This window comes from Juglans regia, chromosome 7, assembly GCF_001411555.2.
Source record: "Juglans regia cultivar Chandler chromosome 7, Walnut 2.0, whole genome shotgun sequence".
NCBI classification, from domain to species: Eukaryota; Viridiplantae; Streptophyta; class Magnoliopsida; order Fagales; family Juglandaceae; genus Juglans; species Juglans regia.
Genome location: NC_049907.1, coordinates 6481451 through 6542398, shown reverse-complemented (window position 1 = coordinate 6542398; position 60948 = coordinate 6481451). Strand labels below are relative to the sequence as shown.

Genomic DNA, 60948 nt, shown 5'->3' with positions numbered 1-60948 from the left:
AAAGTATCTTCTTATTAACCTCTCTTTGGGGTAGTCGCCTCATTTAGATTTATCTAATATGATCCATTAAATATAATTTAGACTTAATAAAAATTATTAATATTTCAACTTTAAAGTTATTAGATTGAATCGTTACATTATTATAAAATGTTATTATAAAATAGATATGCAATATGTTATTATAAAATAGAAATACTTGATAATTTTCATCAATAAAACATCAACATGCAATCCAAATACTTAAATAATGCATGTCTTCATCCCTATTTTTTAATGAGTGGGGGGCCAAGACGGAGAGGGGGACCTTGGCCCAAGGCTCTTACAAAATAGAATTATAACCTTGTCCATATTATATAATTCATTTAATTTTTGTTTTTATTATTCAAAACTGACCTTGCCCAATGCTCTTAAGTTACGTTTGGATGTTGAAGTGAGGTGAGTTGAGTTGAGTTGAGATGATAAAATATTGTTAGAATATTATTTTTTAATATTATTATTATTTTAAAATTTAAAAAAGTTGAATTATTTATTATATTTTGTATTGAGATTTGAAAAAGTTGTAATGATGAGTTGAGAGATGTTTAGTAACCAAACGAAGCCTTAAAAGTCGTGAAGGGTGCGTTGTAAATTGTCAACAATTTCTAGATAGCTTTTTCTTATTTATCATTAAATTATAATATGGTCTCACTTAAAGTTTGATGGTAATTAACTATATTTTTTTCTTTTCTTTTTTTTTATTTTAAAAAAGAAATTAGAATATAATATTTACATTATATTATTTCTCGTTTAGAATTTGTAATTATAAGGGCAACATGTTTGCTTCGCGGTATGTAATTTTACGCTACTTAAAAACTTTTAAATATATGATATTACTGATATATATATATATATATCCCTCGGCCAATATCCAGCCACCGTTGCCAACATCAACATTATATTTTACGTTGTTTTTCATTTGATCTTGTTATACTAATCATATAAATGATATTTACAGTTTTAAAATGTGTAATTCTCGAAAACTTTATATAAAAAAAAAAATTGATAAATCTGAAATTCATACGAAAAAATTATTTTTTTTTAATGGTAGACTCAATTTTTTTTTTTTTAAAAAAAAGTGATAGATTTACACATTTTAAAACTATATCTAGTAAGTCAAACATCAATTAAAGAGACATATATGTTACTGTTCTCTACCATGTTTTTTCTCATGTTATTGGTATTTCACCATATTCATACGCATGCACTCATCTCATGGAGAATTTATATATATATATATATATATATATATATATAAGTATGTATAACACAATTGCATAATGTGACTTTTGTTTGGATCGGTGAGACGGCACAGTTTGTTGTGCAGTAGAATTATTAGCGCGAGTGAATTATCCGACCATTGACATTGTCAAATTTGTCTACCAATATCTACTCAGACAAAGACTTCGCCAGAGCTCACATGTATATATATATATGATCTGTTTTGTTGATTAGTCAACAAATGCTCTAATGAAAAATAGTATTTCATTAATTTTTAATAATCCTCCTCCCGCCATATAAAATTATAAGAGGATAATAATTAAAAGATAATGAATAGCATAGTAGAATTTTGAGAGATTATAACAAAAAATTTAAAATAAAATAAAATTTTTGTTGTTCATTGTATAAACTTTTCGTACAACATTAAAATCTACATTTATATATTTAATGTAATTATTAAGTAATGTTATAGATTGTATAAGTATTGTGTATTTATTTTTTTAAAAAAATAAAATTTATTATTAAAAAATTAATTTATTTATAAAAATATCATATTTACTCATTTTTTTTAAAAATAAACATGCGATATTTAGACACGTCTACTATTTCAATTCTGTCATTTTCGTCAAAATCAAACAAATACACGGGCGCCCACCAAATTGGAAAAACAGGAATTGCACCAGAACGGCGCTGTTGCTTTTGGGAGCTCATACTGTTTCAATATGTCATCCTGATAAGCTTAGTCGACACATTATCATATTATACATAAAGGGTTATCTCACGAAGAAATGTAAAAAACGTGAACTAGAAGATGGAACCAAATCATATGGAATTTCTCTTCAAAAAAAAAAAAAATCATATGGAATTAGGTGGAAGTTTGATGGAAATTAGGTGAAGGTTTGGTTGGTTACGTGTATATAATAAAAGAGTAAAAGCTACTCAATTCCTAATATGTATGGAAGAAAATTTTTTTTATCGGTCATTATTTATTATTATATATTCTATAAAAAATATTTTTATCTCATATAAAAAAAAAATTATAAGTATAAGATACGAAAGTGAGCAATATTTTATAGAAAAATTTTAAAAATTATAATAATAAAATAAAATAAGACGAAAGATTTTCTATATCCAAACCTAACTATTTTAAGAGAATTGGGAATTGAGTATTATAAAAATAAAAATATGTATATAAGGCGAAAGATTTTGTGGAAGAAAAATCTTTATAATACTCAATCTTTCGCCTTAAGGAGAACTGGGAGCTCCCGCTGGGGGATGTAGTATTATTTTACATGTGTTTTGTTTAAATAATTTTTTATATAGATTTTTTAATATTTTTAAAAAATAAAATAAATTTAAAATATTATTAAGAAAATACTTTCTTAATGAGAAAGTAAAAAAATATATATTAAAAAATATTTTCTTAATCACGAAGTAAAATAAAAATTATAAAAATATTTTTGTTATAATTTTTTATTTTACTTCATGATTAAGAAAATATTTTTTTAATAATATTATGATTTTTTTTTTAAATATTTAAAATGGACATGCTATAGCCCCCGTTAGACTTAGCATGTACTTTTTTATGTGTATTTTTTTAATTTATTTTTTATATAGATTTTTTTTAACTTTTAAAAAATAAAATAAATTTAAAATATCATTAAAAAATACTTCCTTAATCACGAAATAAAATAAATATTATTTTTTATTCTATTTTGTGATTAAGAAAATTTTTTTTAAAAATATTATAATTTTTATTTTATTTTTTAAAATATTTAAAATTATCAAAAATATCAATATAAAAATAAATAAATAAAAAATGCTACAGCCAACAGTAACTCCTAACTGGAGCCCCCAAGGGGTATGTAACATTTTCTATTCATTAATTTGTTGTCAGAAAACTAACGGCGTGATTGACATGTGTCACTACTATGTCCAGTAGTTTAATCTTTCGATAAGTTGATGCGAATATTGAAGAGATAATGATAAATTTATTACTTTTATATCAATTTTTTATTATTTTATTGTGTATTTAAAATTTTTATTTTTTTATTATTTTTTTGAAGTTTTTTTTTAATATCTTAAAGAAAAAAATAAAAAATATATATATAATTTTATTAATTATTAAGCAAATTTCTTTTTTTTTTTTTAAAAAAAAAAATAGTAAATAAATGGTAAGGAATAGTATCCTATAATATGGATTTGAAATCATGAGGCAAGCAGTCAAAGACTACGTATGGCGTGGTGTTAGTTTTCTAATAGAAAATTGGCAAAACTATATCGCTAATTGGGAATTGAAAAATCAATTGTATCACTTCCACACGCCAGAATTGAATTCCAAGACCCACACACGTTTAAAAGTAAATAAATAAAAAGACTGCCTTCTGCGTCTAATTCGCAAACAGACGGCAATTCCCACCTTCCGCGTTAGTTCAAAACTTCGAACAAACACAGAAACCACTGACATGCTTCTGTCTTCCTTCTCTCGACTTAGTTCCCCGTTTCCTCCATTTAAACGCCTATAAAAGCATCTCGTCCCCCCTCTTATCGATATTACTCCCAAACATTTGGAATTCAGAAACCCAGTAAATCGTACGTTCAATATCACTAATTCACAGATACGCAAAACGCACGTACGCAATTCGCCTGCTACCTATTTACATATATATTTCTTTCTTCGATCGACATGTTTAGCACGGCATCCCGCACCCTTGAGATCACTGTGATTTCTGGTGAAGATATACGAAACAAACGGAAACCCGTCAAGAAGAATGTTTTCGCCGTAATCCGAACGGATTCGCAGCCCCTCTGCAGAACAGAGACGGACAAGGACGGCGGGAGCTATCCTTACTGGAATGAAAAGCACAACGTGGACATTCCAGTGCATGCGCGGTTTATAACAGTAGAGGTACAATGTAAAACCTCCGTCGGGGACAAAACATTGGGGATGGCAACGATTCCGGTGTCAGATTTCGTCGGAGGTTTTGTGCCGCAGAGTTATCTGCATTTTTTGAGTTACAGATTGAGAGACAGTAATGGGGAGAGGAATGGGATTATCAATGTCTCTGTAAAGGCAAAAGTCCCAGAATATGCAGCCTCATCGTGCTCGAGTGCCACCACCATTGGAGTACCTTTCGGGAAGACATCGTGTTATGGAGGGGTTGTCCCTGGCGTTCCTGTTGGTGTTCCTATCATGAAACAGTACTATCAAGGCTAAAAAAATTACCATATTATTATTTTTTCTCCGAGGGAATTCAAGATTATTAATCATAATTTGTGTTCTTGATTAAATTACAATCAACAATATAGCATATGCTATTTGGAATTAACGATCATTTTTCTTTTTCATCAGCAATCTATATGTGATAAGTCTCTCTTTGCTTTAACACACTCATAGTTGAAGCAGAGCAATGCTCTGCTGGTAGTCAACTGGTATAAAAACAAGCAAAGTAGATTTAGCAGCAGATATGGGGATCTTTGGAAATATATATACTTCATTATCGCATGATCATAAATTTTGAGATGCAGCACATGATATATGGAGAAGACAATGGTTTCACAGATCGACTAGATGCCCTGCAACGCTTTATATAAAGCATTCTAGTAACTGACAAGTCGGGTATATTTAAAAGAGAAATGTGTTAGGCATAAAGAGTTTTCATAAGAATAAAAGGAATATAAATGAGAAAACAGCAAGGATTTTTTGCAAAGAGATGTGAGAATAGAATCGTTTGGATACAATAGTCTTTCATCTTATCTCATCATTATAATTTTTTTCAAATTTTCACACATAATATAATAAAAAATTCAAAATTTTCAAATCTCAAAACAATAATAATATTCTAACAATATTTTTTTCAACTTTAATCTCAAATCATTTTATCTCAACTCATTATCCAAACCGCACTTAATATTTTATTTGTTGAATCTCTAAAGAATAATATGTGCAGATCTCTCTCCCTAAAGGCCAACAGCTAAGTTATCATGTCTTCCTCTATTTAATTTTTTAAACCTCAGGATTTAATTTGTTTTATAGGGGCATTTTCCCAAAGATGACTGTTATGGAGTATCAAAGACAGAACATGTGAATGGTCTTCATAAAATTCTTTGTTCTGGCTTTATCTCAACCAACAGATCATCAAGGTCTAGCAGGTTCTTTCTTGATATGGAGAAAGTGATCTTGGGTTGTTGAAAATGTGTTCATTTCTTGTTAGAATTGTTTCCGGATTTGATTATTGGCTGTTAAGGGGTGATTTCAATTACGCCCCAATAAAAATCATCAACCTTTAAAAGAGTAGTACTAATCCCAGCAATTTATGCTACCTTGTCTTTTTTTTTTTTTTTTTTTTTTCTTCCTTTAATTTTTAGAGATTAAAAAGAAGAGTAATGATTTATACTGGTTCGAAGTGTGCGGACAACTCTTTTATAAATATCACTTTTTTATTTGGTCGAAAGAGTAGTGATACATGATTTTTGTTTCGTCTTTTGTTTGTTTCGATAAATATATCAATCACTTTTTTTTTTTTTTCTATTGATTCTTTTCCAATCGAGATATATGGATCCATGGGTCTATGTGTCTATATAGATCATGTTCATGGATTAACGAAAAATGTGCAAAAGCTCTATTTGCCTTTGCCATTCTATGAGTTTCTTCCTTTTTACATATGGTATTGCCACTCTCTTTGACATCATCCACAAGTTTCTCAACAAAGCAGATCTCCCCTTTGCACACCTCCCCAACGTATTAGGAAAATCCTATTGATTTCAACTTTCTCCAAACTTCTGGGAAAATCATGAAAATAATGAGTTGTTTTGTTTTGTTTTGATAAGATCCAATACATGAATGAAATAAATAATGTTTTATGGAACGCTTCCTTAATTTCTTCTAAGAATTATTATAGGTCTCAATTGATACAACAATTGGATCATTCGAGTTATTGTATTATTGTATAGGTTTTATCTTTTTAACCATAGGTATTCTTTCGGGAGCTTTTATTCTGTCGCTTAAGTTAAGAATAACAAGTTTTTCATTACCTAAAATAGAATAACCGCTTAAAATAACGAAACATATTATATTTGTTGAGAAATTCAAAATCGTATAAATACAATCCCCATTGTGTATCGTGATCAATTGGATCATTTCTTTGTAGATTCCAATATGAAGCTTTTTCTAGATGTGTTTCCGGGTATTCCTTTATCATTTCGTCCAAGAGGAAGAGTTCCTCTAATTCTATGAATTATTTTTAGAATACTCTTTTCTTGAATGATATTCAAGAAAATTTCGGATTCCATAATATCCTACCAATTAGTAACCCAAAATTCAAGACTTTTAGTAAATGAGAGATAGATCCACCAGGGCAAAAATACTATAGATGCAAGATATAGAAGGGGAATGAATGTTTTCTTTTTTGCCATTTTTTCATCTTTGAATTTTTAATGAACTAACCTCATTCGTCGACTCCATATGATACTAACTAATATTCATATCAAGGATAAGTTCTATTACAAGTCATCGAGCCCATGAATCTATTCCCTATTTTTTTCTGTATGATTTAGTGGTTAGTACTTGAATTAAGAAATAATACAAAAATGGAATAAGAAAGAGTCCACTCCAAATTCGCACTTCAAATGCGAATAAAGATATTGTTTCCAAATATTTCATTTGCTCAAATTCGAAAAAAAGTGTCTCATTTCGATAAATAAATGCACAAAGGTGCCTATAAATATTATTCGAATTTTGAAAGAAAATAATTCTCTTTCTATCAAAATATAAAGTTTTTTGGAAAAAAAAAAAACATTCACTCTTTTTAGTTCATTTTTCAAAATACTTCAATTGGTACACATAGAAATAAGCCAATTCAGCAATTTTTTGCTTAATTTCTTGTGGAGTCAAATTCTCATTAGTATGAGTCAGGGGAATAACTCCATGGCCTCTGATTTCCATATAAAGGACACGACGAGCATAAATACCCTCTTTAACTTCTATTCTAATGGATTGGATGTCTTTCATAAGGAATTAGAGTAAGATGCGATGATTTTTTTCAAGAAATCTCCAATGAAAAATAGACATTATTCCTTCTTTTTTATCGAATCGATCATAATTACTACCTACATTCCATGAAATTGGGCAACATAAATAGGAGCCAATAAAGAGACCCACAATCCTGTAGAAAGACATCACAAATTCACAATATCCTGTGGAAAAAAAAAAAAAAAAATGATTTGTAGAAATGAAAATAAAGATATAAAATTCCTACCAAGATAACTGAAAATTCCAACTAATAAAAATGAATCCCGTCCTCTGTAGAATCTCTATCACTTTCCGTATGGGAGGGAGAATCAACGTCGCCACCGCACCATGCATTTTTCTGACTAAAGAGTTGTTATTAATGAGTTTAATCCTCTTGAATGAACGATATTCCTTCAAAAGTACCGAAAGCAAATTTGAAAACACACTGTCGAAAAAGCATCTCCTATACCGATCCCGAAGGACCTTCAGGTATGGAGGCAGCGTCACCCCTCGTGTATCCAAAAAAAAAAATTAAGAGAGACTCACACGAGCAATTTTTTAGTGAATATATATATAAAGAACGGTAAGAGAAACAACAAGCACCAGTGGTCTAGTGGTAGAATAGTACCCTGCCACGGTACAGACCCGGGTTCGATTCCCGGCTGGTGCATATGAGCGATGATGAAATACGTGCTTACATGTGATGGTTGGGTCCATCACCGACGTCTGATTACAAGACGAAAAGTAGCACATCTGAGCTCTTTCTTTTTTTCTTTTTTTATTATTATTCTTTAAAAAAAGCCCCCAAAATCTCATTGTTTTTCTTTGAAATATTGAAGTTTCAACAGATGCAGCCCCTTTTTTTTTTTCTTTTTCTTGTTTTTTTTTATTCTCCAATATTTCCAAAAAAGAAGCACCCAAAATCTCCTCTGTTTTTGTTCTTCCTAAGAAATATCATACCATTTGACACTGGGCAATCCTCATCATACACGAACACTCAAATTTTACAGGCAGTTTACCACGATTCAAGTTTCAGTGGATTCAGCACAGGAAATAGCCATGACAATTAACAGCAAGAAATCTTCCAAAAAATTAATACGTAAAATCAAAAGAACTGGTATTTTTACAATTATGGTGGAAACATAGCATAAACCCATATACATTATAGATGAGGATTACAAAACAATAAATACTCTGAATCTACATTAGCTAACAGAGCCAAATCATAAAGTCACCCGGAGCAATCTGAATTCATGGTTGCTGATAGCATGCCAAGCGTGCATGAGATCCTAGAGAAAATGCTTTGATAAGCACTTGGTTCATGAACATGACCTTTTTTTTTTTTTTCTCTATGCTTCTTCAATGCCACTTTGGTTGACATACTTCAATATGTTGAATTTGCACAGAGGGCATGTGGCATTGATGTGTAACCACTTGTCTATGCAGCTGCAGTGGAAATGGTGATTACAAGGAAGCTCACGCAGTTCAGCTCCATGGTCATAGGCAGAAAGGCAAATGCAACATTCCTATGATTTACAACAAAAATTAACAAGAAAAAGTGAAAATTCAAGAAAAAAATTTCTCGTGTGTGATCAGACAATTTAAAAACACCTAATTGTACTGAGTAACTTTCTTTTCCAATTTAGAAAAAGTTGATTATGGTTTTGACATCAACAATTCAGACTCATTCTGCCCTTGGTGAAAGCTGCTAAGCCATTTTCAAGAAATGTTAAAAAATATAAATATACTTAACCACAAATTATAAACTTACAGCATCCTCTTGGGACAGAACACGTTCAATTGGCGTATCAGTATCACATTCAGTAATCATTCCTCTAAAAGACTCCTGAGTTTCACCATTAACTTTCTCAACATCACCTATCTTCTGAAATCTGAACTTTGGCAATTGATCGATCTCTTCCTCTGTTGCTCCTTCCTTTATACATACAAAAGATGAAGTGAGCTCACGTATAAAATATCATTAACCCCTAGGGGTTGGCTCAAGTGGTAGAGCCTTAGTCTTGTTGGTATGATCCCTCCAGGCCTACGGTTAAAACCCTTGGGTGCAAACAATTTCTAAGAGTCATCAGATTGGGAGAAATTTTCCAGTACACTTGCGAAAAACTCATTGCCAAGGGCCTGTGCACCCCCGGATTAGTTGGGACTTTATCCCCGAATACTGGTTGCCAATAAAAAAACAACATAAAAATATCACATTGCAAAAGTCTAAAATCAAACAAAAATGTCCCCTAATTGAGTCCCATCCATCATCTAGACTTTAATTCCGTATTATACTTCATTTTTATTTCTTTGCTTAAATCTTCCACTACATTGGAATGCCGCAAGAAGAGTGAATCTTACAATTAAATATAAAGGGATTGACCCCAAAATTCTAAAAAAAAAAAAAATTAAAAGAAAAGAGAAAATAAAGTTCACTTGCAACATACCAGATTCTATATTTAGGTTTGGTGATACTTGACCAAAATACTTTTACTTAACATAAAGTCATAAATCACTTGAACTTCCAATTAGTTAAAGTGATTTCTAGAGACTCTTTATGCAGGGAAGAGAGGAAAAAAAACATGAGGTTAAACCACTAATCCACTAATTTCGTCTAAGGACATTCAATTAAACCAATTCTAATGCCACTGTTACCCCTTCTATCACTGGAGCATCGGAATTGCTGACATGGCTAACAGAAGCCAAAAAGTTTCACGGCTCACAGTGAAGAGCATACATCTTATCTGAAGTGGCACCTCAGCCATATTTTCTCCTCTGTTTCCCAATCAACTTTTCTCCTTCATCTGTTCCATGCCAAGCAAACCCTAAATTTAAATATCTTTTTTAGATTAATTTGCACAATCAGTTCCAACGCAACATAAATCCACTAACAACCGCCATCAATGACATGGACTATTAGGGGATCTGGGCAGGCCCCGCATCTGGCCCATTTATATCAAACCCAAACCCACTTTGACTCAAACCCATTTTTATAGCTAAATGATATATCTGATTAAATGAGATAGAATAAGAGCTAAATGATATATCTCATAAATGGGTAAATGATATAATCAGAGCTAAATGACATGGCTACATCATAAATGGGTTTGGGTCAAAACTGCCTAATCATTTAGCTATTTGTTACGATCCCACATTGACTAAGTATGGGATTAGTTGATGGTTTATAAGCTCCTAGGCACCCTTCCCTTGTAAGCTAGTTTTCAAGGGTGAGTTCTACCTAGGGGGTTCATAACAAATGGTATCAGAGCTACCCCACATCTAAGGCCATGTTGCGACGGTTGCAATCGTGCGGCACGGGGGGTGATGCCGGCATGGCAGTGTTCGCCCGGAGCTAGGAAAAGACCTAGCGCACAGCCAGCCCGTGTGAGCGCCGGGACCGCCGTGGACGTCGGTTGCGGAGCGTGGTGGTTGTTACGATCCCACATTGACTAAGTATGGGATTAGTTGATGGTTTATAAGCTCCTAGGCACCCTTCCCTTGTAAGCTAGTTTTCAAGGGTGAGTTCTACCTAGGGGGTTCATAACACTATTCTGGGGGCCTTGGCTGCCCTCCCGCTAGAAGCGGGTAGCACCCCCTATGGACAATTCCCATGAGCCACATCAACAGATTATGTGCTCTAGTTGACAGCATGGATAACATTGACACAATTGAATATTCAAGACAAGTGTTAGTTTAACTAAAGAAGTATAAAAAAATGTCACTTCTAAAACGAATATGATGTGAACCATACAATAGAGTGACAGTGGGAAGGGATGTGATTTCACAAGTGTGAAGATAATTGCTTAATTTTTAAACGAAAAAGTATCCAATATTATTCTCCCACCCCAAAAAAGGGAAAAAAACAATAAACTATTAAGTATGAAAAGGAAGTTGAGCAAGTCTGTAACTGAAACAAGAAACTATAAGTGTAAATATAAACTATTTCTCGTTGACCATGGGGACTCTAGCCCACGTCTGCCAGAATAGCTACCCATCACATAAGCAAAATTTTTCACCTCCAACTGAAGATTGCAAATTCAATTGAAAAATAACACAAAATGGCTTACAGCATAGTTTGTGAATATAATAAAAACATTCATGATTATATACCTGATCTGTCACAACATATAAGATTGAGATGATGCATGGTAGACAGCAGCAAACAGCAATACCAACAAGACATGCAACAGCAACGCAGATCAGGACGAAAACAACATCGAAAGCTAGAAATGCAATACAAAGCCTGCAAAATAGGCCAGTCCATAAGCGATAAAATTAAAAAGAGACAAGCAGAAAATCACTTCAAAGAAGAAGCTGAATCAAAAGAAATTTGTTTAAACGCACCAGTAAAGTTGAGGTGAATCTCGTGTTAAAGTTTGACCACCAGCAGTTACCCAGTAGAATCCAATGATCCACCAGATAAACGAAAACATTGTATTTGCAAACTCAAGATTCTTCACAGCACTGCCACAGTTTTCAATCTTATCACCATACATTTCTATGAGATATAATCAGAGCATTTCTATAGCTAAATGATGAGAATGCAAAGGATAATGAGGTGAATAATGGCTATATAGATCATATGGATGAAAAGAATCAACTCTACTCATCTCGCCCCCATTGTCCCGCTCCTTAGAATTGCTAAATGATTCAAGCAGGCTCAAAGCCACCATGAAGATAGGATAGGGTTTTGTTCACTTTATTCAACCCTTTTTAGTATAAGCTTAAATAACGGTACCCTGTCCTAGCCTTTTTATATATGACAATCATACCGTGGAGGATCACAGCATTGGTACAGTATTATTTCCCTTCTTTTCAGTCTAAAAAAGTTGCTATCGAACTCTAACCGTGCATATGGAACCAAACTCTATCAAGAAGTATTTCATTAACCGAGCATCCAAACCTACTTGTTTCAAAGACACAACCATTACCAGTATACTCCATCATAGTGCAAAATAACCAAAGTTTCTACCGCTTCAAACAGCACTAGTTATTTGAGAAAAATAACCAAATTGTAGAACTATATATATATACTTCCTGAGGCGAATTGCACTCGGAATCCTCACTGAGTCGCAAGGTAAATTATGCACCAAGTCAAATAGAATCTGAAGAGAAAAATAGCAATAATTCGCCAATTATGGTTCTGAGTTGTACTCATCGAAAAACTGACCATGCCCCCAAATCTTACAATTACGGGCGGGTGGGTGGGGTGAGGAAGGCTTGGAGCCGTACATGTACGGAGATTAATGTTAGCATTCAAATCAGAACAAGGAGAACAACGTTAGCAAGTCTCAAGGCTAACCTGGTTTCTTCCTCAACCTGACGCTGGTCTATTCCATAATCCTCTCCATCACTCCCAGACCCGGAATCGGAATTCAAATACGCATCCCCACCACTTTCCCAACCCGCACTTCCCTCCGCTCCCAACGTACGTTCCTCGCGTCGCTTTCTATACTCCAGGACTACACACGCCATATGTATCAAGCATTGCACCAAGTACCCAATAATCCAGAGCCTCAACGGGACGATCGGCGCCTCCTTCACGCTCAGCCCCAAGACCGTCAATCCAACCCCCACAAACGCCAAGTTCCACAGAAGATCCAATACTATCACCGGCTTCGAGTGCGCCCAGCCACTCTGCCGCTCCTCGAGCTGCTCGGCTGCGTTCTCGCGGACCCGGACGGACGGTTCTCGGAGCATCATGCGCCTCCCGCTAGCGCGCCGGAGAAGCCGAGCGGCACCGCGAAGAGGCGGCGGCGGCGTGCGCCGGATGAACCGGCGGCTCCGGAGGAGGTTTTCGTCTATGGAGTTGCCGAGGAGCGGCGAGGTGTCGAGGGCAGCCTCCGAAGGCGGCGGTGGATTGGAGCCATGCATTTTGAAAAACGACTCTTTGAGGGAAAGGAGGTGAATTACGGCTTGGTTTGTTTTTATATGTATCGATGCAATTTCAGGGGCAGATTTGAACGGATTGAGGATAAACTGGGATTAAATAAGAAAATTTTGTAGGAATTAAGTTTCGGATTGAATTTGGAAATTGGGTCTGTTTTCAAGGTTTTAGTTGGCTGCAGATTTGAATTGAATTTGGAGCTCTGCTCTGAAATTTTGTTTTGGATTCAAATTATGATTATCCATTGTATTGACGAAGAAAATCAAAGGAACAAGCATCGAATGGAGCGGCCCAGTCTCGGCGTTTTTTGGATGGCGTAAAGTGTGAACCGTACCCGCGAGTCTTGAGTAAATTGCTACTCGCTCCGTACTTTAACGAGTTTTGCATTAGGATAAGAATAACGGTATGCCGCCCCTCATTTGTTTCTCTTAATTTCGACCGCTCATGCTCATGCATTTAATTATTTTTTATATTTTTTTTCTTTTAATTAAGCAGGTGATTATTAAACGACTCCTTCTCCTTTGCATTTCTGCACTGTACATACATTTTGGAGGTAGTGTGTTTTTCTCATTCCCCCACTTGTTCGGTTTTGGTCAAATTTATTACTCTCCAACCGTCATTCGACTACACGCGTCCCACCAGCCCATCCTATAGTCGTCGATCTAATAGGATGGAGCAGAGTAGCGCCAAAAAACTCGGTGTGTGGCCCCTCACGCGTGTTCCTCATGCACCGCAACTCAATGACGCATCCGACAACTAGAAGCGTCATACCAATCTCCATAATAGGAGCGTGGCCGCTACACGCCATCACATGAGCGCAGGAATGCAAAAGACCAACAAATCAGTCCACTAGATTTTGAATTTTTTACTATATTACCACTTTCCATAAATCGTGATCTCAAAGAAGTGATTGGGGATCTTCCCAAATATCATCTCAAGATAACAAGTAACAATCCACATGTCACTCCACCGCTTTCAGCAGAGATTCCACCACTTCCAATGGTGATTTCATTGTTCTCAATTTGTTGCGAACACCTTATTTCCATCTTTTAAGACGGCGTCATTTCAAGGCATGGGTGAAGATCAAGAAATTGGTCTTAAAAATCTACTTTTTCTTCTTTTTATCAACCACTTTGCATTGTTGTTATTGTTTTGTGGTGTTTATTGGGGAACCTCACCCCCTCCTCTTGTATCATCTTATCTAATGAAATATAATTGCTTGCTTAAAAAAAAAAGTGATTACTAATATATTAGTATTTTTTTTTAAATATTTAAAAAATTTTAAAAAAGATAATGATGATAGGCTTATTATTTCTTACCAGCCGTTTACTACTCTTTTTATTTTTTTTAATTTTTTTTACTGAATGATTAACAAAGTGACTATTAGTAAAATTGATACAATTAAAAATTCACTTGATTTGATACGATTAAATTTATTCTAAATTAAATTTTACCATATAAATATTGTTTAGACCGAAATAAAAAGATTTCTTTTATCTTAAAATATAAAGCTTCATCTCTTGCATTAATATTATTGCCTTTTTTATGATATAATCATGAAATTGTTCAATGTATATAATTGTCTTTTTTACTATTTGACGGATGTTAATTATTTTTTATTTTAAATCATATTACATATATTTTATTAGAAATATGTTATATTTAAGAAAACTTTTGTCTAAGTAATTGAGTATGAAATTATCTAAAGTATACTTAATCAACAAGACCAATAATAAAATCTAAAATAGAATTAATAAGAAAAATTATATTCATCATCTCTACACCATATACCTTTTTTTTTTTTTTTTTTCCTTAGCAAGTGTATTGTATATGTATGATTTGTAGAACAACTCTATATGATTACCAGGAATAAAAAAATTAAAAAAGAATTAAAAAATCACGTGTAGTAGTGTGTGATGTAGGTAACTGGATAGAAGGCCTCAATTAATAATATTTGCAAGATTTCCATGCATTGTAGACTTTAGGTCTATTCATAGAAATAAAGTTTCTTATCAAAAAAATATTAATATTATTGAGAGATGCTATTTAATCATGGAAAGAAAAAGGACTACAAAATTAGGGATAAGAAATTAAATTAAAACGAGATAAAATAACTGATGGAGTTGTTGGCTTCTAAAATAATTAGTAAAGCAATTTCAAGTCATTCTAATTCTAATAATTTTATATGTCAAATAGAGATAAGGAAACATTTCACGTGTCGTGTATTCTAATAATTCTATATGCCAACTCATATTTAATAAATAATGGAAATGCTTAGAAAATAAATAAATAAAATAAAATAAAGAAGAGTTGTATTCGAAGTATATTCGAACTATGGCCAACTTTCATCCATCTATACATTCGCATTACCAGCACTTATTTACCATTTAACATATTTTTTTTTTTTGGCTAAAATAATACTGTAAACTTAAAAAAAAGATATGATATTTACAGTTTTAAAACGTGTTTTGTATAGACTTTTTGAAAAAAAGTAATTAAATCTGAGATCTATATGAAAAAAAATTATTTTTTAATGGTGGGACTTACTTTTTTCAAAAAGTATATGCTAGACTTACACATCCTATAACTGTATCTAGCATTATTCTCTAAGAAATCATGTGATTTAATTCTTATGATTTTTTCATATGAAAATTCTACTTATCATCTCTTATACTACACACCAGAATGTTATTTGTCATGTTCACATAAATTACTCTAAATTTAATGAAAGTTTTGTGCATGTATTTCTTTGTCTCCTAATAGGTTGTGATGCAACACATGGACATGGCTGATTGATTCTCATCTAATTGCAAACCCATCATTTTACTTAAATTGAGATTTGATGTCAGATGTTAAGTTTTATTGTAGCAATTGTAATAAAACAATTGCTATAATGGTTTTCGTAATTTCTATGCATGATGAATGAGATTTTCGTAATTTCTGAAACACAGAAGTGTTTAATAGTTATATATAATGGTTTTAAAGAAAATTACGAAAAATTGGTACTAAAACAGGTTTTTTCCAGCTAAAAATTAGCTGAGCTGGTTAGCGAGTGTACGAGTTTCGGAGGTTGGGCGAGTGGGTGAGCGTGAACGGGAGGGATAGTCAGAGAACTCCGCAGTCCGTGATATTCAAGGAAGAAGATGCCAAAAACCCCGTAAAGGGGCTAAAACGTACGTCACCTGGGAATCACAAAGGCTTGTCGCTGCTACTTGTATTTTGATCTGTACACGTGTACATTTCCCTCACATAAATAATAAATAATCAGAACTTCCCGCTATAAGCCCCTTGCAAAAAGTGGATCCTCACTCCTATGTAATAAATGCCCATGGCTCCTCCCGACCAAGTGAGGGATGCAATTCACAACAAACACCTCATCACAATTAATACAGTATTAAATAAAATAAAATAATTAAAAAAAAAAAAAAAAAAGATCGAAAAAGTCTGAATGAACATCTACAATTTGTCTGCCTCTAGATGGAACCCGTTATGACAAATCTCCTAGTACTTCTTGTTCATCAACAGCACATGCATGATTGCGCAAACCAACGATCATGGTGATTAGCATTCATTTCATTATATTTTGGTCTTTGTATGGCACATACATCCTCTAAACTTGTGCCAACTCCAGTCAATTCCTTTAAATCATAACCTAAGTTTTTTTAGCATGATCTAGACCTCTGCTTTATTTCCTTGAGCCAAGTCATGTCCTACAGCTCCATTCTCATAAAAGTGCTCGCATGAAGTAGTTAACAATTTTGAAATAAAATTAAAATGAGTCGAAAAATCAATAAAAATCTCATCATAACGTAGACATAATAAACATGACTTGTCTTGAATTATATATGCTTATGACATGGATGAATGATTTGAATTATTTGACTTATCTAATTCTGATTATTATACTTAGCCAATACACTTAATCCTGTGTACAAGATTGTGCAACAATCCCCACATCCTATGACCACAAGGGAAACTGTTGATCTAATCTAATAGTAATGTATTATGGTGGACCACGCTTGAGTCTGTAGCTTACACATTCACCCTGACTGCATTAGTACCATACACCTGAATGACCATATTATTAATCTAATCTTTATCTTACACTTGATTTTATAAAAACTTCCGTATCTTATATAACGTGAGATGCATGACATATATAATACGTACATAATTACAATATGCAAAATTAAATAAATTAGGATAAATGACGTATTTGTAGATACCATGACATGCGTGGTACATAAATATTAACTTCCAAAATAACTTGCTTTAATAATAATATATTTAACTAGCTAATGTGTGCTAATCTTAGTTTTTTATGTTCAGTTACTTCATAGCCCTAATCAAATAATTCTGAAGTGAAGCTGATTACCTATAAAATAAATAGACACATAACTTATGTCAATTTCTAATTAATCACATACCTTGTAATAAAACCTAAAATACTAAAATAATCTATATTTTCCTAAACTTAAAATCCTCAAACCCTAAAATAATCTAACCTTTCTTGGGCCCGAATTCTTATAATCAATATTCTCCATTAAACCCACAAAAACATAAGTGCAAGCTACTGGCCCATTTAACATTTCATAACCCATAACAATTTACAATACCCGCCCGTACACTCTTAGGCCTATGCTGTCTGAGAGAGAAAAAAAGGTGAGAAACCGAGAGATAGAGAGAGGGTTGACGGAGAGAGGGAGAGAGAGATTATTGAAAGACAGATAACGATGGAGGCTTACAGGGTTGCTGTATTGTTGTGCTTGGAGGAAAGGGTCCTGCTCTGTTTTCAATGGCCTAAAAATAAGGGTTGGATGTTTGCTTGTTCCTGAGATGGTAGTCCTCCACTAGGCTTGGGGTTGCTGTAAGGTGGTTGCTTGTGCTGCAGTTTGGAGCAGTGTGGAGTTGCCGGCAGTTTGCTGCCAAGGAGAGGGTTGTTGTAACTATAAATCCCTAGAAGCGGCTAGGTGTTTACATGCATGGGGAAGACTTTGTGACTGTCGGGCTTGGGTATTTGCAGGGCTGCCATGATTGGGTCTTCAGTGCACAAGAGAGAGAGAGAGGGAGAGAGAGAGAGGCGATGGAAGTTGCAGGGGCTATCCCACGATGGTGCAACGGCTGTGTGGTTTCCAAAACTAGGACAAGGTCTGTTTGGACGTACAAAGGTGGCTTGGTTCACGTGGCTTGGAGGTGCATGATTGTGGCTGCCGTGGGCGAGGTAGCTTGGAGGCTGTGGCGTGCGGTAAACAGAGAACTAAAATTAGGGCTTACAAAATAAGATGCACGTACAGTGCATGGAGCTAAATATATATAATAGCATTCTCGTTAGTTTGATCAAATACGAATGGCCAAAATTTATATAATTTATGTCAAAAACATTCTACATTAAATTGGATAAATATAAAATAATTTAAATTTTTATTACGGTGGTTGGCTAAAGAGAGAGAACTAAAATTAATTTACCAAATATTAAAATATTAAATTCTCACTATAACCACACACGCATGTACGACAATTTCTCACTCCAATCACACATTAATTTAAAATGTTACCACGTTATTTGTATATAATTTAAAAATTAAAATAAGTTTAAAAAATCCGTGTATAAGAAAGGAAAAATGTTAGTCAAATTGGTAGTAAAATGTTACAAAGTTATTTGGAAATAATAATTTTTTAATATTAATTTAATTAGAATATAACTATTACTAATATTAAATTGGTAGAATAATAAATGTGATACAAATAAATTAAATAAAAAAATTATTAAATTAATAATATTTTATTATTATATAGAAAGTGAAGTGTTAGTATTGAATTTAAATGAAATAGATAAATATAAAGAAGTGATATTGACTAAATTTTAAAAATAAATTTGACCAAACCAACGATGATGCTCTTAGGTAGTCAGTCAGGTTTAAGAAATTTTAATGTGAAGAGAACAGTAAAATCGTAACCCTAGCGTGGACCTTAGTTTTCATGGAGGTGGGTCCATTTAGTCCATAAATATTAAATGAATTTTTGTTGCCCAAAAAAATTATTAATGTTCTAACCTGTAGAAATATTAGGCCCGGTCGTTACAAGGTCATATTAATACTAAATTGAGAGCTCAACTCACAAACATTTAGATGTACATTTATGTCAACGTTCCTTGAATGGTTGGCAACAAGACAGATTCAACAGCATAGATAAAAGAGTGAAAAAACTGGCCATTTTTTTCAAAAATAATTGGATTTCTCTGTAACATCAAAAGATTGTAGGAACAGTATACACTCAAAAACACATCCTAATTCACCTAACATATTCCATTCACCTTAGTCTCATATCAAATGCTCATAAACCATATATAACAAGATAACATATATGTAAATCAATGTATACAACTTCACATCGACAAAATGCAATCTCAACCTCACTCAAGCTCCCAAGCAGTTCTATTCCATCCACTGGATTAAATTTCACCCGCAGATCCATCATGCCATTGATGAACGGCCCTGACAGCCCTTTCCCACCCCTTGGTTCTGTCATGAATAATTTATCAAGATACAAAAAGGCAGCGTATCCTTCATGCAGGGTAGCATGGCTCGTCAGGCAACTGTGCAACCAAAAAACCCATTTGTGGAGCCTACAAATGTGACTGCAGCTTCTAATGAAACCTACTGCCTAGCATGCTCAGGTATGAGACGATGACGTAGTTCGGCAGATGCTCCGGTCAATTCTGCCACCGGGAGGGGATTGGAGGAGTTGCCATTAGAATTAAGAGGAACCGTGATGCAATAAACAACGGGGGGGAAACAAAACCAAAGATCAACTAACCTTGAGCTGTGAAATTGAACAGAGGAGGTAGTGCTCTCCCATTAGGCAAGCATGCATTTGGGTCCCTCAGGTCATCAAAGAAGGGGTGCCCACAAGCCTCCAACTAAAATGCAGAATTTAAGTTAGTTATAATAGGCCCAAACAATAACTCACATACTCTCAACAATTAGTTAACCTAAGACAATGAGACAAGTGGCTAAATCAAGTTTCACTCAAAACAACAATCACCCACATTATTCTCGGAAGACAAAATTATACTCCAAAGAGTATTTACGGTATCATCATTAAGAAGATGCAAAAGAAGAATCATTTGAAGAAATAAAGCTTTAATTTTCTTACAGCAGTGCAACGTAGACTTGGTGAATACTGGAGCAACCTTGACACAAGATCCACTGCTTCAGGGGGCATTCGCTTGTGAAAAATCTGGAAATTGTAGGGTGATGAGATTTCCACCATCAAGAAAAGTAACATTTCTAGCAACGAGGAAGAAATGCTGATAATATTTCTAGCAAACCTTGTGCCACGGGTGAGCTTTGATCTGAGGGAACTTAAACTCATTATAATTCGGATTCATGCACTTGATCTCTTCTCTGGTTGGTGTCCCCAGAATCTAATGTAATACAGCCAACAATGAAGAAAAACATTTGAGAGGATGCAAAACAGCAATGTGGTAGTAAACGAATAGAAATAATAAGCTTGTAGATGGTTAACCTTAATGATCTCAACCAGCTGATCAACACCACTTTCACCAGGAAACAGTGGCTGAAAAGTTGAAAACCAGATAAACATTAGAATTGGACATGTAGCTTATTTAAAAGAACCAAAATATCTAAGAAATTCATAAAAAAAAAAAAAAAAAAAATTGATTCAGTGCTTTCTCCATTAAACGGATGCTAAACAGAGGGCAGCCAAAAGCAGGAAGATAAAAAAATAAAAAACCATACTTCTCGAGGAAATTTTATATAAATCCTATATGGCCAACCTCAAAGATAAATGGAAAATAAAAGGCATAAAAGGAAAGGTACACAACCAAATAGAGGTTAAAACATTGAGTTATAGGAAAACACGATACAGGTACATCCAATCTGCACTCTTCGCTCACTTAAAAGATCTAGCATTATAATTGTGCTAACCACTTCTGGAGTTGAATAGAAAGATATAAACTCTATTATAAGATGTGGAAAGAACCTACTTCATCAGTGCATGTACTGCAAGCATGAGGGAAGCAAAGCATAAATCTACATTAGCAAAAATATACTCATGTTTTGATGATTTAACTTTGTCATCCAGGTTCAGGAAATAAAAACTCTGCACTTATACACCCACCTGTCCTAGAAGAAGCTCAGCAAGGACACAACCAACTGACCACATGTCAATTGCAGTTGTGTATTCTGTGGCCCCAAATATAAGTTCTGGAGCCCTATAATATCGAGAGCAAATATATGATATGTTGGGTTCACCTGGCACCTAAAAGTGAAAAAAAAGAAATCGTAATTTTCCATTTACTTTTTATTCCTGAAATACTTTAAGATATGAAAGAAGATAGAGGGAAAAAGCATACCAGCATCTTTGCGCTGCCAAAATCACATATCTTTAACTGATGAGTGCGGGGATTCACCTGCAGCAAGCAGCACGCCCTTGAACATTAGTATGCCTTGCCATTATATAGTTACAAGAGTTCAAACAAAATGACAACTTAGAACCAAACACGTAATATTTATCCTGACTATCGTATAACATCAAAAGAGAATTTACTCTAATCCTAGAACAAGCAGTGCAGTACTTCCAGCACTATTACCAAGAGATATTCTACAGAAAAAGTGTGTGATAAAATCCTCAGTGAAAACCGTCGAAGTGAAGAACTGACAAGTACATTTAAAATACCTTCTCATGTATAATACATTTTCAAATCAAGCCACATCTTTACCAAAAAACACATTTAGTGTTGTAGTTTTGACAGCAGACATTCTCCAATCAATGACTCCAAAGAAAAGCAACAATATAATCTCACTACAGTTTCCTAAATCATTTGATTGGCTCATATTTACACTGAAATAGGTACAGATCTAAGAGGGGTAAATTGCCCCATGCTGATACTAAACTAATGGAACAAGAGCAAAAACCTCATACCAGTAGATTCTGTGGCTTAATGTCACGGTGACACACTCCAACAACATTGTGCAGGTAATTTAGCGCACGGCAAATCTACAAAGACAGACAAAAAAACAAATTTTATATGGTAAATACGCCAAAAGTACCACATTGATTAGCTGCTATATACATCAAAGGAATCTCAGCGCACAGATAAATGCAAAGTTTCATTGTTCACCTGGTATGCATAAAGCTGTACATATATAATGGGCATACTTTGGTTCATGCGGATATGGTGCTTTGAAACTCGGTAGACAGTTTCAGAGATAAACTCCAGGACAAGGTTAAGGTACAACTCGTCTTTTTCCGTGGTTGAAAAGAAACAGTGTTTTAGTTGAACGACATTAGGATGGTCAAGGGTGCGCATGATCTGAAGTTCTCTATTCTTAAATCTCTTATCCTGTAGCACCTTCTTTATTGCAACTGCTTCTCCTGTTTCCAGGCACTTAGCCTACAATAGATATAAAATTATGTGAGAATGTAACAGTTTACATCAGCATATTTTATGAATGAAAATGCAAACAGGGACAAAAGCAACTAAAACATCAGTATGAATGCAAACAGATGAAGTACAAATACCTGAAAGACAACGCCAAATGAACCAGTCCCAACCACACGCTCTGCCATGTATGAGATTGTCTGAAACCAGGTAAGAAAAAACTATTTACAGCTTTGTACATGGCTGAAACTTATACATGTAAATGTATAAGTATAGATCAAGTACGAGGCTAACGTTCTAAAGCCCAACATCATGGAGAGAATTTAACCAGAATATGCCAAGAATTGAGAGTGATGATAAATCATCAATATTGAAATTTGCTTGGAACTTTAGTGCTAAGTAAACATCTTTGCATAAACGTAAGTCGAAACGAGGCAAGATAATCAACCCCCAGATCCCCCCCCCCCCTCCCCCGGGGCTTCCCTTGTAAAAAATGGTACTTTGCCTAAATCATGAGGGCAAGAAAATTATGTGAAACATAAAATACACCATAAGATTCCCATATCGATATAGATTGATGAGGATAAACAGTAGAAGGAAGCCACAAATAATGTAGCAATGAGCAGGAGCAATCAAGTCACCTGTTTTGGTTGTCCATTTTGACCAGCCACTGTAGTTGCAATGATCTGACCAGTTTCTGTTCCATTACCATTCACAACAGCAGCTTCCATATCCTGTATGATGCAAAAACTTTTACTAGCAGTGTATAACAGTTCTCATTATGGTTTTTACAACAAAATTTGCATAAATTGTGCAGGATCAATGGGATTTAATAGCATTCAATTCCATATAAGAACATTTCAAGGGATTGAGAGGTATATAATATATGTAATTTCTCACACTTGCAAATACTAGCATGATATAGATCATACGAAAGTAGAAAATTGCTTATGAAGAAGGAAGAATCAGATTAACTTTTTTTAAATGTACCTTTTCATCATGAGTGTTGGATTTCTCATCTCTAATTCTCATTTCATGCATTTCTTTAGGAAGCTGATCATAACCAGATTTCTCTATTCCAGCCATTGAAGATATATCAGATACATCAGATATGCTTTCAGCAGTTTCCAGAGATGTAGAAGCCATATGCTGCTCCAGACCCGTGGCATGTCTCACTACTCTATTTGCCTCCTCATTATCCAAGCGCTCAGTCTCTCGATCAAACTTTGCTCTCTTTGTGCCAGAATCGCCACCCTAAGGTAAACAATTTACATCAGCTATTAAAAATTAGACATGAGAAGTTAATGATGTACCCAAACTAATGATAAAAACAGCCCACATAACCCCTAATCTGAAATCCAATGAACCACACTGTACATAGCTTGATTCTTTCACAATAAAGACATTAAATAAATACAGGAAGCAACATAGACTAAACAGAGCCATTAATACAACATAAGCAGACAAGCGTAGTTAGCCAATTAGTGAGTCATATATGTTTCACATGAAGTAGCAATTAAACTACCCTTTGTGCTGCATTTGCCACTTTATCAGAACTACTTGCCCCACAGAAAACCCCTCGAGGATTGACTAAAACATTGTACAATTCTAATCATTCAAATGCTTTTATTTCAAGTATAGACCAATAGTTATGAGCAGCTGAACTGGTATGTTTCATAATACAAATCATGAGCCAAATGCCCCATCCATTTAGGGTTCACTTCATTGGGTACTTTCCTCAATCATGAAGATCAGTCATACTAGTTCATAAATTGAATTTTCCATGACCTTTTTTTTTTCCTAAAATGCAAATCCACGTCCCTCCTACAGCTATAAGCACATTCACTGGTATAACTTCATCGCTAACCTTCTCAAATATACAAAACCCCTTCCGCCCAAAACAAAAATTTTAAAATAAACAAAGTGCTGCCTAAGGTGATTTGACCCATGACCAACCTAATAATGATGTTCTTGTCAGAAGGCAGCTGCTAAAATATAGGTTACTATCAATTACTGGGACTATTACATTATTATTTGCTGAGTTACAATTACAATCATAAAACTAAATTCCACCCTCAAGCAACAACACCCTCTATAACACATCATCCAAATCTCACATAAATTATCATTAACAGCGAAGTACAGAGAACCTCGTGCAAATACAAGCGACACCCCAAATGAATTGCAAAGAAATTTTGGGGAAAACGGAAACTACAAAAGTACAAGCTAGAACACAATAAACAAATATATATACCATCAAATTCACTATCTTTTTTTTTCCTTGTCCGTTGCAAGACCTTATAATAAAGTCAAAATGCATGTAAGAAACTGCCTCACTATCTCCTCCAAAAAAGGTAAACGGAACCGACACAAAGGCATTAATGATCCCGCCATAGCTCAAATAGCACAATATCACAAAACTGAGCACAATAATATCAAGTAAAAGAGGGGGAAAAGTGAGATGAATGATAAAAATTTTAGAATACTGTCGTCCAAAGGTCTACAGCCGAGCATCACAAAGTTATACCACCTCAACAAAAAAAAAAACAGAGAGATTTTTCACACGATTGAAATATTCCTAGAATAAAACATTTATTTTTTTAAGCTTTCCTCCATTTTCCCAATAAACAAACACAGATAAAACCAACATAAAGCAGAAAACATAAAAATATTTCCGAAATGCCAGAAAGAAAAAAACTTACAGGATCTGATGAAATAGAAGTGCGACCCGAAGCAAAACTTTTTAGGCGGCGCATCACATTCATGGTTAAGAACCCTAATTTTCTCCTAATCCCCAAGCCGACCTCAACCCAAAGAAACCCAAAATCCCAAAATATTATATGAACTACTGGGGAGGGGGAGGGGGAGAGGGAGAGGGAGAGGGAGAGAGAGATATCGAATAAGCTCTCGCCTCTCCTCTCCTCCCTAAAAAACCGAAATGAAAATGGGAAAAGGAGAAGGGAAAAAGGATTGAAAGGACAGAAACAACACCAACAAAAAAGGAAAGCCAAGTAAGATCTCAATCCCCGCTCTCTCTTCTTTCTTCAGTTGCTCTCTCTCTATCTATCAATCTATCCCGCTCGCTCAAGCTGAGCTTCTTGTTCTCCGGTTACGGTCAAACCAGGATCAAATATAATCATTGAAGTCCAGGTCCTTCCATATGTGATAGAACCGAGTGATCTTCGGGAAATGCATCAGAGACGGGGAATATTCGGGGGGGAGGTTTGACCAGTCTTTCTTGAGTTTTGAAAGGGTTAAAAATGGTGATTTCACTCGAAAAATTAAACCTTTGTTTATTGATTGATTGATGGGTAGAGATGGGGGAGCGTGAATCGGTCTTTTTATAAAAAATTGTGTCGGACAAAGAAAGCAATCATGATTTACCACCAACTCCCGACACCCCCTTTTCCAACCAGGATGCGTTGGATTTCTGTCCTCTCTTTTATTTTTTATTTTTTATTTTACCTGCAGTAAAAATAAAAAAAAATTAGAACAAATCACGTTTTACATTTATTTAATAATCATATTTTTAATTTAAATTATCAAGATTATTTTTATGGAAACTATTGTCTTTGAATAATTTTATTCATATTTCTTATATAATATATTTATTTTTATCTTTTTATCCTTTTTTTATTAGATATGTAATATAGAATAGAAGAACTCAATTAATTTAACATAAATAAAAAAATTTAACACAATAATATGTAACGTAGGCAACTAGATAGCATTCTTCATTACATTTACGCAAACATTTTACAATAAATAAGTTACACACTAATTTCATGAATCTTGATTCCACAAAAAAGTTAACTATAAGATAAAAATGATTGCAACTTGTAAAATCACTTTTGTAAAATTTCTTATAGACAAAATAATTCTTCACCATTAAAACTATATGACTTAATCTTAAATGAGTTTATATATTGCTTAGGATATCAAAAAGAATAATTCTATAAAAAAATCTATAGTACAAATTGAAAACACAATGACAATTTGTGATGTAAGATGTAATTTTTCTAAGATAAAAAAAGAAGTATTTGGAAAGCCTTATGTGTCGTGTATCTTGGAAAGAAACCTAAAAAACTTGTGAAAAAGCTTTAAGAATTTTTAGGATATGTTTGGTTAAAAATATATTATATGTGTTTGTTATTTGGTTTTGTGAGTATAGATAAGAAAATGTAAAATTGAGAATCTTTAGAAACTCGCTTTGTGTTTAGATCTGTGAGAGTTGATGGGAAAAGTTGAAAACTTACTTGAGTTTTAAATAATTTTTTGGTTTTGGTTATTTTTAAAATTGTTTTAATTTTTATATTTTTTACTTTTCACTTGAATCTAAAAAAAAAAAAAAATTGATCTGATTAATTTTAAAATTGAAATACATTTGGTTTGAAATTGAGTCTTTTTTGTTAAAAAAAAAAGTTGAAATATAGAATAAACCAAACATGCCCAATTTCCGGAAAAAGTAAAAAACATTTTTCTTCAGATAAAATCTTTCAAATATTCAATATCTTTCAAACATATACTATTGAATATTTTTGAAAGATATATTTAAAAATGAAATAGAAATTGATCTTAAAATATAAGTAATTTTTGTATCTTAGGTATCGTTTGAATAGTGAGATGAGATGCGATGCAATAATTTTATATAAAAATTAAAAATTAAATAAAATATTATTATAATATTATTTTTATTTTATAATTTAAAAATATTGAATTATTTATTTTATATTTTATATAAAAATTTAAAAAATTTATAATAATAAAATAAAATAAGATTTATTTCTGTAAAAAAGGGGACGTTATTCTTAAAAGTTTTGAAAGACAAGAATATTGCTTTAATCATTCATCGGGTGCGAATCTCACATGCAAATGGTAACAACTTTCCCGCATCACTCTTCCATAATTCCATTGCTACGCATGCAATTCAATTTTTTTGCAATCAATTCATGGAAATGTAGAGATTTCTTCTTGAAAAAAAAAAAACACAAAAAGTATATTTGCAGCCTCAATTTTAAATTATATTCATAAGATTTTTTTTTTTAAAAAAAAAAAGAAGAATTAAAAAAAAAGTGTTATAAAATCAGTAGAGAATTGTATTAATGTATGGAATATTCTTGTGGAACCTCTCATCTTCTTCATTTACATCCTAATTTATAAGGATTCCATCGTAGTATAATCAATAACCAAATTCTTCCTAATTCAATTTGGATAAGAGTACGTTCCACCACAATAACATGTCATTCGATCGCCACTTTCCACGAAACATGCTTCATTGCCCTTATTACCTTATATGGAGATCAAATTCATAATCGTCTTTTACCCCAAAAGCATTCTCATTGACATAGGCAAATGCAAAGTTAAAATCACATGTTTTGTTTTTTGCCTATTCTATTCAAAAGAGATTTTCACGTTAGATTATCTATCTATTAGCAAAAATAATAATAAAATATTATTAATTTAATATTTTTTTATCTAATTTATTTTTCTCATATTTTGCAATTCAAATTCATTGTAAATTATATGAACCCAAGCATCTGCATCTATATATATATAATAATAATAATAATAATAATAATAATAATTAGTGGTGCAACTATTATGTAGCAACAAAATGAGAGAGAAATTAATCAATGGAGGGTGAATAGTAACCATATAAAGATTTGATTAAAAAAGAGTAAGCAAAAGACTAAATATTTTTAGCAAGATCGTGAATGCATGGATTAATCTTTGAGAAATGCTTTGGGTCTCAAATTCTGGACCCAAAAAGTGTCCAGAATGGTTTTTTTTTTTCACTTAGTGATTAAGTAAGTGTTTTTTAATGATGTTGTGAATTTTTTATTTTTTTAAAAAATGTTTATGATGATTAAAAAAAATACATGAAAAAAAAAGAAAACAAAAATAAAAAAATCAAATCAACTATTCGGTGAACTGCTTCAGACTACTTTTCGGTAGCCCTAACAGAACTCTTTGGACTAAAGCATTTTTTTGTCTATTTGAAAAAAAATACAAATAAAAAAAATAATACTAAAAATTAAACAAATAAAATGCTAAAAAAAAAACAAAAAACTGATCAATACAAATGATAGTGTGTACCTATCATTTTCCTTAATTTTTTTAATTCAGTGATTATTCATTCCAGTATTAGAATGAATATTTCGATTCTTATGTTCTGCTAATTGGGCTGAAAGTGGTCTATCCTTCTTGGATATAAACTCTCAGCCCGTTTCTCAGTTAGTGGCGGTGAAAGTGATGCATCAAAGTCCAATGCTATGCTAAATGGGCTCAAAGGTCTTCATGGAGAAACCATGTCCACCTCAGACTTCAAAGCTATGCATGACAACAGATCAGGTAGAAGATGGACTTCAAAAGCCCATAATCATGCCGGGCCCTCCCCCCCCGATAATGTTATTGAAAGCATATAGTTCTTTTTCATGTTATAAAAAATAACTTAAAATATTCTTCTAGTTTGTACGTGCACCTTCTTCAAATGAAACAGTCATAATATTAGTTTTGGAAAATCTATATCCTCTATTAATATAAGAAAAAGTCTTCTTGCAAGAGATTTCGCGCACCGATGTTAAATGTAAGGCATCTGTTTAATGAAATAGTACGAATTGAAGACGAAAATGATTTTCGTGAGACAAAAGATATTCTTATTCTCTCAAAAAAAATTTCTTTTATTTTTTTTCAATAAAAAAAGCTACGTGAGTGTTGATACGCGCTTTAATGCGCCAAACCGCTTGCATCTAACAAGACTCATAATATAATTGAGAAATTAGAAGAAAAAGAAGAGAGTTGGTTTTAAGTTTATCTCAACCCTTGGGATTTATAATAATTATAATAAGTTGTAATTATAGTTTCATTAGCCCTTTTCGTATATTCATTTAGATATGATTTAGACTTTTCTTAGATCATTACAAAGATAGTAATGCTAGGTACAAATTTTAAACAGACAAGTCTTATACAAGCCATTTGTAAAAAATTGGGTCCAACTAATAAAAAATAATTTTTTTACATTTTTTTTAAGTAGGGTCCGCGTTGTAGTATCGGACATGGGTTATTAAATAACATTGTGTTAAGTCCTTCACTAGCTCCTAATTATAAGGTGAAATCGAGCTTTGTAATAATTCAAATGTGCTCCAACTATAACACTAACTACTCAGTTTTGGAATATAAACTCAAATGTAACTTGATTATTGCTTGAATCGTTATAAATCATTACCGTACTATTTGTTGAGAAGAAGAATTTGCACAAAACTTCACTATTTTGCATTATAGAAAACTGTGTCTATATATAGACATTATAGAAGAATCAAGGAATATTTGTTGGTTACAAGTCACAGTAGAGAATAACAACCACAATGTTCTCTGCAGTACCTATTCTAGAATATACTAGTGTTGTGCTACATGTGTGTTGGTGGTTTGCTGTGTAACAGATTTATCAACAGGAGCACATATGCTTAATACGCAATCTCGAGTCCAATGGGGTGTCAACCACATTGAGACTTGATCTGAAGTGATTGAATTTTTCTGCAACTAATGGTTTTGTAAGTACATCAACAAGTTAGTCCTTAAAACTGCAAAAGGAAATTCTGAGAGTATTGACATCAACACAATCTCGGACAAAATGGTAGTTTATATCCATGTGTTTGGTCTTGAAGTGATAGACATGATTGGCATAAAGATATGTTGTACTAAGATTGTCACACCAAAGTGTGGGTGCTTGATGCAGAAAAAGTCCAAGTTCTCGAATGAGTGTTTCAAGCCATATTAGTTCAGTTGCCGAGGATGCCAAGGATTTATATTCAGTTTCAGTTGATGACCTAGCCACTGTTTTCTGCTTCTTGGAACTCCATGATATAAGATGCTTGCCAAGATATATAAAAACTTCCGGTGGATCGTCTATCATCCGGACAACCACCCCAATCCGTATCGGAATAAGCTTGAAGAACAAAATTAGATTGAGAAGCAAAGAGCAAACCATGATTAATAGTACCTGCGAGATATCTAAGCACTCTCTTGAGTGTACTCGAATGAGAAGATTTTGGTGAGTGCATGAATTGACAAAGTTTATTCACTGCAAAGGATATATCCAGTCGAGTTAAGGAGAGGTATTGAAGTCCTCCAACCAAACTTCAATACAGGGTAGGGTCATCAAAGGCAGGTGAGTCATATTTTGAAAATTTGAGTGATGAGGCCATCGGTGAGGACTTGGGTTTGGCCTGTAGCATGTTGATACGGGTGAGAAGATTTTTGATATACTTTCTTTGGGAAATCAACATATCATCAGGAGTATGATCTATTTCAAGTCCAAGACAAAAAGACAACTTGCCAAGATTAGAAACAGGAAAAACAGTACTCATGTCATGAATCAGTGTATCAATAATAGAGGGTTCAGAGGCAGTTATCCCTATGTCATTGACATATATAAGTAGAAATTTTTTAACATTACTTAGTATAAAAAGTGAAGGATAAGCTTTTGAGGCAAGAAATCCATACTCAAGTAACCATGAGCTGAGTTGATCGAACCATGCTCTCAGTGCTTACTTAAGACCATAGATCGTTTTGTTACGCTTGCACACATAGTTGGGATGAGTTGAGTCCACAAAACACTGAGTCTGCTGCATAAATATATCATTAGTGAGAGTATCATGCAAGAAAGCATTTTCAATATCTAATTGGCGTAATGGCCAACCCCGAGACACAGCAACAGAGAGGATGAGTCTGATTGTTGAAGGTTTGACCACATGACTGAATGTAATAGCTTTAGAACAGTACTCATAATAGCTTACTTATTTTGCATTTGTATGTAAAATGACTAACAACGTGTCATTTTATTTATTTATTGTTTATTTATTTTTTCTTTTATATTTCTCACACTTACACTTTTATTTATAAAACATGAAAAATTATAATTCTATCAGAATACTTTATTTTAATAAAAAGAAAAATGCTCATGATAAAAACTTTGCAAACCAATATTTTAGAGCAAGAATATTTAAAATGAAAAAAAGAAAAAAAAAGAAGTGAAAAATATTTAAATAATATAGAGAAAGAATAGATAAACTACTTATGATGTATTATAAAAATTGTTAAGCTAGCTAAATTAAAAAAGAATTTTGTCTAGTTTGCAAAATATATGAGTACTTTAGATGATCTGAATTGAGTACTTGAGAATGGGATAGAATTTGAACCTAGACATGAGGAAGGGTTTCTAAAGGGTGGCTTTCAAACACATGAATCAAGTGGATTTGGAGGCTGATTGGATGAGCAAATGAATCTATATATGCACGTGAAGTACTGTGGCATTACATTTGAGGAAGAAGGCATGACATTTTCTGCGCCCATCCACTGTATTTGTACAGAAACTATAGCCCACAATCACATGTTGTCTCATTTTACTTTCCAAAGTATGCTTTTATAAAGGGGGGATGGAGCAGTCTTGGTCCTAAAAAGTTATGCAAACTTCACAAAAGTCGGTGGATCATTAGCATCTGGTGATGGTGATTGAAGCATGCATATATATTATGATCAGGTTTCTGAATGATATTATTTAGGGTTTTCCGTTGTTATTTATTTATTTATGAAATTGAAAGAAAAAATTACTACAAAACTTTTAATGAAAGTAAGAGTACTGCATCAATATTAATAGCAAAAAATGGTGTCAATACAGGTATATCACAGACAAAACCTAAGCCAAAAAATTAATTGAATCAAGAATTAATTGGCTGTTGGATGCCAAAATCCAAATTAACTGCGACAGCAATATATATATATATATATATATATATATATATCTCATTAATCCACTTTCATTTACAGTGACATGTCAATACAATAGAATGAGAATACTAGCTGTAATTAACTGCAAGCATTAATTACAAATGGTCAGTACAGCCTGATCCCCGTGGCTGGCCTGTATAAACCAGCTTCGATCGTCTTCCCCAAGAATATTAAAGCTAATTTATGTGAGACATTAAAGCTTTAATATATGCAGAGATATCAAACCCTCGTGATTCATGAGTTCCGTCTGCTGGCAGCACCTCTTAATTGGAACATGCATGCATTTTTGTGAAAGTATTTACTGCTGATCATGATCTTTTTCGAAGGTTAGATATATCTCCTATTCAGTCTTAATTGGCTCCATGATCGAATAACCCCTAAAAGGAAGAGGAATCTCTCGAAAATAGCATCGAAGAAACACGTCATCATGATCATGAGTTCCTACATATATATATATATATATATATATATATATATATATATATGCTGCTAGCTAGCTTGTAATTCCCATGCAAACAATTAAATATATATGCATGGGATTCATCATTCATATATATATATATATGTAAGTTCTTTGTACTATGCTGAATTAGGTCATGATCAGTACTACCCACACTTTTCCGTAAGAAAATATATAGGTTTAGAGCATTAGCATTGATCTATGTATATGCATATGCAAAATCACCTCTTTTACATATTCACTTTGCCATTCAAGCAAAATTTTCACATTAGCTTATGCATATTTGAGACAAAATAATAATAAAATATTATTATTTTTTTATTATTAATTTTTTGCTAAAATCAATTTTTTTATATATATTTTACAATTAGCATCCACTACATATATTTGACATTAATAATACAAATGCATTAATAAAAAATATTTTTTTTATATATTATATTAAAAATATAATAAAATGAAAAATATATATAATATATTATAATAATAAAATGAATGTGCAAGTGAATGTTTGTTGTGTTGTTGAATGAGAGAGAAAATGAAAGGATTATGAGAGAGAGTGGGAGGAGAGAAATAATGATTAAAATATGATTTGTAGGGTGAATAGTAGTTATCTAAATTTGGATAAGCATTATTCATAGGTAGCTAAATATTTGGATATGCATAAGCCAATGTGAAAGATTTTAGGGTCATATTATGCAAATATGACTTTGCATATGCATATGCATAGACCAATGCTAATGCTCTTAGGTCAGCTAATTTAATTTAATTTGTTGCCAAAAGGCTTCTCTTGGCAATTCAAAGGGTCCTAGCACTACAACAGAAAGGGTATTTTGGGACGAAAATTTTCGTCCCAAAAGACCCCAATTTCGTCCCGTAAAAATTTTTGGGACGAGAAAAATTCGTCCCAAAGTCGTTCCAATATCATTGTGCCAAAAGGTATTTTGGGACGAAAATCACCATTTCGTCCCAAAAAATTTCTTTTGGGACGAAATTGAAGGAAACCGTTCGAACACGTTCGAACGAAAAAATTTTTTCGTCACGGTTTAAATTCGTCCTAGAAAATAGTTCGAACGGGAAAATTTTTAAGTTCGAACAGTAGTACCCTGTTTGAACGAGTTCGAAATATGTTCGAACACACATGAATTCGTTCGAACGTTATGAATTGTCTTTGTGTTCGAACGTTAAATGGTCAGGTCGAACGCGCTATATAAATTCGAACGGTATAGGATATGTTCGAACAGGACTGAAATTATTTACGTTCGAACGTTGTGTGATCGTTCGAACGTATTATCTACGTTCGAACGCTATTGTCGTTACATAGAGTTCGAACGTTTTACGTTCGTTCGAACGATATCTCTTTAATTTAAATCAATAATAGAAAACCAAATAGACATTCATACTATTTGCCACAATACATTAGAAACTGTTTAACACTCACAAAAGTGTGAAAATAAGCGCAAAGTAAATAAATAACATGTGAGACAGGTATTGTTCGTACATAAATAGATAATCCCAAAATCCATCAGTTGTTTGGAGGCCTGTACTGTTGCATAAGCTGCTGCATTTGGAGTTGCATCTGTCTTCTGAACTCTTCTTGTTGTTCTTCATGTTGTTTGAGGCGCATCTCCATAGCTGCTTGTTTTGCCAATTGAGCCTCTAACTCATGCTGTCTTGCAGTCAATTCTTCGATTCTGGAATTCGCATTCTCTAGCGCTATAGAAGTCATAGATGCATTCCTAGAAGAAGAGGAAGAGGGACCAGGCTTTACACAACGACCCAAACCCCTCAAATATCCTGAACGTTGACCCAGGACTTGTGTAAAAATCTCAATATCACTTGTTGAGGAATTTTGATCTGACGCAGATTTAGCACGTAGGGCAACCATTTTATCCTAGCCATATATAAGATAAAGAATTAATATCGTCATAAATATTCTAATATATTTAATTCAAACAGGTTATAAAACTTACATAATTTTCACGGGCATCAGGATGAGTCCACTCTCCATTACGAACAGTGTGCGATGCAGCATATAATTTTGTCAGATCATAATTAGTATCTGAATCTTGCTACAATAAATGTGTTAAAGATATAAAGTCATTATGATGAGTCCAAATAATTAACTATATCTAATAAAAAAAATAGTAATACCAATTTCTAAGAATGACGATGGAAAGATCTTGAGCCTGCATGATGATTAATCTTCAATTTTGATCTATTTGTTTTGTTTATAGAATTTCGCTCCTGCAAAGAAATTGAAAATATTATGAAGCGAAATGACAGATATGACAAGTAAAATAATTAAATTTCATTATACCTGATATGATGGATCCTCAAACATGTCACAAAATTTTTCCCACTCAGAAGGTCGGACATCCTGGAAAGGATGTTGGCGTGCATCTTCCTTCTTCTCAAACTTATTATAATGCTCATGACACCTCGCCTTATATTTGCGGAATGCATTACCCATAAGCTCTTCCACAGTCTTACGCTCCTCTCTCCGACCAAAATTTAATTCGAAATCATCCTTAAAAAAATAGTCACAAACACATTATCATTTATAATATTCTAAATTTAAGTAAAGTATAGGAATTTATTCTACTAAATCAATATTTTAAATATTACCAAACAACGCTTCTTGATAAGCTCTTTAACATCTTGGGGGACTTTCTTCCATGAAGTCGTTGCCAAAGGTGCGTAAGTTCGTGTAAGAGCACCCACATGTGATGCAAGCCAAGCTGCTGGTTGTCCTTCGCCCCCAGTATGTTCGTCAGGAATGTTAACCTTGATCTTACCCACCTTCCGATATTTTTCCAACGTCACCCCTCTAGTGGTGCCTCAACCTTGACGAGATTGTACTGTAGATTCTATAAAATATAACATTGTAATCAATTGCATTTATATTTCTATTACAGGACCTTAATTAATAACTTTTATGAGTATTAAATTTTTACCTTGTTCTGTAGAATCAATCTCTAATGGTGAGTCTGAAGGAGAGCTAGGAACAGGTGGAGATGGGTTGCGAACTTCCTTCCTCTTTGGCGGCATAATTTTAAACTACTGATACATTCAATAAGTAAAATATTTGTCATCAAGTGGAATGTTAACACTTAATTGGTCAATCAGAATCTGTATCAGTTTCATTTGACAATTCGCTCTCATCATCTGTAGATACTTCAGATGATTCAACATTTTCCTCAACTGTCGTATCAACAATTTCAGCCTCAATATCTTCTCTATTTAATGGAATCATCTCATACTGGCTCAAATCCACAAACAAATTTATCGCGGGTTGACTCTCTTGGTATGCTTCTTGAGTAGAAGAGTCATCTTCTTCTTCATCTTGTCCTTCCACCTGAGGGATAACATCATATATATTTCTTGGAGAATATTTTTGAACTACTCGCCATTGATTTCCTAACTTCGGGTCATCTAAGTAGAATATTTGAGATGCTTGAGAAGCCAAAATAAAAGGATCATCTTCATACCATTTTTTTGATGTATTAACACTCAAAAAATATTCATCATCACGGACTCCAGTACGAGGATTGCTTAAATCCCACCAATCACACTTAAACAGATACACCGCAAGCTCTCCCAAATATTTCATTCCAATTATATCGACAATAACCCCATAGAAATCAATATTTTCTCCATCATGACTTCCTTCGACTAGGACACCACTATTTTGGGTTTTCCTATAACAATCTCGATCCAGTGTGTGATACCTACTTCCCCGAGAAATACATGCAGAATATCGAGCAGCGCGTCTCGATGGGCCACGCGCCAATGCATACAGTTCATCAGATATATCATTTGGATTATTCGCATGCAATTGTACAACCTACATATTGAGTAAAGCATATACTATATCAAAGTTGAAATTAATATTTTTTCATTTGTTATTGAGTAACGCATATGTAATTTCATTACCCGTTCTTCAAACCATCTAGGGAACTCCTCTTCATGTTTCTGGTTTATATCATTTACTCCTAGTTCCTTGAGCACGTTAATATGATCACTGAAATTGATGATTACCACAAATATATTATATTTTGTATTTTTTTCCTGACGTAATGAGGCAATTTAAATTAAGAAAAAGTTATAACTTACTTCAAGTAGTTCTCTATCTCAGGGCAATTGTTCAGCACGTACCACTGAGCTTTCTCGAACTCTCTTCCACACAAGTCATAACCACGCACTGCACCAATTGGACGAACTTGTTGGGAAAACACAGAATATATAGTCCGTTGTCTTGCTCGGTCAACGTCAAAGTTTCTTTCTGGCCGATCAAACCGAGTGTCAACTCCGTGGAAATATTTGGAACAGAAGGTATGCCACTCATCGTCAATATATGCTTCTGCAATTGATCCTTCTGGACGGGCCTTGTTACCCACTGTACGTTTCAACTTTCCAAGAAATCGTTCAATGGGATACATCCATCTATATTGAACTGGTCCTGCAAGTCGAGCCTCACGTGGCAAATGAACGGCTAGGTGAACCATGACATCGAAGAATGACGGTGGGTAAATACTTTCTAGCTTACACAATATTATGACAATTTCTCGTTCCATTCGATCCAAAGCTTCTACATTCAACGTCCTCGCACATAAGTCTTTAAAAAATGCACCCAACTCAGTCAAAGCCACACGCACATCTCTGGTCAAGTACCCACGGATACCAATAGGCAAGATACGCTGTAAGAAAACATGACAATCATGACTTTTTAATCCAGTTATTTTCCAATCATTTGTTCTCACACACCTTGTTAGATTCGAGGCATAACCGTCCGGTAATTTGATCTTCATTAGCCACTCACAAAATGTAACCCTTTCATTCCTTGACAATGTATACCACCCAATCGGCATGTAGACAGACGAACCATTTTCTTGCAACTGCATTTCCCGTCTTATTCCCAACCGCTTCAAATCCTTCCTTGAGTTTATTGTATCCTTTGTTTTTCCTTCAATTGACATCAATGTTCCCAATACGGATTCGCAAATATTTTTTTCAATATGCATAACATCAAGGCTATGTCGCAATTTTAACTTCGACCAGTACGGGAGTTCGAAAAATATACTCTTCTTTGTCCAATTCAACTCATTCGTAGCTCGTTTTCTCTTTCGTTGTTTTTTACCAAATTCATTACAACCAACATCTATAAATTGTGCAAGTACATCTTCGCCAGACAAATATGGTGGAGGTTGGCCCCATTCAACAGTTCCATCAAACATTCCAGAATTTCCACGCCATCTATGGTCACCAGGTAAAAATCGACGATGACCCATGAAACATAATTTCCTCCCGTACGTAAGCCATTCAGATTTGGTATATTTGTTACAAGTTGGACATGCCATTTTCCCCTTAGTACTCCAACCTGACAAATTCCCATAAGCTGGAAAATCATTTATTGTCCACAACACCGCAGCATGCATCTTGAACGACTTGCCTGTTGACGAATCAAATGTGACAACCCCATTCTCCCACAAATCTTTCAATTCTGCAATCAATGGCTGTAAGTGTATGTCTATATCATTTCCCGGTGACCTCGGACCTGGGATGAGCAAACTCATCATGAAATATGGATCTTTCATACACTTCCAAGGTGGTAAATTATACGGCATAAGTACAACTGGCCAAGTACTATGACTAGTACTCATGTTCCCAAAAGGATTAAATCCATCTGTTGCCAACCCAAGTCTTACGTTACGCGGTTCTTCAGCAAACCATGGGTGTTCCTGATCAAATTCCTTCCACACCTGGGAGTCAGCAGGATGTGACAAAATATTCTCGTTCCTTACTCTATCTGATGAGTGCCATGTCATATCTACAGCCGTTGCGCGTGACATAAATAATCGTTGTAATCTAGGTATCAATGGAAAGTGGCGGACGACCTTTTGCGGAACATTTGCCTTGTCCGATGTCCATCTTGACTCGTGGCATATAGGACACTCGTTCAACTGCTCATTCTCTCGCCAAAATAATATGCAGTCATTCGTACATGCATGTATTACGTTGTAATCAAATCCGAGTCCTCGTTTCAACTTTTTTGCTTCATAGAAGTTACGAGGTAAAGTATTGTCTGTCGGCAGTGCCTCTTTAAACAGCTCAAGTAACATATTGACTGCCTTAATAGATAATCGACACATTGATTTTATGTGAAGCAATCTTACGGTAAACGACAACTTACTATGTCTTCTGCATCCTGGATATAGCTCACGATGTGAATCATTCCACAAGCGTGCAAAAGTGTTATGGCCCCCATCATTTGAGCTTAATGTGTCCGTGTCACCTTCATCCACAAACATTCCCGCACCGATGTCACCTAACATTTCCTCCATATCCTCATCGTAATCATCTCCAACAATCTCTGGTTGTACATCTTCATCGATCTCTTCTTCTTCATGTGGAACCTCAAATGAAGTTGGATATGGTTCGCCGTGTAAGACCCAATCAGTATAACCCTTATCAATACCTTTGACAAACAGATGTTCTCTCACCAAGTCTATCTTATGAGAACGCAAATTCCTGCATTCTCTGCATGGGCATCTGATACGCCCATCACTATCACATGTACCCAATGCAAACTCCAAGAATTTCTTAACACCTTCAGCATATACATTGTAATTCTGACCCAATCGATCGGTAACTCTCATCCAACTCTTATCCATGCCGACTATATTCATTACAAACAATATTGTAATGCATCAGCAAACATCCATATATCATGTACCAATTAATGAGTATGCCACCTTTCACCGGGTAGTTGGTCCTATCCCGTTCGGGATTGTAAGATCATAGTCGCCAACCTATGATCTATTATCTGTCACGTCCAACAAAATTTCGGCAGCATCTCCCCATAGTTCTCCAAATATGCTCGTTTCGTTGTGTGCACTGACGATTAACACATCGTTGCACCATCAACGAAACTGCATATCCAGAGAACAATGGATGAAATGTCAACCTCATAATGTTGGACGACAACATATATAGTTCTATAGTTTGCGAGAATGATCTTACAATCCCAAACTGTCCACTCTGGACAATTCAAGAGTTATCAATCAAGCATTCATCCGAATTGATAACTCTCGAACGGGTCTAAGGTTTATTTTGATGAACAAAAAATACAAAATATGTTAATATATGTCAAACAATAACAACATATTATTTACACAACAATACAACAAAAACATAATTAGTAGGTATTATTTCAATATTTATTCCAGATTTTAATTTAAATATTAGTTTTACATGTTTATAATTAAGTATTTTAATTTAAAGATTTAGTAGTATCTTAATTTGAATATTAAAAGTTATTAATTTATCTTGAAGTATTTAAGTATTATTAAATCTTAACTATTTCTATTTTAATTTAAGATTTAGTAGTATTTTAATTTGAATATTAATTTTATTAATTTATCTTGAAGTATTTAAGTAGTATTAAATCTTAACTATTTCTATTTTAATTTAAAGATTTAGTAGTATTTTAATTTGAATATTAATTTTATTAATTTATCTTGAAGTATTTAAGTATTATTAAATCTTAACTATTTAAGTATTATTAAATCTACCAAAATTTATATTTTATTTTAAAATTTTAGTAGTGTTTTAATTTGAATAATAATTTTATTTATCTAGAATTAACAATATTAAATGGTAGTAGTACATATAATTTACACAACTATCCCAAACTATTTGTATTATGTATATGAAATGTCATTACCCGTTCGAACGATGATGCCCTATGTTCGAACAAAATTAATACGTTCGAACGGTAATCCTAATACGTTCGAACGTATTCGTTCCAGATTCCAGTCGTCTTCAACAACGCCGAAAACTCCATTAATTACAAACTCTAACAAACACAAACACCAATTTCAAAGCATACAACTTTCTAACATTGCAAAATATTAAGTTCAAATCATACATTTCTATTTTAAAAGAAATACCTAACAAATTGAAGATGAAAATGAAATAATCCGAGAATAATTTGAAAATAATCACAAACTATCCTACACATATTAATCCGAGAATAATGGAGTGAGATGAACAATTTTTTTGAGCTTAAGGGCTAGTTTGAGAAAGAATACCTCTAATATGCGAAGGGTAATCTTCAGAGCACGGAGCGACAGCGCGGAGAGAAAGGAAATTGTGAGGTTCTGTCGTGTTTTTGAAGAACATTTCATGTTCGAACGGTTATTTACTAACCGTTCGAATGTGAAAATATTAAGCGGGAGACAATTCCCTCCTAATTTTCACGTTCGAACGTATAAAAAGTATGTTCGAACGTTATTGAATTATTCCCGCTCGAAAATTTATCGTTCGAACGTTAATTTCTAACTGTTCAAACGGTATTACAAAGTTTTATTTATTTATTTTTTCATTATAATGTTGAATAAAAGAACAACATTAATATATGTAGACATATTAGATGATACTATATTTTAATTGGCGGGATATTTTCCCACCACTGCAATAATCCGTTCGAACTATAAAAAATTACGTTCGAACGGTAATCCAGCTGTCTTTAATTGGCGGGATGTTTTCCCGCCATTTCCCTTGTCCGTTCGAATGTCTTATTTTACGTTCAAACATTAACATATGCGTTCGAACTGTTTATGAGTACCGTTCGAACACATATCCTTTATAATTAAATATAACTTTTTTCATCATTAAATGAAAAGTACTATAACATCATATGTATTAGTTATATATACTATCATATATAATGTAATATATACTATCATATATATGGTAATCTATACTAATTATATAGTATATATAGTAATATATATTATCATATATATAGTGACCTATACTATCATATATATTATTAAGATCATATGTATTAGTAATATATACTCACATATATATAACCCCAAATATACTAAGGTCACATAATAAAGTATGTAGAAATTAATAAGATGATAGTATATTAGTCGTTGTCTATACTCTATGTATATATGTTGTATAATATCATATATAACTTTAGTAGGTAAAGTATAATGGAATATGTAATATGACATATATTAGTTAAGTATAAACTCATACCATATAGTACTACATGCTATTATATAGTACGTTATATATGAGTTATATCTCATATATAACACTTTGATAGTAAAGTATTATGATATATTACTATTATACTATAAGAAAATATTTTATAAGATATTATGCTTTCAATTAAAGTATTCTACTATTATAATATATATTATAATATTACATAGTAGATTACAATATATATAATCTACTATAATAGTATATATATTATAATAATTTATATGAATATAAATATAGTATACATTTAATATATTTTTTAATAATATTGTAAAACTTCCGTTCGAACGTGAAACAGTAACGGGCGAACTCCTAATATTAACGTTCGAACGTTTAATATTAACGTTCGAACGGTTCTGCAGGTATAAGTTTATCGCGGGCTTCCTTCCTCTCACGCCGCCGTCTCCACCGTTTGAAAAAGTGAGAAAACGTTTGAACGCACGCTCTTCACCGCCGTCTGCCGTCGTGATCAACACATACGTACAACATTTGTGCTCTCCCAACTAAAGGTATGTACTTTCAAACTCATTTTACCGTTTATTTTATAATTTTATGGTTTTATTTGGTTTTTTTCCTTAAAATTATATTTTCTCATTAATAATTACCGTAGAACATCATAAATCTATCGTAGGATGTTTAGGAATGAAGAATACTTTGTTTTTGAGTCGAAGAAACCACGGAATCGAAACATTTTTGAGTATTTTCATGGCTGCTGAGTTGACTCAGCCATGGCCGAGTTAGATCTGTTTTACGTTCGAACGGTATTAACCAGTACGTTCGAACGGTAAACCTGTACGTTCGAACTTTATAGACACGTTCGAACGTTATTAATTTTCCGTTCGAACATATATTTATACGTTCGAACGGTAATTATTAAGTTAAATCCATTAACATTTTATTAGCTTATTAAATTGTTTTCATCGTTTAATTGATTATATGTTCTATCAATTAATTTATTAAATTGCTATTAGTATATAATTTTGTAAATCTTTTAGTCGTAATTAGATTTTATCACTAATCTTGAATGTATATTTTATTGTTTTAATTGCGGGATCATAATAATGTCTTCTCGGGGCCGTAAACGTGGTAGATCAGGAGAATCTTCCATCCAAACAGTTCGAGAGCGGACCGTTTTACTTGAGCGACAGGTAAAACTGTCTGATTTTGTCGCTCTTATATGGGAGGGTCAATCCCTCCCATCAGTATTTAATGATCGTGGTTGGGCACCGATCTTAGATCAGCGAGAAGAAGGAATGGAGCTCCTTTCCTTCATTGAGATCGTTACTGAGTTCTATAAAGAGCTCGGTGCTGCTAGCCCAGACGATGGAGGGGCATATAGGATCTCTGTCCGAGGAGCTCCTGTTATATTTTCAGCGGATGGACTCGCTGCATATTTGGGTATTCCTAGGCTTCTTGATGCCTATCCAAACCTACCAGTACGGGAGTCTGGTCCCTCAGGTGATGCAGCTCAGTCTCAGGACGAGGGACTAGATTACACAGATGAGATAGATACACTTGCTGATCACGAGGTCAGGGACTTGATTGTTGGTCCAGATGCTCCAGTGTATGATGGCTCCAAGAGTATTAGGCAGGCAGATTTATCTTCTTTCTTCAAGATTATGAATTTGATCAAACTATTGACCCATCGGCAGCACAAGACCGAGGTCACGGCGAGCAGATACATGCCGGCGGGTCGAGCATCAGATCGACGGTTCGGTCCGCACCGATCAGATCACGGTTTATTACGATTTATACCGATCAGAGGCACGGTTTATTACGACAGATATACTGCCGTTTGGGATCCTCCTCACTCGATTTTTGCTACATGACGGGGTTGTGCCCGAATCTGCCGAGCGTTCTCGATTTCCGATGGCACCGATCAACAGCACCACCCTATCACGGAGCACGGGACACTCTAGATTTCGTTTTAATGGAGCTGTTCCAGATAGGGCTGAGATTCAGAGAGATGGGCAGCCAGGAGATACTGGAGTATCGGCCGGTGAGACATCTACACAGCCTGAGACATCACGCACATATATTCGCGAGGAGCTGGCTGACATATTGCGTGCTGAGATCGGTGTACACACATCAGCAGTGATTGATGCAGTGCATACTGCCATGTCTGAGTTGCGTACAGAGATTATGGCTACCGTCTCTGGGTTACGTACAGAGGTTGATGAGTTACGTACAGCGATTAATGCCAATAATGCAACTCAGGTCACAGTTAGTACTCGACTGACACAAGTAGAGACACAATTAGCTGCAGTCGAGGATGTGTGTAGAGACCTTGCATCATAGTTTTTATCTTTTATTTATATTTTCTTTTGTTGTAATTATGAACAATATATATGACATTTTGATTGATAATATTTGCTTTATTTGGTTGATTAATATGTATGTGATTGATAATATTTATTTACTAAATATCTTATTTAACGTAAAAGAAATCATTAAAATATTTTAAAATTAATTACATAAAATTAATTAATGAATTTGTATATATGATAGATATTTTTTATATTTTGAGTTTCGTACCGAGATTAAAATTATACCTTCGAATGTATAAATGTGGTGCTTGAATATGTTCTAACTAAATATATTCCGTTCGAACGGTTTAGAAAGCTTCCTGCCAGGATTTGCCACCAAATATGTTCCGTTCGAACACAACAAATTATCGTTCGAACGTTTTTGAACTTTTCCCGCCATAATAAAGTAATTATCCGCCAAATTTTACTGTTCGAACGTATTTTTTCACGTTCGAACGGTAAAAATTTTTTGGGACGATTTAATTCGTCGCAGAAAAAACTGTTCGATCGGTTATTTTGACGTTCGAACGGTTTTCTAAATTCATCGATTTTTTGGGACGAAATTTAAATTTCGTCCCAAAAAATGACTTTTAGGGACGAAAAAAATTTCGTCCCTAAATAATTTCGTCCCAAAATCTCAAATTTGTTGTAGTGTAGACTCCTACGCATGCATTTATTTCATGATCCCTAAAGTGTAGTAACTTCGAATCATCCTTCGATCTCTGCCTACTCTTAATTTTCCTCTTATTAATGTTTCTCACCCGCCAACCTAGCTAGCTCCAATATCACTTTGAACCTGAACCTCTCTCCCTTCCCCCTCCTCTGATAGTTAGCGGCAAAAGAAAATGAACGTACGTACTACTAATACTTGAAAGAAAATGATCTGCATGCAGCAACAACCCCATGCGCGCAGACTTGCTCCAAAAACTCGAAATAATAAGAAACAAAACAAAATAAATGAACAAAAAAAAAAACCTATCTGACAGTACTAATATATACTTGAAATTAACGTTGGAAAACATATCTCTCGTTACTGTCTCTCTCTAAATTTGGACATATTTTGATCAGCTTGCGACCAAAAACGGTGCATTATGATAATAATATTATACATGTGGGCCGGGGCTTTAACAATATGCATGCATGATGGTGGCCGACGTTAGATGTCTTATCTGCAGGCCTATAATTTGGAGTTGGAACAATATATAAATATAGTACTGGAAGCACCTGCATGCAGCCAGATTGGGTAAGTTAATTTTCACATCTGCATGGGGGGACTCGTTGCCAGTTAGGACCATATATGGAGGTTTCACACGTACCAGCTAGCTCAAACATGATGCGATTAATTTGCCATCTTTTTTATCAAAGAAATCACTACCACAAAAAAATATATATTTGTGAAGAATTATTTATGGTGAAAATGATTATTTATGATAAGAATAGATTAATTTTCATAGGAAATATTCATTTTGATAAAAAATAATTAACAGTAAATAAATAATTTTTTTGTAGTAAATTAGCAAATAATTTGAGGATAAAAATGAGATGTCTTATGATATATAAGTATATTGGTTGTGAATGTCTCCAGTTGGATTAGTTTTCAATTAAGGTTGAGAGAGATCAGAGATAACATCTAAATTCTCTTGATTTTATTATACTTTTATTAATTATTTGGGAGCAGGACCATGTCTTCTGCTCAAATTAAAATGAGTCTTTCCAGTAGGTACGACTGATAAAATGATTTAGGGCCAAGAAAGAAGTGGACTTTTCTATGTTAAAAGCTGTTATAAACTTATTATGTCTCACAATGCCTCAAGTTCAGCAGAGTTATCAATCAACGGGTAGACAGCAGAAATTATGGCAAGCTTTGTGGAGGATGCCAGTTCCTAACAAGGTTAAAGTGTTCGCATGGCGCGCGTGCAGAGATAGTCTTCCTTCTAAGGACAAATTGACTAAGAAGCATGTGATTACAGAACCATCATGCAGGTTCTGTATGCATCCTGTGGAGGACCTTCATCATGCTGTTTTCAGTTGTGACCAGATCCGGAGAGTTGTGGCTTCAGTTTCTTCCATCCTTACCTTCTCATACTTCTCCTACTATTCCTGAGTTGGTTTTTCGATTTGTTGAGGAAAAGGATATGAATAAATTGGCCCTATTTTTCTGTCTTGCATGGGGTTTTTGGTATCGGATCGAGAAACAAGTGGGAGTTTGAAAATATCATGTTGAGTCCAAGTCATGTTACTAATCATTCTTTGGGACTTATGCAGAATTTTAAGGCTCTTTCTAATAAACCTCATGTTCAGCTTCGGGACCATCTAAACTGGAAGCCCCCTTCTCCTGGTATATTCAAGCTCAACACCGATGGAGCACTGTTTGCAGATTTACAGAAGGCTGGAGTACTAGGGACTATCTTACGTGATTCCACTGGGAAGATGATAATGGCGGCTTCTAAACTTGAATCAGAGCTGGAGGAGCCAGAAGCGGTTGAATTACTGGATGTTTTCAGAGGACTTCAATTGTGCTTCACTATGGCCGGGATCTCTCATATTCAAGTTGAGAGTGATTGTTTGCTGTTAGTTCAATCGTTGCAGCAAAATAATATGATGAATTCTTTGCTTGGGAATCTCTTTACCGAAGTGCTGAGGTTGTCAAATTGTTTTGCTAGTTGTTCTTTTTTTCATGTGTATAGGAAGGGTAATAGGGCAGCTCATACGCTTGCTCGTAATGTTTGGCGGGTTGAAAACATTGAGATGTGGTGGGATATTCGACTTTTTTTCTCAAAAATAAATGTCTGTAATTGTTTTATATCCAATGAAGATATTTGTTTCTATAAAAGAAAAAAAACTTGTAAAATATGTCATCACGTCTACAAAAAATCTAAAGAAGGTAATCAGCTTAATTTCAGCTCGTTTAATTTTCAGCTAGTGTGCTATATATATGATTTTATAACTCGGAATACATTAATTAATCTTATTCAATTAGACGATAGTGATCATCATGTTTAATATATATACATACACATTGACGTCAAATTAAGACTATATATATCATGTGTATCTTAATGGCGCCCATTAAATTATGATCTCAAGTAGTTTTGATAAATGAACAGTCATGATTTTTTTTTTCTATAAAATGATATTTATAATCATAAATTGTATAAACATCGCGATATTATTTCCATTAATAAAAAATGAAAAAAAGGAGTCTCGTGTCTATTATTTCTGTACACTGATTCAATTATGTACACCTAATTTCAAGATTGAATTTATTAAAACAATCTCCCTTCTGGGACGACAAGATCAGATCGATCAGCTTGGACAAAACCATAAATATTAATTGGAACTTTCATTCTTTCATTATAATTTATTAATTAGTCGGCTGATGTTTTTGTCAAATATATATATAATCAACATTGGAGTACCCAAGAAAAAAAAAACTATCATTAATTGCATAAAGTCTTCCATTTGTATTCTAATGCAATCACGTCAATTCCCCTCATGAGCATCTATATTTATTGGCTATTGAATTTTGCTTTAACAATTCAATGGATTTAGCAAACTCTTTATTTTTATTATTATTATTATTATTCTTTAACCATATATATTACTATCAAATTAATAAAATCCTTTTTGGTTTTATATTGTTGACTCACTTTTCTGAAGGGAGAGGTTAGCCGGATGGGTGACATATATTTCCTGTTTTATACCCACAAATAATGAGCTAACACGTAGGAGTTGTAGCAAATTAAAGAATAAAATTACATTTAGAGAATCAACATTCACACAGTTCCGTCTCTCTTTCTTTTTTTATTTTCCCACTTCCCTCTCTCTCTCTCTCATTAGTCAATTGCAAATAGAAAATTGGAAAAAAACACATACATAATTCTTTTGAATTTTCTTGGCGGTGTGAATTATCCCTTGAGCCTTACTTCTGAATGGTCTGGTAATGAACCCTATGAAGAGCCATGGTTGGGAGTGAGCTGCAACTCAAAAGATTCTCTCTAATTCCGGCATTTAGGCCATGAAATATGTAGGTGTTGTTCTGATATTGTCACATAGCACATTTCATTATCGATATGGGAGATTCTGAATGAACGACGACGATGACGAAGAATTTATAGAACAACCGCACTAAATCTTAAATATTTACAAATAATATCGCTTTCTCTATATACTTTAATCTAGTATTTCTAACACAAACTCCCAAGTTTCTGTCATAAATTTGCCAAGATGCTTGATTAATGGCACTCTCAGTCCTTCAATTACAAAGTTAAGTTCCCTGATTGAAACTAGGCTCGGAGAAAACAACTTAAATGGCTTTGTCATATCTTTTTATAAATTTAATAATTTCCTGAAATAAAAGTACCTATTTACCGTGTGGTGGCCCACAAATAATATAGGGTAGGTATGATAAAGTTGATATGGTCTAAGCTTTGAAGGTAGTCTAGTCTAGGTAGATATAGATTGGGGGAAGAGGTGGAACCCACTTGCATGTGATTGGTGGGGGGTGTACAACTGTAGAGCTATGTGAAAGGAAGACTTTCTAGCAGTAGTAGTAAGAAGTAGCTGACGTGGCAGGAAGTCCAGCAAAACAGTGCCCTAAAACCCCAACTTGCAGCTGCCCTTCATCTGTTTCGAGCAGCCTTTCGTTATGTTGACTTTTGTTGCCTCCATATCCAGACCTAACAGCATGCCCTATAAAGACCGCTATATGCCTCTGATTCTCACGTGTCTCTCTTTTATTTGTACATAAAAATCATATTTACAGTCATCAAATGTAAGAGTCCGATCATTTATTTTTTTAAAAGAAGAACTAGATATAGTATTTATATAAAAAAATTAATTTAATTTTTATAATAGATTCCATTTTTTTTATAAAGTGTACGCACTTTCATAACTCATAATTATATTTAATATTATTACATAAAAATAAATTGATGAATTGATATGATTTCATAAAATCAATTAAATTTATAATAAAAATAAATTTACAATCTATCATATTATATTTAAATAGGTAGAATTTATGTTTATACAATCCTATCTAATTATAGTATTTCTCCTACCAGAATAAGAAATATACGTGCTGATAAACATCACTATTGACTTAGAGCATTCAGAATAGTTCATGTAAAATATATATTTTTTTTTTTTATAAAATATAAAGAAAGTTAATTAAAATACCCTTCCAATAAATTTTGTATTTTAATCTTTATTTTATATTTTGCTATAGTAATCCTTTAGATGTAGAGAATATTGTTCACAATTTTAAAATATTTTTAATTATTTTCTCTCTCATTTGGACATTTTTTCTCTGCTGCTTTTCTCTGTTGCCTTTGAGTAAATGGGATTTCCACACGAGTTGGCAACAATGACCTTTATAACGAATGAAGGAAAAGTATAGCAGTCAGTTAATTGGTTGTTTGAAGGTGGTGAAGAAGCAGAAAAGCACTTGGATCAAAATCTTGTAATAGTGGTTTGGCATTTAAATTTAGATTAATCTGAAATATGACATAACTATATATAATTATATATGAAGAGATATTATAAATATCAAAAGATATGAAGATATTGCTATAAGGAATGAAGTCAAAGATCAAGCTGCCAAAGATCAAGCAAAGAATCAAAATAGTCCTGCAATCACAGCAATCAACCACGATTTCATCTACTTACCTAAAGCTGAAACATGATAACTGACGTATAAATTTAGGAAGTTAAAATCTGCCCAACTGTGTATAGTTATTATGTAATACTTTTATTCTAGCATTCTTTATATATTGTATAGATTCCTTAGAATAGAAACAGATTGTACATGGTCCTATACAGTTGTAAATGATTCAATATATATATGAATGAAAGCACATTCTCTCACTCAACTTGTGAGATTGTTCTTTTTTCAAACTTCTTTATGGTATCAAGAGCCATTACGAGTTGTTAGAGAATTGTGTTTTTTTTTTTTTTCAATAGCTTCATCTACTTCAAATGTTTCATCCACATCCTCATATCCCTATCCATATCCTATCTCACAAAATGTATCGAATTATGTGTCTCTAAAACTCACTTCCACCAATTTTCTGCTCTAAAAAACTCAAATGCTCAATATCCTTGAAAGCTATGACCTTCAAGATTTTATCATAGGTGATATACCCACCCCATCACAGTTTATTCTTGATGAGTCTAATACCTTTTAGCCTAATCCACTTTATCACAAGTGGCACAGGTCTGATAGGCTTGTTAAAGGATGGCTTACAGCCACCTTGAGTAAGGAAGTTTTAGGCATTGTGGTTGCTTTAAACACTGTCTTAGAAGTCTGGAGTGCCCTTGTTCATGCTTTTGCAAGGGTGTCCTTTGATCGTAGTCTTGCGCTTAAGCAAAGACTCACCTTAATCACTAAAGGTTATGATTCCTTGAGTGAATATATGAGGATTTAAAACAATTTGTAATGAACTTGCTGCCATTGGCAAGCCTGTTTCTGAACACAAGAAGTCTTGGTGGCTTCTCAATGGCCTTAGTAAGGAGTTTGAAGTTTTTACAGCTACTATGCTTAGGCCACCTATTCCAGCCTTCTCGGAATTAGTAAATTTATTGGAAAGCTATGATGATAGATACAAGGTTGATGTTACTCCTTCTCCTATGGTTTTTTATGGCCAAAAATCATTCAAACAAAGGAAACCAAACTCTAGCACTGATTCCTTTACATCCAAAGGTCGTGGCTTTGTCCAAGGCCAATCCACTGGCTCAAGATCAAGCTCATCCAGCAATCAGTTTCGTGATCCTTCTTCAAATTCCAATTCCAAATCAGTTGCCAAAGAAGAAGTTGTGTGTCAGATATGTCACAAAAGAAATCATATTGCTCTTAAATGTTTCAATAGGTTCAATCATTCTTTCACAAATGACAACCTTCCACAGAGTTTTGCATCTATTAAAATGGATGAGGTTCCTAACACAACTTCATGGCATCCTGACATAGGTGCAACTGACCACATGACTACTAATGAAGGTACTCATCACTCGTTACTTCCATATAATGGTTATGATGGTATTATAGTTGGTAATGGTAAAGTTTTACCTATAACTCATGTTGGTGAAGCAATGGTTGGTTCACCTCAATCTCCAATATAGTTGAATGATGTGCTAGTGGTACCTGATATTAAGAATGGTTTATTATCTGTTAGTAAGTTTACATCTGATTATCCACTAAGATTTGATATTGATGGCTATGATTTTGTGATAAAGGACAAGATAACAATGAAGATAGTCACCACATGAAGAATACAGAAGGGACTATACATTTTTGATGATGTTGTTTTAACCTCTCAGAATAAAAGGAGTTTTTTCTCCTCCATGTTTCGATCCACCAATAAAGAGAACTAGCATCTCAAACTTGGACATCCAAATTCAAGAATCTTAGACTATCAATGTAATAAGAAGTTTATTACTTTTGATTCAAAATACTTTCTTTTTTTTCCTGAAATCTATACAAGTTGTCAAATGGGGAAAACTTGTAAATTGCAATTTCCTTCAAGAGACAATGTAGTAAATGTTCCTTTTGAAAAATTTCATTGTGATCTATGTGACCTGTGCCCACTCCTTCCAGAGAAAAGTATAGGTTCTATGCTATCTTTACTGATGAAGCGACTAATTTTAGTTGGTTAATTCCTCTAAAACACAAGTCTGATTTTAAATCTGCCTTTAGACAGTTTCATACGTTTGTCATGTGTCATTTTAATGCCAAAATTTGAGTTTTCCAAATTGATGGTGAGTTTAACAACAAGAACCTCATTGACTACTTTCAACAATTTGGCATTCTTCATTAATTAGCTTGTCCAAAAACATCAGACTAACATGGCAAAGTTGAAAGAAAGCACAGAAGTATAACCAATATAGATTTAACTATGATGTTCCATGCCAAACTTCCACCTAGATTCTGGTTAGATTGTTTCTATGCTGCTGTGTTTTTGCTTAACAGATTGTCTTCTCCTCTTCTTAATATGGACTCTCATTTCTTTAGACACTATGTCAAACATCCTGATTATAGAATTCTTAGAACTCTCAGGTCTAGTTGCTTTCCTTATCTTGGAGACTCTATGTCCAATAAACTTGAACCAAAGTCATTGCCATGTGTCTTTATTGGTTATAACACAAAACATAAAGGCTATAAATGCCTTTATCCTCTCGCTGGTCGAGTTTATACCTCAAGATATGTTGTATTTGATGAGTCTATTCTTCCATATTCTAAGCCAACTATATTATATGATTCTCCTCCTATTGAAGGAGATTTTTTCAGTTTTATTGAAAGCCAAAATGGTTTCTCAAAAGAATCTTTGTTGCCCTCTGCATTTGCTCCCCACCACCAGCCCAAAAAAAAAAAAAAATCAATTTAAGCTGACACTATTGATTCAACACATGTCCAACAACATACAAATTCAACCATTCATACCTTACCTATATAAACAAATTCATTGCAAAATACACTTCCTCCCTTTCCTGTTGAAACTGCAGTTCAAGCACCATCACAACATCATATGCAAACCAGGTCTAGGTGTGGCATTCACAAATCTAATCCTCGATGTGCAAACTTGCATAATTTGGTCTTTATCCCTGCTGAGCCAAAATCTATCAAAGCTGCCAAAAACCACCATGGATGGTCTACTGCAATGGAAGAGGAACTAGATGCACTTGCAGTTAATCAAACCTGGAAAATAGTTCCAAAAACTATTGACATGAATGTCATTGGATCCAAGTGTGTTTACAAGGCAGAGTTAAAGGCAGATGATGCACTAGAAAGACTCAAAGCAAGATTGGTTGCTAAAGGCTTCAGTAAAGTAGATGGGGCTGATTTCTCAGAAACTCTCTCTCCAGTTGTGAAACCTACTGCTATCATAATGGTCCTCACACTTGCTACTGTGAAAAACTGGACACTTCATCAACTAGATGTTAAGAATGTCTTTCTATATGGTTGTCTCAACACTCCTATCTACATGCATCAACCACTAGGCTATACAGATGAGCATTATCCTCAACATGTGTGCAAGCTCAATAGAACCTTATATGGCCTCAAACAGACTCCTTGAGCCTGGTTTGACAGACTTGGTGACTTTCTCCATCAACTTGGGTTTTATTCAAGCTCAGCTTATCCAAGTTTGTTCATATGTCACTCTAACCATGGGATACTAATACTTCTTTTATATGTAGATGACATGGTGGTAACAGGTGACAATCCCAACATAATTTAGTGGTTGATTTCTCAGCTCAGTTCTCAATTATCATCAATGATCTTGGCCTTCTTCACCATTTTCTGGGAATAGAAGTCCACAAAATTGGTTCAGACCTCTTCTTATCTCAACACAGGTATATTATAAAGTTGCTAAATCGGGCCAATATGCATGAGTGTAAACCTTTGTCTACACCTATGCCATCCAAAGGTCAACAGCTCAAAGCCTCTGAAAAGCCTTTCCATGATCCAACCACTTACAGGAGCATAGTTGGAGGCTTGCAATACCTAACATTTACTAGACCAAATCTTTCTTTTTTTGTCAACTATGTTTGTCAATTTATGCAAACACCAACCGTCCAACATTTTCAGCTTGTTAAGAGAATTCTAAGGTACTTGCAGGGCACTGCAAAATTGGATTACATATAACTTCACGTAGCACACTCAACTTGTATGGGTTTTCTGATGTAGATTGGGTAGGTTGCCCAACCACAAGAAAATTGACTTCAGGGAACTGTACTTTCCTTGGCAACAACTTCATTTCATGGAGTGCTAAGAAGCAATCTATAGTGTCTAGGTCAAGTGTTAAGGCTGAATATAGAGCCATGACATCTACTGCAGTTGACCTAACTTGGCTTTCAAAACTACTCAGAGATCTTGGAGTACCTCAATCAAAAGCACCAACCTTACATTGTGATAATATAAGTGCTTTATATATGACGGTTAATCCAGTTCTAAATGCTCAAACAAAGCATATAGAATTTGATTATCACTACATTCAAGAAAGAGTAGCACTTTGGGCTTTAGAAACTAGGTTTGTTAAATCACTAGATTAGCTAGCTCATATTTTTACCAAGCCATTGCTCAAGGGTCCATTCAAGCAATTGCGAGACAAACTTGACCTCTGTTACCAAACACAACCAAGTTTGAGGGAGAGTATAAGGAATGAAGTCAAAGATCAAGCTACCAAAGATCAAACAAAGAATCAAAACAGTCCAGTAATCACATCAATCAACCACGATTTAAACAACTTACCTAAAGATGCAACATGATAATTGATGTATAAATTTAGTAAGTTAAACTCTACCCAGTAGTGTATAGTTATTATGTAATTCCTTTATTCTAACATTCTTTCTATATTGTACAGATTTCTTAGAATAGAAACATATTGTACATGGTCCTATACAGTTGTAAATGATTCAATATATATATATATACTAGCAGTAGGTAACGTCCGAGCGACGTTTGCCCTTTTTTTTTTTTTTTTTTTTTATCTAGTGATTGAAGAAGTGTTTTTTTAATAATTTTGTGAATTTTTTACTTTTTTTAAAAATATTTATGATGATTAAAAAAATACATGAAAAAAGGAAAATAAAAATAAAAAAGTGAAATACACATTCAAGACATATTTTTAGGCTACTTCTTCATTAGTTGTAGCAGTTCTTTTTAGTTAATTAAGAATATTATCATATTTAAATTATGTTAAAACTCTAATTATTTATATTGTTATACTTTTTTAAAAATATTTAACAAAATTTTATCATTTATTTAATATTCAGTAAAACTTTATCTTTTATTTAATGATGAGAAATTAGTATTTTATAAATTAAAGTTAATTTTAAGTGTATGATATAATTTTTAAAATTTAATTATCTATTTTATGTTAGTTTAAATCAATATTTAAACTTCTATCGTTTGATTAAATCTGAAAATTAAAGATGAAGGGTTGGAATTTAAAACTCAAAAACTAATATTTTTTTCTACTGTTCATAATTACTGTTTATAAACAGTAGCAAACGGCAAAAAACCATGTGAAAAAAATTTTTTTTGTTACTATTCATTTCATTACTGTTCATCTATGAACAGTATTTAATATTTACTGTTTATAATTACTGTTTATAAACAGTAGCAAACGGCAAAAAACCCTGCGAAAAAAAAAAAAACTTTTGTTACTATTCATTACTGTTCATCTATGAACAGTAAATTTATAGCCGCTTTTAAGTATAGGCCGTGAGATATATATATATATATATATATATATATATATATATGAATGAATGCACACTCTCTCACTCAACTAGTGAGATTGTTCCTTTTTCAAATTTCTTTAATTGCAAATTTATTGGTAGTTAGAATAAATATTTGAAATGAATGAAAAATATTAAAAAAGAATATTTAAATAATATAGAAAAAATAGATAAGTTGATGTATGACCTATTGTAAAAATTAGTATGTAAAATAAAAAAAATCGATTTTGGTGATGTATGTGCCTCGTTTGTTTTCACAAATAAAGATTAAATTAGTTGAGATAAAAGATAAGAATTGAATAAAATATTGTTAGAATATATTTTTTTAATATTATTTTTGTTTTGAGACTTAAAAAAATTAAATTATTTATTTTATTTTATGTAAAAATTTAAAAAAATTATAATAATTATATAAAATAAATTATAAAAATAAACAAGACGTAAAACATAAAATAAAGAAATTATTAAGAATGCTATTAGATCAATTGAACTTTCACCTTATATATATAGTTTTCTTTTAAAAAAAAAATAATCTCAATCCGATGCTGAAAGATGTGATGTGATTTGATTTGATAAAACAAAAACTCCTCGATGGTTTGAGGTGAGAGGAAGAGTTGAAAAAGGATACCCTTTTTCACGTCTTTTGAAGTCACTTTCAATTTAAAGATCGATACTATTTTCTACGTTGAATTTTACTATTCAATTCTATTAATTTGTAATAAACTCTTACAGTATTAAGTGCGTATGGTAATTCTTAATATGTATAAGATCGAATTGAACTACAAATTAAATAGTACTAACTTACCAAAAGTATTTAATGAGGGAGAGATTTGTGTCAATGTGTATACACATGATTGGTTGCATAATCTAAAAGATCTTGGGGCTTTAGATAAAGAGAAATAATATTTATAATTGTAAAATGTACAAGCGTCATACAATCATTTAAAAAAATAAAAGAATATAAAATTTATATAAAAAAAAATTAAATTTTTAATAATAAAATTAATTTTTTTTTTTGAAACGATTATGCGATTACACACTATTGTATACAACATTACTTTTCAAATGAATGTGATGCATCTCTAAATGGGACCAGCATATGATACCATCTGCAATTACCACGTAGGCTTTTTTTTTTTGTCTAGCATTAATAATAAAAATTGAACAAGCTTTGAAACTGTCCTTTGCCCGATTGAATCTTTGTCCTTATCGTCGTGTTCTATATTCTGGACATCTTTGGTATGGAGCCATTCTGTTGCGCATTTGCAGAGAAATCGGAAGTGTATATCTCATACAATAATCAGACTTTATATATAGCTAGTGATCTCTATATGTATATATATATATATATATGTATATGTATATGGAAGTGTTACTTATATTTTCATGAACTTGGATGCAACTTTTTATAAATGTTCATTAATATTTATTATGTGATGTCTGGATTGATGGAAACTGATCTCATTTAAAAGGCATGCATGTTTGAAAAAGATGTTTTTGTCCCACTCCTAGATATATTCTGATCGTATCCGATTGAAGATTGTGACAGAAAAAAAAAAAAACAGCTTGCACTTAGCCTAATTTGATCTGTCAACCAATAATAACTACAAAACAAATTAAGAAAACTCCTCCATGGATAAAAGGAATGACATGATCTGTGTCCTGTACTACTAATATTTTAAAAGCTGATTTTTACACCTTGAAGATTTGATTTTTAAAGATATTTATCATCTTTTCTCTCTGTGTAGTTTTTTTAAATCAATACTTTGTATTCAATTACAATGGAGAATAATAAAGATATCGTATTTAAATTCTTTCTCTCTCCCTCTTATTTTATTTTGAGAAATAATAATAACAGTCGTGAGTATGTAAGTACAGTACAATTATTTTAAAAAAGTGAATAAATCCGAGATTCATATAAAAAAATTAATTTTTTAATAATGAACATTATTTTTTTCTTCAAATCAACTACACGATATTTGTACACTTCACGATTGTATGTAACATTATTCTTTTATTTCCTCTATATTCTTTTATATTATATTGTATTTTCAGCCATTTTTTTAAAAGTTTGAATTTAAAAATTTATGAATAATACTAGTATGTCCTCTCATTGTACCCACTTTATTTTGGGTCGCTCATGTATTTAATTTTTTTTAATTATTGATTAAGGAAGTTACTATTAATGTATTAATATATTTTTTTTAAAATATTTAAAGATATTTAAAAATATAAAAAAAATTAAAAAAGAAGAGTTTTACCTAGATGGCATGCCCAACTATCACTGTTGGACGGTAGCCTAGCATTACTCAAAATAAAATTTATTGGACTTGACTTATCATATTTCAAATCGATTTGCAGATAAAATTGTTCAATATAATAGGAGTTGTTAAATTCGACAGCTGAAACTGGATAATTTGTTTTCTCCCTTCCTTTATGGTCCATCTTCTTCATGTTAGCCGGGATAAAGATTAAAGATACGTACGGAGTTAAATCCTAGGAATATAGCCAGCTTGCATACAAACAAACGAGTGCCTTTCTTTTTCTTGGGAACCAAGCAAAGCGAACACCTTTCAATGCCCACAATTTTATTTTATTTTTCCCGTTGGATTGGATGTCTCTCAAGTTGCGTTTAGATGTTGAAGTGAGTTGAGATGAGATAATAAAATATTATTAAAATATTATTTATTATTATTATTATTATTTTAAAATTTGAAAAAATTGAATTGTTTATTATATTTTGTGTTGGAATTTAAAAAAGTTATATTGATGAGTTGAAAAGAATTGTAGTTCCAAACGAAACCTCAGTCTCATTCTCAGAATAATGATGTAGGGTGCGCCCCAAATAGACACACGAGCAAATATTTTTTTTTAAATATTTTTTAAAAATCCTTAACCATTCAAAAAATATATATACAAATTGATTAATAATTACCTTCTTAATTATTTAAAAAAATAATATGAATGAAAACATTCAGTAGACACATTTAAGATTATGGATAATCTTACATACAGTTGTAGAGTGCGTAAGTATCGTGCAGTCGTTTTAAAAAAGAGTGAGATTTACTATTAAAAAATTAATTTTTTTAAGTGAATTTCGTATTTAATTTTTTTTTAAATTAATTGTACGATACTTACGTATTTATAATTATAATTATAAATATTATTTTTTTAAGATTAATTATACTAATATTTTTTCAAAATAAATGCATGTACGTACATGAACATATATCTTCAAAAAACTTCCAAAAACCTGGCATAATTATTCGTCCCTCCGAATCAGAAAGATTTGGCAATTATCCAATAATCCATAAAAACAAACTTGTCAATCGAAATCAAAAAAACGCCGTGACGATGGCCAACTAGTAGGGGGAAATGATGCCAAGACTCTCCCTCCTCACCATTGGTGAATCGTGACCAACAAAAGTCCTAAAAGCTCAGAGACCGCATTAAATGTATTTTGCAACCCAACACCCTCTGCCTCATTTAATGCTCTTACATGCACCGCACCCAGCCCCCCTCACGAGACCCTTCACCACCACAATTATTCTTAGCGTTCACGAGACACATCCCGCCCTTCAAAATCCCACTTGCAATTAGAGTATAAAGATGTCCATGTATAACATCATCCGTGAATGCGACACAAAATAAGTAGATTTACATTATAATTTTATCCTCTGACCTGTTTAATTCAATTATGAGTCGTATTCAAATTAAATTATATATTTTAATACTCATAACTTGAAAGGATATAAATACGAATTGTCGCACCTAACTTGCATCAAGTCATGCTTGAAGACTTAAAAGTACTTTTTATCTTAAATTTTAAGAAAAGTCTTCTTGTAAATGAGTTCACATATCAAATTGCATACCGATATTAACATGTATTTATTTAATAAAACAGTATGAATTAAAGACAGAAATTATTTTCATGAGACAAATGACATTTTCTTCTATTAAACTTTTTTTTTTTGGTTTTTTTTTTTAAAAAAAAAGGTATATCAATATTTGTACGCGATTTGGTGAGCCAAACTGTTTGTATCTAATAAGACTCAACGAGTTTGGGTTTGATATTATTGAATTCGAGTCAAAACATCCCTCTTGACCCATTAAGATTTGTACTAAAAATCAAAATACCCCAACCATAACTTTAATATTGGATTTCTGTTTTTATTTTCGGATTGCAATATTGATTATATTATATTTTAAAATTTGAAAATATTGATATTTTCATTATTAGTTAGTTTTATATTTTTGAGAGTTATTGTGATTTTAATTTTTATATTAAATTATGTTAGTTAAATCAAATGGATTATTCGGATCAGTTCCATCAATTTACATAAAACGGATTGAAATGAGTGAGGTTGTTCAACCTAGTTCTAAGCAATTAATAATGATTCAAAATGGGTCATGTCATATTAATCTATTATTTTAATGAGTTGTATTAATATTTAAAAGTCTGACTTGATAGATTTTAATGAATTATATTCGGATTTATCCATATAATATAATATAATATATATTTATATGACTTGATAGGATACGACCAGTTATCACAATTTACCATCCCTAATTTTTAATTATACTTTCGAGTGATTTATTCTATCTATCACTTATATAACAACCTCTAGAAAATGTTACAACATAGCAAGTGGGACAAGGCGACAAAGAACATTACTGTGTAAAAATAAAAAGTAACTTTTGAATTCTTTAATGATTGAGTGAATAAATAATAAAGTTAAAGTATTTACAAGCCTAATACGTAACACGATATTTATTACAGGAAAATACTACCTTATCCACTTTATTTGGCCGCTATATTTAATAGTTGGTCAAAAATTTATTCTTTTTATTTCGTGATTAAAAAAATAATTTTAAATATATTAATATATATTTTTATTTTTTAAAAAAATATTTAAATATATTAAATAATATAATAAATAAATAACACCTAAACGGTACGCACATCAATAAAAATGGGACGGCATATTAGTCCCACCCTTTATTACAAATCCCAATATATTTATAAAGAGTATCCAAATACCATTATTTTTTTAATGCAAGTAAACTTATCATGAGTGGTGCCAGAATGCTGCACAGCTTTTACAGCTGGCCATCTCGCTAGTATAAATTTTATATTTTATTTTATATTTTTTAAACATAATTAAATATTTTTAAAAAATATATCAATATATTAAAAATAATTTTATTAATTATTAAAAAATTAAAAACATAAACATGAGTACAAACTCATAGAACATACTAGAATTTGAATTTTCCGTATATCATTCTTATATATTATTGGTGTGTGAATAAAGATGCTTAAAAATAAATTTATTCTACACATTACTAACAAAATAATGGTTAGGGGATGAATAGCGCCATTTCTTAATTAAAACTTGCAACACTTGAAACACCTAATTTCTGGAAAGTAATAAAAATATAAAATAATAATCGAATTTCATAATTAAAAAAAAAAAAAGGACCCATTCTGGTTTTTTTTTTTCGTTCTTAAGTTTTTCTCAAAGTTATTTA

The 60948-nt window shown here is 32.9% G+C and overlaps 4 protein-coding genes and 2 non-coding genes across 6 annotated transcripts in view; 3 read left to right on the top strand and 3 right to left on the bottom strand.

Annotated features, from left to right (window-relative positions):
- Window positions 1–3773: 3773 nt before the first annotated feature.
- On the top strand, window positions 3774–4792 carry LOC108985879 (BON1-associated protein 2-like). The gene has a single exon (XM_018958339.2). The coding sequence runs from the start codon at window positions 3944–3946 to the stop codon at window positions 4472–4474; it is 531 nt and encodes a 176-aa protein (XP_018813884.1). The 5' UTR covers window positions 3774–3943; the 3' UTR covers window positions 4475–4792.
- A 3074-nt stretch (window positions 4793–7866) lies between these two features.
- On the top strand, window positions 7867–7937 carry TRNAG-GCC. The gene has a single exon. It is a non-coding gene; the product is annotated as a tRNA-Gly (tRNA).
- Window positions 7938–7940: 3 nt separating this feature from the next.
- On the top strand, window positions 7941–8028 carry LOC118349115. Its single transcript, XR_004802106.1, has one exon. It is a non-coding gene; the product is annotated as a small nucleolar RNA snoR114 (small nucleolar RNA).
- A 319-nt stretch (window positions 8029–8347) lies between these two features.
- LOC108985889 (E3 ubiquitin-protein ligase At4g11680-like) lies at window positions 8348–13496 on the bottom strand. Its single transcript, XM_018958350.2, has 5 exons — window positions 12570–13496; window positions 11612–11731; window positions 11378–11510; window positions 9039–9203; window positions 8348–8793 (listed from the first exon to the last, which is right to left on the bottom strand). The coding sequence occupies exons 1-5, from the start codon at window positions 13139–13141 to the stop codon at window positions 8617–8619; spliced, it is 1167 nt and encodes a 388-aa protein (XP_018813895.1). The 5' UTR covers window positions 13142–13496; the 3' UTR covers window positions 8348–8616.
- Window positions 13497–19351: 5855 nt separating this feature from the next.
- On the bottom strand, window positions 19352–25857 carry LOC108985888 (shaggy-related protein kinase epsilon-like). The gene is made up of 13 exons (XM_018958349.2): window positions 25263–25857; window positions 23551–23814; window positions 23202–23294; window positions 22701–22760; window positions 22300–22572; window positions 22101–22175; window positions 21532–21588; window positions 21297–21437; window positions 20682–20732; window positions 20485–20580; window positions 20310–20393; window positions 19971–20073; window positions 19352–19872 (listed from the first exon to the last, which is right to left on the bottom strand). The coding sequence occupies exons 1-13, from the start codon at window positions 25323–25325 to the stop codon at window positions 19811–19813; spliced, it is 1422 nt and encodes a 473-aa protein (XP_018813894.1). The 5' UTR covers window positions 25326–25857; the 3' UTR covers window positions 19352–19810.
- Window positions 25858–60887: 35030 nt separating this feature from the next.
- Window positions 60888–60948, bottom strand: part of LOC108985886 (homeobox-leucine zipper protein ANTHOCYANINLESS 2-like) — a 6869-nt gene continuing 6808 nt past the window's right edge. Inside the window, exon 9 of the mRNA XM_018958346.2 lies at window positions 60888–60948. This exon is cut by the window's right edge and continues 731 nt beyond it. The gene's annotated coding sequence lies outside the window, so the exon portion shown is untranslated.

Excerpts from the sequence above, each read along its gene's own strand:
- LOC108985888 (XM_018958349.2), bottom strand. The coding sequence starts at position 25,325 with ATGAATGTGATGCGCCGCCTAAAAAGTTTTGCTTCGGGTCGCACTTCT. Across the intron at positions 22,761-23,201 it reads AAAATGGACAACCAAAACAG|ACAATCTCATACATGGCAGA; the intron begins GTGACTTGATTG and ends ACCTGGTTTCAG. Across the intron at positions 21,438-21,531 it reads TTGGCAGCGCAAAGATGCTG|GTGCCAGGTGAACCCAACAT; the intron begins GTATGCTTTTTC and ends TTTCACTTTTAG.
- LOC108985879 (XM_018958339.2), top strand. The coding sequence starts at position 3,944 with ATGTTTAGCACGGCATCCCGCACCCTTGAGATCACTGTGATTTCTGGT.
- LOC108985889 (XM_018958350.2), bottom strand. The coding sequence starts at position 13,141 with ATGCATGGCTCCAATCCACCGCCGCCTTCGGAGGCTGCCCTCGACACC. Across the intron at positions 11,732-12,569 it reads CAGGTTGAGGAAGAAACCAG|TGCTGTGAAGAATCTTGAGT; the intron begins GTTAGCCTTGAG and ends AAACTGTGGCAG. Across the intron at positions 11,511-11,611 it reads GATTCACCTCAACTTTACTG|GCTTTGTATTGCATTTCTAG; the intron begins GTGCGTTTAAAC and ends CCTATTTTGCAG.